The 70,288-nt window shown below is 48.5% G+C and overlaps 3 protein-coding genes across 3 annotated transcripts; all 3 read left to right on the plus strand.

The window, feature by feature from the left end:
• Positions 1-6,504: 6,504 nt before the first annotated feature.
• On the plus strand, positions 6,505-16,712 carry LOC118078346 (glypican-6-like). Its single transcript, XM_035102168.2, has 10 exons — positions 6,505-6,667; positions 7,617-7,775; positions 8,251-8,561; positions 9,903-9,983; positions 10,998-11,163; positions 11,611-11,741; positions 12,142-12,282; positions 12,785-12,921; positions 13,445-13,620; positions 16,296-16,712. Exons 1-10 carry the CDS (start codon positions 6,505-6,507, stop codon positions 16,574-16,576), a joined length of 1,746 nt encoding a protein of 581 aa, XP_034958059.2. The 3' UTR covers positions 16,577-16,712.
• A 2,999-nt stretch (positions 16,713-19,711) lies between these two features.
• LOC118078339 (NXPE family member 3-like) lies at positions 19,712-37,044 on the plus strand. The gene is made up of 9 exons (XM_060281413.1): positions 19,712-19,739; positions 19,831-20,012; positions 25,091-25,155; positions 26,102-26,264; positions 30,415-31,127; positions 32,867-32,940; positions 33,108-33,350; positions 34,815-35,370; positions 36,806-37,044. Exons 1-8 carry the CDS (start codon positions 19,712-19,714, stop codon positions 35,348-35,350), a joined length of 2,004 nt encoding a protein of 667 aa, XP_060137396.1. The 3' UTR covers positions 35,351-35,370; positions 36,806-37,044.
• Positions 37,045-41,847: 4,803 nt separating this feature from the next.
• Positions 41,848-50,551, plus strand: LOC118078323 (zinc finger protein 586-like). Its single transcript, XM_035102137.2, has 6 exons — positions 41,848-41,933; positions 42,313-42,806; positions 43,006-43,087; positions 43,336-43,409; positions 43,965-44,091; positions 44,688-50,551. The coding sequence occupies exons 1-6, from the start codon at positions 41,864-41,866 to the stop codon at positions 45,758-45,760; spliced, it is 1,920 nt and encodes a 639-aa protein (XP_034958028.2). The 5' UTR covers positions 41,848-41,863; the 3' UTR covers positions 45,761-50,551.
• Positions 50,552-70,288: the final 19,737 nt, after the last annotated feature.

Below are 70,288 nucleotides of genomic sequence, written 5' to 3' on the forward strand. Positions count from 1 at the left end.
TGTCAGGAATGCTTTGATGGTGTTTCCTGCTTGGCAGGGGGTTGGACTGGATGGCCCTTGTGGTCTCTTCCAACTGTATGATTCTCTATGTGAGGGCTGCTCAGAGATCACAGAATCAAAGAATAACAGAGCTGGAAGGAACCCCCAAGGGTCATCTAAGTCCAGCCCTCTGCAATACAGGAATCTCGGCTAAAGCTGCCCTGACCTCTGCTTAGAAACCTCCACCAAAGGAGAGCCCTCCACCTCCCGAGGGAGACTGTTCCCTTGTCAAACAGCTCTTGTCCCCAGAAGGTTCTTCATAAGGTTCAGTCTGCATCTCCTTCCTTGCCATTTGAATCCATGACCTCATCCACCACCAGCTGGCTCCTGGCAAGACCAAGCAGGTCCCCTTGAGCTGTGGCCTTGCCTTTGTTTGCAGGGGAAAATGGGCCGACCGACCGTCTGTAGATCAGGCATGCAGAGTGTTGGCTCTGGTTCCCTTTCCTCTCCTGTGGATGTGTGAGACAGAGGAGCAGATTCAGTGACCCATGGCTGAAAGTGGAAGGAGGGCCCGGCACAGGGCCATGCTGGTGGGGCCATGCGTGGACAGAAGACCTCCCTCCTCCTCCTCCTCCTGAGACGTTTCTTCAGGTCAAGGAGATCTTGCACAGGGGTAGGCAGTGCTCAGGACAAAGGCATGCTGCAGCCAGGAGGTCCACGTAAGCATGAGACTCTTAATCACAAGGTTGTGGGTTTGAGCCCCACACTGGGCAAATGATTCCTACGCTGTAGGGGGGTTGGACTAGATGAACCTCGGGTCCCTTCCCACTCTGTAATTCTCTGGTTCTATGAGCCTGACCTTACACAGAATCATAGAAACCTAGTTGGAAGGGACCTCTAAGGGCCATCTAGTAATCACAGCTAGAGAATCCTTGACCAGCAGCCACCCAACCTCTGTTCCAAATGATCCTCTAGAACCAGGCCTGTAACTCTCTGTGACCTTTTAAATGTGTGTCTGTCAGGGGGGGGTGTTATTGCTGTGTATTATCATGCTATGTATTTTGTGTTCTCATTCTGTAAACTGCCCTGTGATCTTTGGATGATGAGCAGTAGAAAGTAGTAATTAATACTGCTCATCATCAATTAATTAATTGATGATGTTGATGAGAATGCCCAAATGACAGACAAGGCAGCAAGACTCTGCTGCACAGTGCACTACATCCGAACCCCAAGAAATCTACACCCCCACATCTCTCCATCCAGGCTGGGAAGAGGCTCCTCCCCTTGACAGCTGACTGGTGAGAGTCCTCAGGGTGGGCTAGGCAGACAGGCCTGGGAGGCTGCCTGTGGGGCCTGGACGGAGGCTTCTCTCTTCCACAACCCTGCTCCCAGGAGGGCTGGAAAGGAACCTCTCCCTACCACGCCCAGGTCATAAGGAAGCCAAAGGTGGGGCAAAGTCCTTCCCGGATGCAGCAGGAGATGCCAGGCGGTGACAAGTGGCGTGTGCACCTCAGAATGGCACCTGAACAGCTTCCAGGGGTGGCATCTGCTCTGCGCAGTCGCTGCTGTAGACCTGCGACTCTCTTTCCTCATGAAAATAACCCCCAAAGTATCCAGCCTGACTTGGTTGTTCAGTCGGAATCTCCTTTTTTGCTGTTTGAATCCTTTTGTTCAGCTTGTATGTATGTATGTATGTATGTATGTATGTATGTATGTATGTATGTACAGTGATACCTCGGTTTATGAAATTAATCCGTTCTGGAAGCCCGTTCTTAAACTGAGGCTCACTTTCCTTAATAAGGCCTCCTGTGGCCAGTGCCCTTCCACCATTCGTTCTCAAACTGGAACACAACTTCTGATTTTGTGGAGTTGGTAAACCGAATCGTTCATAATATTCTTGTACAGTGGAACCTCGGTTTATGAATTTTCGGTTTACGAACGCCGCGGACCCATCTGGAACGGATTAATTCACTTTCCGTTACTTTCAATGGGAAAGTTTGCTTCAGTTTATGAACGGACTTCCGGAACCAATTGTGTTCATAAACCAAGGTACCACTGTAAAGAAGTTGGTAAAATGCGGGCTAGACAATGCTACCATTCAGTGGATTTGTAACTGGCTGACTGACTGAACCCAAAGGGTGCTCCTCATCCTGGAGAGTAGAAGTTTGCAGATGACACCAAATTGGGAGGGGTGGCTAATACCCCAGAGGACAGGATCAGACTTCAAAATGACCTTAACAGATTAGACAACTGGGCCAAAGCAAACAAGATGAATTTTAACAAGGAGAAATGTAAAGTACTACACTTGGGCAAAAAAAATGAAAGGCACAAATACAGGATGGGTGACACCTGGCTTGAGAGCAGTACATGTGAAAAGGATCTAGGAGTCTTGGTAGACCACAAACTTGACATGAGTCAACAGTGTGATGCAGCAGCTAAAAAAGCCAATGCAATTCTGGGCTGCATCAATAGGAGTATAGCATCTAGATCAAGGGAAGTAATAGTACTACTGTATTCCGCTCTGGTCAGACCTCTGCCGTAGACAGACTTGTAGCCGGTGTTGGCTGTCTTGATGACCACGGTGGTGAGGGGGCTGCGGGCCAAGAGCTGAGTCACAGCTTGCCGCACCCGGCGCAGCCGCCGGACGTAGACCTCCAGGGGGAAGGTGGTGAAGTGCGCCCAGAGTGTGAAGGCCACCACGGTGTCAGGGCCGCCGCCCAGCGCATCCAGTTCGTTGGCCAGGTAGTGCAAGTCAGCCATCATGGTCTTGCCGGTGCGCAGAGGGAGGCCGTGGGCACGCCAGCTCAGCACCAGGCCCTGGGTAGCCTCCACAGCCAGGAGAGGCCCCGACTGGTAAGTGACATGGAGGTCGATGGGCTGGAGTGCTGGCGGGAGGGGCAGGGAGAGAGGGGGGGCAGAGAGAGACTCAGACCCCCACCCCCCTGGTGAGCTCACCTGCTCCTTCTATGTCTGTGGCCCCCACGTGGGCACCCTTGGTCCCTGGCACAGCCACAACCTACTTTCCAGAACATTGGATACTGAGGGTGCTGCAATATATGGGTACAGACCCACACTTCCATGTATGACAGAGTTAAGCATATATAAAACCTCAGGCTGCAAGTGACTTAGTAGGCTCTCAGCAGCCTCTGCTCCCTGCTTCTCAGGGAGATTTTAAAGCCTGCATCTTAATATTGCATGATCTTCTTCATAAGGAAACAAAGTACTTTTCTTTTTAAGACGTTTGGAGCCATTTTTTTGTTGTTCTTTGTTTTACTGCCAGCGAATAGAGACTTGTTTGCTGTAACTTCTGGGAACTCTGTGAGTAAAATAATGCCTTATTTGCAAAGTTTATTGTAGCCTAAGTGTTTGTTTAAAGGCAGGTGACAAAATCTAACCAAGTTTAAATGTTCCTGGAGCAATCGCCGTTATGCTGAACTCTGCTACTGGAAACAAAATAAAAAAATTCCTTCCAGTAGCACCTTAGAGACCAACTAAGTTTGTCATTGGTCTGAGCTTTCGTGTGCATGCACACTTCTTCAGATACACTGAAACAGAAGTCACCAGACCCTTATATATAGTGAGAGGGTGGGGAGGGGTATTACTCAGAAGGGTGGTGGGAATGGGTGATTGGCTGATAGGTGTGGTAAACCTGTTGATGACTGTTAACGACTGCAATTGGTCTTACAGGAAAAAGCAAGGGGTGAGATGGCTAAAAATAGCTTTATCATGTATAATGAGATAAGAATCCAATGTCTCTATTCAGACCAGGTCTCTCCATGGAGAATAGGCATATATTTTCCAACTCTCACTTTCCAACAGGGGGCGCCTCCCACTTGCATAATATTTGTTGGAGGGAGATTTCCCAAGCAGGATACCCCCCTCCCCCTCTCAAGGCTGAGCTGCCATTGGGGGGAGAAGAGCCTGAGCTCCTTCAGGGGCAAGGTCTCTTCCTGCCCCCCCCATTCCCGTCGCCCCTGCATTTTGATCGGCTGTAGGATCGCTCAGCGCCTTACTTCAAAGTATGGGGGGGGAGGACGGGGCTGTTAATCCACTGAAAGCAAGGCAGCAGTCAACCCCCCAGGCAGAATCTCGAAGGAACAGCGGGAGCTTTTGCTCTGCTTGGAATATGGCCGACTCAACCCTTCTCTCCGAAGTGAACAGTTCCCTCGTTACACTGAGGTTGTCCTCCTAGGCTGCCCGGGCAAAGGCTGAAGAGGCTTCTCTTCTCCCTGGAGGCTTTTAAAGAGAAGTCGCGTGGCCCCCCATCAGCTGTGATTCCTGCGTTGCTGCGGGTTGGGCTAGATAGTCCTGACCTTGGGGATCCCTTCCAACCGGAGGATTCTATGATTCTGTGATTCATTGGAAGGTTTTTAAAACAGAGGTCAGGAATTCGTTATCTGTGCTTCCTGCATTAATGAAGGTGGCTGGACTAGATGGCCCTTGGGGGTCCCTTCCCACTCTGCCATTCTGTGATTCCAATACGTCTCTCCCTGTCGCAGCGGCGCCCCCTGCTGCTTGCGCGGGGAAGGGCAACCACAGACTCCTCCGGGCCCCCTCCGCTCCCCTGGGATCCTGAGCCGGGCGCTCTTTCGCTCGGGGCTGGAAGAGGCACGTGAGGTCACGCATAGGACAGCTGCGGGACAGGAAGAATGCGACCCCCACAGTCCCCCGACAGGCCTCGCTCCAGCCGCTTCTTAAGCACTTCAGTTCCAGCAAAGGCAGCGCCTGCTCCGCTGTGGGAAGCGGCTCCGCGGAGCCCCAGGAAGCATCGCAATGCCGTATAACAGAAATATCGGGCGCGACGGCATGTGCAATGTGAAGAAGGCTGTTTTATAGTTTATAGTTTATAGTTTATAAAAAGGCGAATAAGAAGATGTTGTTGTTGTTGTTTTGTCCTTTAGTCGTGTCCGACTCTTCGTGACCCCATGGACCAGAGCACGCCAGGCACTCCTGTCTTCCACTGCCTCCCACAGTTTGGTCAAACTCATGTTCGTAGCTTCGAGAACACTGTCCAACCATCTCGTCCTGTGTCGTCCCCTTCTCCTTGTGCCCTCCATCTTTCCCAACATCAGGGTCTTTTCCAAGGATTCTTCTCTTCTCATGAGGTGGCCAAAGTATTGGAGCCTCAGCTTCACGATCTGTCCTTCCAGTGAGCACTCAGGGCTGATTTCCTTCAGAATGGATAGGTTTGATCTTCTTGCAGTCCATGGGACTCGCAAGAGTCTCCTCCAGCACCATAATTCAAGAGCATCCATTCTTCAGCGATCTTTATGGTACAGCTCTCACTTCCATACATCACTACTGGGATAAGAGGATAAGACGATAGAAGTGTATAAACTAGTGTATGGCATGGGAACGTGGAGAAAGCGGAGAACTTTCCTCTCTCCTTCTCCTAAAACAAGAACTCGTGGACATCCATTGAAGATGAATGCTGGAGGATTCATGACAGATGAAAGGAAGTCCTGCTTCATGCAGCGGAAACGGTGGAACTCCCTCCCGCAGGAGGCAGCGAGGGCCACCCGCCTGGATGTGACCTGTCCTGCTCTGTCTTCTGCGTGACTGACAACCCTCCAGGGATATCGGGTGAGCCCTCTCCCGTCTTCCTGCTTCTCCAAGGTAAAGACACCCAACTCTTTCAAGTGTTCTCCACAGGACACCCACCCACACCCTGGCCGACTCTTCTGGACATGCTCCAGTTGGTCAGTGGCTGGGGGGTTGGACTAGATGACCCTCGGGGTCCCTTTCAACTCTACGAGTCTATAATTCGTCGCCCAGGTGTGGTGAATGAGAGACTGGGCGGGGAGGTGAATTGGCTTTAGGTGGGTCTGGGCAGCGTCCGCGGCTCATTGGCCAGAGCAGCAGCACAATGGAGCCTCCATGATCAGAGGCAGCAGGAGGCAGAAAACAGGCAGGCAGGGAGGGGAGGGCTGCCTCCGCTGGACTCCCAAAGCAGCTGGCTGGACGGAAACGGACGGAGAGAACTCAGTGGATGGATCTGGGTCCACCAGGTAGAAGCATAGAATCATAGACTTGTAGAGTGGGAAGGGACCCCGAGGGCCATCTAGTCCAACCCCCAGCACAGAAGCCACCCAGTCGCTCCGAGGCAGCCTCGACGTGCCTTGGCGAGGGGCCTTGTCAAGTGGCACCCAACCGCTTTGGCTTCCGCCTGTCACTCACGGACCGGGAGAGGAGGGGAAGCAGCTGGGTCCCTCCGTCCCTCGCTCCCGCCCCGCCCCCCAGCAGGATTGCATCCGCCTCTCTGGCCCGGCAAGAGAGGCGGAGGGCGCTAGGACGCCTCCCTCCCTCCCTCCCTCCCAGCCCCCCGCGCGGCCCCCATTGTCTCTCGCCCGTCGGGCCGGGCGGCGCTAGGGCCGGGCGGCGGCGGCGGGCTCGAGCTGGCCCTTGCCATTGTCTCCGGCCGTTCGCTGCGCTGCGCCGCGCTGCGCTCCCTTGCGCGCTTCCCGGCGGCGGCAGCGGCGCGCTCCTTCCCCGGCCGGCCTCGCCCGCAGGGGCGCTTCTCCCTCCATGGCGCCGCTGCGCCTGCTCCTCCTCCTCCTGCCGCTCCTTTGTGCAGCCGTCGCCGCTGGCGGAGAGACGCGCGGGGCGGCGCGGAGCTGCGCGGAGAGCCGGCAGGCGCTGGCCGGGCGCGGCTTCGCCCTCGCCTCGCTGCCGCCCAGCCTCATCTCCGGTAAGCGGGCGCCCCGTCCGTCCTGGTACCGCCGGGCGCGCGGGCAGCAAACTTTCCCGGCCGTCTCCCGGATGGATGTGGATCAGGGAGAGGAGCGTCTCGCGTGGGTCCCCAACGCCCCTTTCTCCGGGTCTCGGAAGGAAGTTGCGGGGAAGGCGCCACCCCTCCCCTGCGCGCCCGTGGGGACTGCCCCCTGTCCCGCTATTGCCCCTTTTCTCTGGGTCTTTCGGGCAGAAGTTTCGGGGAAGCCCCGCATTTCCCCAAGCCCCACGGGACGTTTTCTCCGCCAGCCCATTCAAGCCTCGTGGAGGGACACTTCCCCGACCGAGGGACACCAGTGCCCCCCGCGCCCGTTCGCTGCCTCTTCTCTGCCCCCTCTCCGCCTCTCCTACCCCATGGAAGGGCTCTCCGTGTTCTGTGGAGTTGGGGGGGGCATCCCCGGCTGTGGTAGCAAGGAGGAACACCCCCAGCCCCCTCCATTTCACTTAGCTTCTTCTTTTATTTCTTGTACCTCTTTTTCTCCAGGCAAGTTCATGGTGATGCCCCTAGTTCTCTCCCCCCCCCTCCGTTTTCTCCTCACAACAACCCTGTGAGGTCCGCTAGGCTGAGAGAAGGCAGTGATTGGCCCTGGAGGTCACTGAGTGGGGAAATTTGAACCCTGGTCTCTCCCAGGTCCCAGCCGGACACGCTAACCACTAGACCACCACTGACTTTCTCATGTGCTTATGTGCCCCTGGCTGCAATTTTGCCACCCCCCCCCCAAAAAACACCCTGAGACTCCTGTGTTGCAGGGGGTTGGACTAGATGACCCCCAGGATCCCTTCTGACTCTACTATGCGGGACTGGGGAGGCTGCCACCACCTTTGTTCCCCCATGAGGTGTGGGGGGGGCACTTTCTTCAAGCTGTGGGGCCAGGCAGGCTAACAGCAATCCTCTCTCCCCCCCCCAGGAGAGCACCTGCGCATCTGCCCCCAGGAGTACACCTGCTGCGCCAGCGAGACGGAGGAGCGTCTGAGTGAGCAGAGCTGGGGGGACCTCCAGGGCCTGGTGGGAGAGGCGGCCGGCTTCCTGCTCAGCACCCTCGGCTCCCGCCAGCGCCGCTTCCACGGTGAGGTGGGGGAAGGGTCCCAGCACCTCTGTTCCCTTTGGGAAACCCCAAAGGCTGTGGGACGCCCAACCCATTGGAGGTCATGAAGGGCTGGAGGAAAGTTGTCTCCCACTCTAGGCCAGCCTCTGCTCCAGATCCGGGGGAGAGGGAGGGACCTCTAGGCCAAGGGAGCTCCTGGGGTGAGGTGGGGGGCCTTTTGCCCTGAGCAGCGGAGGGAGCTGGTCTGGCCCCCCGCACTTGGCTCGTGGCCTCCCCACTCTCCTGGTTTCCAGTTCCCACCCAACTGCACACCTGCTTTCCACCCCTAAGTTGCGCAATGGGGCGCTGCAGAGAAGTGCAAATGCTCAGGAGAAGGCTCCTTTTCCAGAGGCAGAGTTTTGGCTCAACCTACCTTCCCCCCCCTCCTCCTCCTCCTCCTCCTCCTCCTCTTCCTTTCCTTCTTCCTCTTCCTCCCCGCATCTCCTTGCCCCCACAGACTTCTTCCGGGAGCTCCTGGCTGGGGCAGAGCAGTCCCTCCAGGCCATGTTCACTCGCTCCTATGGACACCTCTATGCCCAGCATGCCCGCCTCTTCCAGGGGCTCTTTGTGGAGCTGCGGCGCCACCTGCAGGGAGCACGACCCGGCCTGGATGAGGCCCTGAGCGACTTCTGGGCCCGCCTGCTGGAGCGGATGCTGCCCCTGCTCAACCCCCAGTACAGCTTCCCCGAAGGCTACCTGGAGTGTGTGGGGCACCAGGCAGAGGGGCTGCGGGCCTTTGGGGACAGCCCCCGCCAGCTCCGCCTGCAGGTGAGTCCACCCCCTGGCCCTCCCCTCCTCCCTCCCTGGGATGCCACAACACTCTCTTGCTTCTTCATGGGACACATAGTGAACCCATGGAACTCCCTCCCACAGGAGGCAGGGATTTCCACTAACTTGGAGGGCTTCCAAAGAGCATTGGGCAGATGCACAGAGGAGGAGGAGAGAGCTCTCCAGGGCTACTGGCCAGCCTGGCCCTGCTCTGCCTCCACATTTAGAGGCAGCAATGCGCCTGAAACCTCAGGAGGGGAGAAAGGCTCTTGTGCTTGGATCATGCTGGCAGACTTCTCACAAGCATCTAGCTGGGCCCCTGGCCTGATCCAGCAGCTCTCTTCTCCTGCACTTGCAAGGGATGGGCTCAGGCCACGGGGACCCCCTCTTCTCTGGGGCTCATATTAGCCCTTGGCTGTGCTGCAAAAGGCAAAGTCGGGCTGGAAGGAGTCCAGAAATGTTGACTGAGGTGTCCCTGGCTTTGCGTGCAGAATCAAGAGCATAAACAGTTGGTTTGGCTTCCTGCTGTGCCTGAGTTCTCCACCAACTCTGTGTGCAGATGGATTACCCATAGGTCCAGCTCCCAGCCACTGATACACACACACACTCATCCCTGTGTGGGGCTGCCATATCTTGAAGAGCACAAAAGAGGACAGCCAGAGTTGCTTGGGCTGGCCATGGCCGTGGTGTGCAGAGCAGCCCACACCCAAGCAACAAACAAACAAACAAAAATGCACAACCCATAAATAAATAAATAACCCCCCCCCAACCCTGGACATTTCCTTTAAAATGTAGAAATTCCCCTGGATGGGCATGTTGGCCCCACAAAAGAGGACATGTCTGGGATTTCCTGGGTGTATGGCAACCTTAGCCCTGCATGACTGTGGGTCAGGTGGGCGGGAACGAGGGAGGGTTTATTGGTAGTTGCCAGCCTGGGTTTATTGGTAGAAATGCAAAATGTGGGTGGTGCTGGGTTGGTCCCCAACATATTGGCACCTGAGGCAAAACACAAAATTGCCTCTCACCTCTTGGCCAGAGAAGGCAGCTGAAGGAAGATCTACAAGAGGAACAAGCGAGGGATGAAGATCTACATTAGGAACAAGGCAGGGGGAGAGACCAGCAGCGCCTCCTATTGGCCAGGAGGCCACTGCAGCATTGGGTGGCGGGCAGAACCTGCCTCCAGGGAGTGTACCACACTTGTGGCAGCAGCGGGCCATGCATTCCTTGGAGTCCGGCTCTGATGCCCCTGTGGGTCCTGCCTCACCTTGCCCCAGAGGTGGGCCATCCTGGGCTGTGTGCATGCATGCGTGTGTCCAGCTGCTCTGTCCTGCTCCCCTGCAGGTGACCCGTGCCTTCATTGCCGCTCGAGCCTTTGTCCAGGGCCTGGCAACCGGACGAGACGTGGTGGTGCAGGCGGTCAAGGTGAGAAGCCTGGCCTGGGTGAGCTGCCCCCTGGCAGTGGGGAGAAGGCTTACACTTCTGCAGGCATCTTGCTAGAGGGAAGGAGCCTAGATGGGCAGGATGGTTTTATTATTGTTGTTGTTGTTGTTGTTGTTGTTGTTGTTGTTGTTGTTGTTGTTGTTGTTGTTACTACTACTACCTGCCCCCACCCAGCCGTGCTCCCTAGCAGGCCAGTTTGCTCCACTGCCCCCACCTTCCCTCTCCCCACACCCCACTTTGCTGCCAAATTCCTCTCCAAAGGAGCAGCAATGTTAGGAGGTTATCAGATCAGCCGCTTCTGGCTTGCAAATATCTCCAGATAGAAGGAAGGACTGCTTCACACAGAACTGTTAACCTTGCTGGAAACTGCAAGAGGGGAGAGTGGCTCTTACGCCCGAATCCTGATTCTGGGTTTCCCACAGGCATCTGCTTGGCCACCATGAGAACAGGAAGCTGGACCAGAAAGTCCCCCTTTGTGCTGATGCAGAAGGATCTTAGGATGTTCTTCTGAGGGTTTCGTCTGTAGACATGAGAAAAGAGAGGCGGGTGGGGGATGTAATGAACCATGCGGAGAGCGCTTTTCCTTTGCTGCCATCCCAAAGAATTCCTCTGAGCACATGCAGAGAGTGTTTCTATTGCAGGTCTCCTTTGGGGGACTCTGGCTGGCCAACTGGGAGAGCAGGAGGCTGAACTGGCTGGGTCTGCAAGGCTCCTGCAAACCTTGCAGTTTCCCTAAAGCAGGCAATGGAAGCACCTCGGAGAGCGTTCCTGACACAGGGGGCACTTCTGGCACCTCAGCCCTCTGTCCCTGGGAACATCCAAGCTCTGATCACAGGGAGGGTCAAATGCCAAACTTGCCTAATGGAGAATGCAGTGAAGGTCAATAGGCGGGGAGTTCCAAAGGGTGACCTCTCTGCACCTCCCCTGTGCCTGCAGCCACCCAGGGGGAATCCTCAGGCTGCCAAATGCTCAATCTGCCCCCATTTCTCCCCCCAGCTCTCTCCCAGCAGAGAGTGCCGCAGTGCCCACATGCGCCTCTCCTACTGCCCACTTTGCCGTGGGACTCCGGCCCTCAAGCCCTGCAACGGATTCTGTCTCAACGTCATGAAGGGCTGCTTTGCCAGCGCAGCGGAGCTGGACCCTGAGTGGGAGCGCTTTCTCGGTGAGCACACCCCCGGGGGAGGGGAGGAGGGCTGTGGGAAAGGCTGGCAGTGGGAATGGCAGGAGGCAGGGTTGGACGAGGGGAGAGCTTGTCCTCAAGTGGCATTTTAGTCCAACTGCAAGGCAGTGTGGTGCAATGGGCATAGCCGAGTCTTTGGCTTCAGCCGGAGAAATCTGATCAGCTGGGGAGCTCCCTGGAGGCCTTGAGGGTCAGCTCGCCATATATCTAGAGGGGACTTCTTAGACTTGTAGAGCTGGAAGGGGCACCAAGGGGCATCTAGTCCAACCCCTACCAGCCTGGGTTTATTGGTAGAAAGGCAAAATGAAAGTCTGAGTCTGGTTAGCTGTTACTCTCAGTGCAAGTAGACAGGGTCTTTGGGCAGGGGGAGGCTCTTTCCACTTGCCCCAGCCTCGCCCCCTTGGCCCACTCCCTCTTTCTCCCTCCCAGATGCTTTGACCCAATTGGCCGAGCGCCTCGGGGGGCCCTTTAACTTTGAACTGGCGGCTGACTCCATCGGAGTGAAGATTTCAGAGGCGATCATGTTCCTGCAGGAGCACAGTGTGCAAATCTCAGCCAAGGTGTGTGGGGGGGTGGGGGGTGGGGAGAATCTGACTCCCCTCCTTCTTATTCTGCTAACCCACCTGCAGGCAGGCTCAGGAACACACCTGAGACAAATCCAGAGTGGAGTCCCTAAGATGACGCCTCGTACGCCTCATTCCATCATCTCCTGCAGCTCTTACCCTCAGAAAGTCCTTCCTGAGCTTGAGTTATAGAATCATAGACCTGCAGAGTTGGAAGGGACCCAAGGGATCATCTAGTCCACCCCCTGCAATGCTGAAGCATCCAGGACAGAGTCTGCTTCCCCTTCCTTGCCCTCTGAATCTCCTATCAGAGTGCCTTTGGGGACTTGAGAGAGCAGCTCAGGGTCGGTGTTTCTGGGGTGCTTGTGGGGGTCACCTGGGCCTTCTTCCCCCCCAGGTGTTCCAGAGCTGCGGCAGCCCCCGCCCAGCCCCCGCCCGCTCTCGCCGCTCCCCCCGGGAGGAGGCCAAGCGCCGCTTCCGCACTTACTTGCCCGAGGAGAAGCCCACCACTGCGGCAGGAACCAACCTGGACAGGCTGGTAGGTACCGTGGGGACCCCCCGACTCCACCTGCATGGTACGTCCCAGAGCTCAGCCTTGAACTTGTGCCTCTTCTGCCTTGTCAGCCTTAGCATTTTGCATTCATTCCAGGAGATGCTGCTCTTTTTGGGGGGGGGCACCGTCCACCTTGGGACCCTGCATCTCGTGGTGTGTATAAGAAGAAGCAGATGGCTTGTTGCAACCCTTGGGGCTTCTCAGTTTAGAGAAAAGGCAAAGAAGCCACAGAGAGAGGAGTTTATACAATTATACAAGTCATGGAGAAAATGGATGAAGAAAAGCTTTCTCTCCTTCTCCCCTAATGCCAGAGCTTGTTGACATTCTATGAAGGGGAATGTCAGAAGATTTGGGGCAGAGGAAAGGAAGCCCTTCTGCGTTAATCGCTGGAACCCCTTCCCCCAAGAGGCTGTGATGGCCACCAACCTGGATTGCTTGAAAGGAGGATCCGACCAATTAATTACACTCCCTTCTCCCCCCCCCCCAGGTGTCGGATGTGAAGGAGAAGCTGCGTCTCATGCGTCGCTTCTGGGTGATGCTTCCCCACACCCTCTGCAGCAACGAGAAGGTGGCCGCTGATGTCACCAACGAGGACAGCTGCTGGAACGGGCAGGCGAGGGGCAGGTGGGGTGGGGTTGGGGGGCAGGCAGGGAGAAAAGGGCAAGGTGGGACTCAAGAGGAGATGGGGAGCTGGGCTGGCTGGATTTCTCTCCCCCCCCCTTGAGGCTGGAGGGGGCAGGGGGCCCTTGACCCCTGAGGCTTTTGGGGATACATTTGCACCCAAGCCCCTGAGCATGCCTTTGAACCCGGTCATTGGATGGGGCAAGACTTTCCCCATGCAGAGCTCAGGGCATCTGCTCAGCCACCATGAGAAGAGAAGGCTGGACTAGATAAGCCTTTGACATGACCCAGCTGCGTGGCCTTTCTTAAATTCTTACAGATCCTCCAGGTCCAACGGCAGTCTATCTGGGTTCCTGGGTTCTTAGGAGTACTGGGCCACTGTGAGGACAGGGCTGTGAACCAGATGGGCCCCTTTGGCCTGATCCAGCCACCAGGCTCTCCTTAGGTTCTTTTGGGGCTGGGTGCTTGCTGCGTTGTCTGCCTTAAGGCTCTCCCCACACATACCTTTCCCTTTGCCCCCTCCCAGGTACCTCCCAGATGTGATGGGCAACGGGCTGGTGAACCAGATCAACAACCCCGAGGTGGAGGTGGACATTTCGCGCCCCGACATGCCCACGCGGCAGCACGTCCTGGCCCTACGCAGCGCCACCTCCCGGCTGGTGGGCGCCTGCAATGGGCAGGACCTCGACTTCCAGGATGCAGGTGAGGCCTACAAGCCCCTCATGGGCACCCCCTCCCCACTCTCCTTGTGGGGAATCGGAGGGGAGACCCACATCGCAGGAGTTGGCCCCAGTTCCAGTCACCACACTGGCAGCTCAAGGTCCAGAAGATAAGGCTTCAGGAATACAGTACATAAAGCTCCTATACTCTATATACATTCAGCTTGCAGGCTTGGCAGATACAAATACAGTAACTGCAGCTTCAAACATAACATGAACTTGGACTCACTGGCCGACTATTGAGCTGATGTGCCTTGATCATTGAGGTAGACCCAGGTTTCCAAACTTGGGTCTCCAACTGGTTTTGGACTACAGTTGTCATAATCCCTGATCACTGATCCTGCTAACTAGGGATGATGGGAGTTGTAGTCCAAAAGCTGCTGGAGACCCAAGTTTTGGAAGCACTGGTGTAGACCAGTGTCTCCCAACCGTTTTCTGACCGTAGTCCCCTTCCAACCATGTTTCCTTCCTATGCCCCCCATAGACATAGCCAAGGGGAGATGGGGGGGTAGCTGCCTCCCAATAAGAAAGAAATCAATACAAACAAAAGCCTGCCCCCCCTATCAAAAATTCTGGCTGTGCCCATGCCTGCCCCCGTCCTACCAGTAGAAAGGTGCATGTTATTCAACACATTTCTCCACAACCGCTTGCCCGATCGCCCTCAATTTTGCCCACAAGATCAGAATCACATGTGGGCGTGTAACCATCCACTTACATTGACCAGATGACACACCTAGCACAGGTTAAAACCTGGATTTATGTAGAAAATAACCGCGCCTCCAACAAGGAGCAGGCTACCCCGAGACCAAGCCGCTCCCCAGGGACCCAGGCCCGCCTCGGAGATCGCACACCCAAGAGCAGGCCGCTCCCCAGGGACCCGCCCCTGCCCCGGAGATCCCACACCGTCCACTGGCCAAGCCCGCTCCACAGCCCCCCTCCATGGATCGTGCCCCCGCACACATGGATCGTACCTCTAAAAAAAGCACACTGCCTCCCAACCACCACCCCAACCACGGATTGAACCTCCAAAAAAAACTACACCACCTCCCGAGAACCGCACCACCTACGGATCGACCCGCTAAAGAAACCTCACCACAACCCCAAAACCCCTCCAACACAATCCACGCTCCCAACTCAGACCCACCTCCCCCACCCACCCCCACCTCCCACTGATCCCCCCTACACAAACACTCTAGCCTGCCCCCCGCCCACCTTATCTGGAAGTTCACGGTCTACTGAACTGAGTAAGGCCCACTGAATTCATTGCAGCTTTCTTCTGAGTAGACACTTAGTTATTTACCAGCTGCAAGTCAGCAGCCCCAGCTTGGTTAGGTGCTGGGGTGGATTTCACTGCCAACGGGCCCTGCTCCCCTTGGCAACATCTGAAGGCCCTGATCCATTGCGCACTGGGGTGGATTGCACCCTGCGCCTTGCAGAGTCAGGCCCAGGTGGCCAGCGGGCACAGCACTGGCGGCAGCCACAAGCAGCTCCGAAGCTCCCAGCTCTCCCCATTGCCACCCCACCACCGCACTTGCCTGACCTGGGGGTTCTGGATCGCAAGCTCTACTGGTCAAAACAGGAGCCTCCCGATCGCTCTCTCCCGCCAGAAGCCAACCAGGGCTGCTCCCCATTCTATGATTCTATGAGTGCTGCTAGGCCCTGGTGAGCTTGGGATTGGCTAAGAGGATAGCCAGCCAATCAGGATTTTTTAAAAAAAGGGTTTCCCCCCTTCACTTCTCACTTCCCTCTGTGGCCCCCTAACCTCGTGCTGTGGCCCCCCATTTACAGGATTTTCTCCTGTGCCCGCCTTGCAATATCCTGGGGGGGGGGGCCCTTGGGCCATATGACTCCCAATTGGGAATCATGGATGAAAACAGCTGGCTGGCCTCACACCTGCAAGGGGGGAATTGTGCCCATGAAATAAATTAACCCCTCCAACACTCCCCACCCCCAACCCCAGGTCTTAGGGAAGCCTTTGTAGAGTTGGAAGGGACCCCAAGGGTCATTTGTTGTATTTTAATGTTTTGTTGGAAGCTGCCCACAGTGGCTGGGGAAACCCAGCCAGATGGGCGGGGTATAAATAAATTATTATTATTATTATTATTATTATTATTATTATTATTATTATTATTATTTCCAACCCCATGCGTAGCTGTCTGGCAATCAGTGGGTGGTGGCTAGACAGGAAGGGGTGGGGAGCAGCCTGCCCCGCCCCGCCCCGCCCCGCCCCGCCCCGCCCCTCTCCGGCAGGGGCTTCCCAGCAAGGGCTCATCCACATATCCCTTTGCCCCATGATTGTGGAAATGTCAGCTGGGCTTCCTGAAGATTGGCACTTGTTCCACTTCTCGGTAGTGGCACCCGCCTTGTGGAATGCCCTCCCATCTGATGTCCAAGAGAAAAACAACTACGGTACCAGACTTTTAGAAGACATCTGAAGGCAGCCCTGTTTAGGGAAGCTTTTAATATTTAATAGATTATTGTATTTTAATATTCTGTTGGAAGCCGCTCAGAGTGGCTGGGGAAACCTAGCCAGATGGGCAGGGTATAAATAAATTATTTATTTGAATTATTTCAATTAAATTATTTGACGAATAATAATAATGAGGAGGAGGAGAGAGAATGCGACCTTTCCACCCTCCCCTTTGTTTTCTGTTCCAGATGAGGACGGCGGGAGCGGCTCAGGGGCTGGGTACAGTGAGGACCGGCTGGCCTTGGGGGCCGGAGCAGGGGGGGCTGGGGTTCCCCCCGCAGGATCCCGCCCTTCATCCGATGCCCGTCCACCTCGCAGGGAGCGGCCTGGGAAGGGCTCCTCCTCCCCCCGACAGAACCAGAGTGGGGGGTGGCCAAGCAGTGGGGCTGGGCTGCCCCCCACAGGGGCCACTTTGCAAGTCAAGGTCTTTGCCCCCCTCTTCCTGCTCCTCCTCCTGGGGCGCTGGTGACCCCTACAGTGGTTTGGCATCTCAAGTGGCTGACTTTCTTTGGCATCACCCCTCCCCCAACACCACCAGGAAGGGGGGAACCTCCCTCTGCATCCAGTCAAAGGGGGGGGGGCTGGGTTGGGGCGCTCATTCTCCCCCATGCATAAACCCCCACTCACTTGTGAGGTGGGGGTTTAATTTTATGGGAATGACAAAGAGAGGCGGGGGGGGGAGGGATTGAGAGTCAGGTCTTATAGGGTTTTTTTATTACCTGGGGAGCGAAACCAGGGTTGTTTTTTTTGTTAAATGGGGGCTGTAAGGAGAAGCCTAGCAATGAACTTTCACTTCTTTTCTATACCTTTGAGTTTCTCTCTCTTTTTTTTAGGGGGGGGGGTCTAAGAGTGGGTGGGGTGGGTGAAGGGAAGGGAAGGGTGGAAGAGAGGGGGCAGACAGCTGCCCCCTATTTTCTTCCTCTCAGGAGGGGGGCCAGCAGCTTGTAGGTGAAGAGGCAGCCCCCTCCAACTAGGGCAGGGACCAGACTTACATTTTTGCCCCCACCTCATAGGCTGCCAATCCTTCTGCAGACCTTCCAGGGCATTGGGGAGGGGGCTCCCAAAGCACTGAGAAGCCCCCTCTCTTTTTAAGCACAAAGGGATTCGTCTTATTTTCTGGATCTGTTTTTTCTTAAATTATGGAATAATAAAATATTTAATTTATTGATGTCCTGCTTCTTCCTTGTCTCCTGGGGTTCTGGCAGCACCCCCCCCCTCTCATGGCTTCCAGGAAGGGCCTGAGGAGAGTGTGGGAGCTTGTGCTCTGCAATTCTGCCCTTCCGCTTCCTCCCCCCACCACCAATTGTTTGTGGGGAGAGGAAGTGAGAGGGTGGGAAGCAATCTGCGCCTCAGTCTCCCTTTCGCTTTAGGCAGGTGCAGATCCTGCGTGAGGCAGCTGCTCGGGGAGCTTCTGCCTGCCTCATCCAGGACAGGAAGGCCTGTGGACAGACCCCCGACCCCCCCCTGCCCCGCCCAGGGCTGCGAGGACTGTTGTGCATGGCCTGATTCTGCTAAGCAGGAGACCAAGGTGGGAAAAGGGGCTTCGGGTGGGTCTGCAGGACTGGAAGGGAAGGGAGGCCTGGATAGAGCGTGGTGCTGATAACCCCAAGGTTGCAGTTTTGATCTCTATTTGGGACAGTTGCAGAATCTGGCATTGCAGGGGGTTGGACTAGATCCTCTTGGTCCCTTCCAAGTAGGCTGAGCAACTCTGGGGTGTGGCTGGAAGGGGCTTCCCTCTATAGGAATGTCAGGAGAGTGTTGTGTAGTGGGTCTTCAGTGATTTCAGCCTGGTGCAGATAAGAAGCTGGAGGCGAGGATCTGGTACAGCATCTCTTTACTTCAAAGAACATGTAAGAGCCAGAACACAGGGATGGGGAAAACTGGGGCTTATATAATACAGAGGACTAGCAGGGAAAAGATACATTTTGGCGGGACCCAATGGCACGGATTCCCTCTCACGGAAACCAATCCGGCAGGGGATCCAAATCCTGCACCCTGAACCAGCAAATGATCGATGTTCCCACTGGAACTTGTACATTCAAATAAACTCTGTAATACAATACATTCAACTCTATGTTACAATACATACTTGGCTGTGCTATTACTTTAATACACAACACCCCCCCCCACACACACACTTAGTGAGAATTACACACAAAGTCTTTCAGGGACTGTGGCTTCCTGCGACTTCTACTCGGACACTAGGGGTTTGAGGCTGAGGGGTCTCCTCGGGAGTATTTGAACACAATCGGTCAAGCGGTTTTGGTGAAACGTGGATACTAATGGACATGGCCAGTTTACATTTTTATAAATATAGAAGTTTTAGAGGCTGTGGTGGGGACTTCTGTGGTGGGGACTTGGGATTTGGGGGGAGTCGTTTACCCCCCCCCCCGGATTTTAACACACCCTTTAGGTAAAACAAAGGTCAGTATTTACATGTTCCTGTTTCCCAGTCCAATCCATTGAGGTTGGATGGGCTGTTGGTCTCGGAATCAATACCTGTCTGGCACCCAGGTACCAGGATGTCCGCAATTATCACCCAGGCAGTGGCCTGCTGAATATGTGGTCTCACACTTCAGAGATTATGGCTGCCCCCCCCCATGCCATATCCCAAGCTTCTCCTCTGGTAGCCGTTTCCCTTCTGATTAGAACAATGTTGGAATGGTGTAAATCCGTCATTAGAGTGATTTAAATGAATTTTATATGAATTTCAAGTTTTCCCATTGAGCCAGTACATAGATACATTTATCAGTGAATTGTTACATTTGGTAATGTGCAGCGGGGCCCTTTGTCTTTGCCTCGTAGTGCGGAGAGGCAAAGCTGGGGGGGGGGAGGTCTCATGGAATAAAACCAAAATAAATAAAGGGATGTGAATGCACAGAAGGGAGGGACTGTAATTATTTACTGAAGATGGCAAAGTTACCTTCTTCAAAGCAAGGGAAGGTAAATGAAAGTATTCAAATGACCAAAGTCACTGTATCAGGCAGATTCACTTGTGGGTCGTGGGCGGGGCTGTCTTCGAACATATTCCTCTTTGCTTAAAAAATGAATTAAGTCAGACCAAACAGGTACAAAATAGTCCTTTTTCCTTTGACCCTGAGGACTCTGAGCTTATCAGTTAGTTTTCCCAGCAGGGCAATCTCCCACGCTTCAGTGTATCAAGTAGTAAAATTGGCCCCATCTAGGGACCCAGGTGGCGCTGTGGTTAAACCACTGAGCCTAGGGCTTGCTGATCAGAAGGTCGGTGGTTCGAATCCCTGCGACGGGGTGAGCTCCCGTTGCTTGGTCCCAGCTCCTGCCAACCTAGCAGTTCGAAAGCATGTCAAAATGCAAGTAGATAAATAGGAACCGCTACAGCGGGAAAGTAAACGGCGTTTCCATGTGCTGCTCTGGTTTGCCAGAAGCGGCTTTGTCATGCTGGCCACATGACCTGGAAGCTATACGCCGGCTCCCTTGGCCAATAATGTGAGATGAGTGCGCAACCCCAGAGTCGCTCACGACTGGACCTAATGGTCAGGGGTCCCTTTACCTTTACCTTTAGTTTCCCCCAAAACTCTAGCAGTGGTCCAACTGCTAAAAGCATGTTCCTTTCCAAGTCTTTACAATGCAGATTTTGGTTACCCTCATCAAATGTAGGTAAAAGTGCTAAAACTGAGAAGTTAGGATAATGTGGCAGTTTAAGATCTTGGTGACTTTTTTGAACCACTGCTCCCTATTTCCTAGCTCAGCTGATGTACAGCTGCCAGGCAGGTCCCTGTGTCAAAGTCCCTGTTCCAGGCAGGGAGCCTGAGGAGCTGAGGCAGAAGTTGGCGGCAAAAGACTGGGTCCTAGACTTGATGGACAAAATAGAAACCGATGAATCCCTGTGCCTGGATGGCATCCACGCCAAAGAACTCAGCATATCTGTACTGGCAATGCTTGGATAGTGGCCCTGGCCCAAAATGCCAGGATCAAGGAAGGTTTTTAATGTAGGTAATACAGTAAATATACTGTAGTTACAGGTAGGTAGCTGTGTTGGTCTGATGTAGTCGAAACAAAATAAAAAAAAATTCCTTCCAGCAGCACCTTAGAGACCAACTAAGTTTGTCATTGGCATGAGCTTTTGTGTGCATGCACACTTCTTCAGATACACTGAAACAGAAGTCAACAGATGCTTATATATAGTGAGAGGGTGGGGAGGGGAATTACTCCCTCCTTGTGGTGGGAGTGGGTGATTGACTGACTGATAGCAATTGGTCTTACAGGAAACAGCAAGGGGTGAGATGGCTAAAGATAGCTTTATCATGTATAATGAGATAAGAATCCAATGACTTTATTCAGACCAGGTCTCTCCATGGTTTTACGTTTGGTAATGAGTTGGAGTTCAGCAACTTCTCTTTCCAGTCTGTTTCTGAAATTTTCTGTAATAAGACAGCTACTTTGAGATCTTGCATAGAATGTCCTGGGAGATTGAAGTGTTCTCCTACTGGTTTCTCTGTCTTGCGATTTCTGATGTCAGATTTATGTCCATTTATCCTTTGGCGTAGGGTTTGGCCTGTTTGTCCAATATAGAGAGTTGAAGGGCACTGTTGGCATTTGATGGCATACACAATGTTAGACCCTTTTACCACCCTCTACAATTCTCTGGAAGGGTCAGGCTGGGGAGGCGGTCTCCACCATTCCTCCTCTGCCCAGTCCCTGACACCTGGGGGGCTCTCCCTCTTTGGGTGGATTCCGCAACCAGCCAGTCCCTGACATCCCTGGGAGCAGAACTCAAAGTGTCCTCATCCAAGAAAAAGGTGCCATCTCATGTTTAGCACTTGGCATCTCCAGCATTCTCAAGACGGACTCCTGGGATGGCTCCCTGGCCCTCAGAACCAAGACTGGACTGGACTGGATGGCCCTTGTGGTCTCTTCCAACTCTATGATTCTATGATTCTATGACCTCACAGAAATCCCTTCTGTTGCCGGCACAGTTGGCATGGTCACTCTCCTTCTAGGAGGGCTAGAGGCTTGCTTCTCTTTCTTTCTTGCCTTTTCTTTTTTGTTAAAAGAAAGCGCAGTATGGGCTGTGCTTCAGTCCAGCCCTAGTTTTCGGGTGTTCTAACCTCAAGGCAGTGAAACCATAACCCCAAGGCTTCTAGTGCAGGTACTTAGCTGCTGCAACCTTTTCGTTAGCTGTTGAAAATGGTGACCTATTGGCCTTTCATGAAAAAGCGACATTTTCATTACACTGACTGACACACAAAGAATCAGAAGTTCTCTTTCCTTCCCTTTTCCTCCCCCCCTTTCTTCTTTCTTCTTCTTTCTTCCTTTCTCTTTTACTCCTTTTGCTTTAAATTTGTATTTGTTGTTGTTTAGTCGTTTAGTCGTCTCCGACTCTTCGTGACCCCATGGACCAGAGCATGCCAGGCACTCCTGTCTTCCACTGCCTCCCGCAGTTTGGTCAGACTCATGTTGGTAGCTTGTCTTCTGTCGTCCCCTTCTCCTAGTGCCCTCAATCTTTCCCAACATCAGGGTCTTTTCCAAGGATTCTTCTCTTCTCATGAGGTGGCCAAAGTATTGGAGCCTCAGCTTCACGATCTGTCCTTCCAGTGAGCACTCAGGGCTGATTTCCTTAAGAATGGAGAGGTTTGATCTTCTTGCAGTCCATGGGACTCTCAAGAGTCTCCCCCAGCACCATAATTCAAAAGCATCAATTATTCGGCGATCAGCCTTCTTTATGGTCCAGCTCTCACTTCCATACATCGCTACTGGGAAAACCATAGCTTTAACTATACGGACCTTTGTAGGCAAGGTGATGTCTCTGCTTTTTAAGATGCTGTCTAGGTTTGTCATTGCTTTTCTCCCAAGAAGCAGGCGTCTTTTAATTTTGTGACTGCTGTCACCATCTGCAGTGATCAAGGAGCCCAAGAAAGTAAAATCTCTCACTGCCTCCATTTCTTCCCCTTCTATTTGCCAGGAGGTGATGGGACCAGTGGCCATGATCTTGGTTTTTTTGATGTTGAGCTTCAGACCATATTTTGCGCTCTCCTCTTTCACCCTCATTAAAAGGTTCTTTAATTCCTCCTCACTTTCTGCCATCAAGGTTGTGTCATCTGCATATCTGAGGTTGTTGATATTTCTTCTGGCAATCTTAATTCCTGCTTGGGATTCATCTAGTCCAGCCTTTCGCATGATGAATTCTGCATATAAGTTAAATAAGCAGGGAGACAATATACAGCCTTGACGAACTCCTTTCCCAATTTTGAACCAATCAGTTGTTCCTTATCCAGTTCTAACTGTAGCTTCTTGTCCCACATAGAGATTTCTCAGGAGACAGATGAGGTGATCAGGCACTCCCATTTCTTTAAGAACTTGCCATAGTTTGTTGTGGTCGACACAGTCAAAGGCTTTTGCATAGTCAATGAAGCAGAAGTAGACGTTTTTCTGGAACTCTCTAGCTTTCTCCATAATCCAGCGCATGTTTGCTATTTGGTCTCTGGTTCCTCTGCCCTTTCGAAATCCAGCTTGCACTTCTGGGAGTTCTCGGTCCACATACTGCCTAAGCCTGCCTTGTAGAATTTTAAGCATAACCTTGCTAGCGTGTGAAATGAGCGCAATTGTGCGGTAGTTGGAGCATTCTTTGGCACTGCCCTTCTTTGGAATTGGGATGTAGACTGATCTTCTCCAATCCTCTGGCCATTGCTGAGTTTCCTAAACTTGCTGGCATATTGGGTGTAGCACCTTAACAGCATCATCTTTTAAAATGTTAAATAGTTCAGCTGGAATATCATCACTTCCACTGGCCTTGTTATTAGCAGTGCTTTCTAAGGCCCATTTGACTTCACTCTCCAGGATGTCTGGCTCAAGGTCAGCAACCACACTACCTGGGGTGTATGAGACCTCCATATCTTTCTGGTATAATTCCTCTGTGTATTCTTGCCACCTCTTCTTGATGTCTTCTGCTTCTGTTAGGTCCTTACCACTTTTGTCCTTGATTATGGTAATCTTTGTACGAAATGTTCCTTTCATATCTCCAATTTTCTTGAACAGATCTCTGGTTTTCCCCATTCTATTGTTTTCCTCTATTTCTTTGCATTGCTCATTTAAGAAGACCCTCTTGTCTCTCCTTGCTGTTTTTTGGAAATCTGCATTCAGTTTCCTGTATCTTTCCCTATCTCCCTTGCATTTTGCTTGCCTCCTCTCCTCCGCTATTTGTAAGGCCTCGTTGGACAGCCATTTTGCTTTCTTGCATTTCCTTTTCCTTGGGATGGTTTTCGTTGCTGCCTCCTGTATAATGTTACGAGCCTCCATCCATAGTTCTTCAGGCACTCTGTCCACCAAATCTAAATCCTTAAACCTGTTCCTCACTTCCACTGTGTATTCATAAGGGATTTGATTTAGATTGTATCTTACTGGCCCAGTGGTTTTTCCTACTTTCTTCAGTTTAAGCTGGAATTTTGCTATAAGAAGCTGATGATCTGAGTTACAGTCAGCTCCAGGTCTTGTTTTTGCTTACTGTATAGAGATTCTCCATCTTTGGCTGCAGAGAATATAATCAATCTGATTTCGATGCTGCCCATTTGGTGATATCCATGTGTAGAGTCGTCTCTTGTGTTGTTGGAAGAGAGTGTTTGCGATGACTAGCTTGTTCTCTTGACAGAACTCTATTAGCCTTTGCCCTGCTTCATTTTGAACTCCAAGGCCAAACTTGCCAGTTGTTCCTCTTATCTCTTGATTCCCTACTTTAGCATTCCAATCCCCTGTAATGAGAAGAACATCCTTCTTTGGTGTCATTTCTAGAAGGTCTTGTAAGTCTTCATAGAATTGGTCAATTTCACTTTCTTCAGCACCGGTAGTTGGTGCATAAACTTGGATTACTGTGATGTTAAAAGGTCTGTCTTGGATTCGTATCAAGATCATTCTGTCATTTTTGAGATTGCATCCCTTTTGCCACTCTTTTGTTGACTATGAGGGCCACGCCATTTCTTCTACGGGATTCTTGCCCACAGTAGTAGATATGATAGTCATCTGAACTGAATTCGCCCATTCCCTTCCATTTTAGTTCACTGATGCCCAGGATGTCAATATTTATTCTTGCCATCTCATTTTTGACCACATCCAGCTTACCTCCATCCATGGTTCTTACATTTCAGGTTCCTATGCAATATTTTTCTTTACAGCATTGGACTTTCCTTTCGCTTCCAGGCACATCCGCAACTGAGTGACCTTTCGGCTTTGGCCCAGCCGCTTCATCAGCTCCGAATCTACTTGTACTTGTCCTCCGCTCTTCCTCAGTAGCATGTTGGACGCCTTCCGACCTGAGGGGCTCATCTTCCAGCGTCATAGCTTTTATATGCCTGTTGTCTTTGTCCATGGAGTTTTCTTGGCAGGGGTACTGGATTTAGATTAGTTTTTTTATCTTTGAATGTGTGTGTGTGTGTGTGTGTGTGTGTGTATATATACACACACTAGCTGGCCCTGCTACGCGCTGCTGTGGGTTATTTGTGTGATTTCCCCTACCCTGTGCCAATCTATGAAAAAGGGTTAAAAGCTCTGTATAGACTTCAATTTTTCTAGGTTAAAAAAGGGTCAGGCAGATTTATAAGTGGAAGTCTCAACTTTCAGTTCAGTTCAAAATGAGCTAAAAATGAACTTACCATTGGGACACCTGGTTGGCCACGGTGAGAACAGGATGCCAGTCTGAGGGGCCTGATCCGGCTTCAGGGCTCAAAGAAACAAAAAATAACCATGAACACACCTTAAAACAGCAGCAGCTGAAACAGTCCCACAAACAGTTACAGATTCTATGATTCTAACCCAAAAGCAGTCTAATGATCTACTCACATCTGGGCCATTAAAATTACCTCTTTGCCCTCCATAAAATGCCAAATAATTCACTTCCCTGCCATCCTCAATCCTCCTCACCCTTTTAAAGAGACCTGACAGCAGTGAATCACCTGGGCGGCGGCAGCGGGGGTGCGTGTGATGTCATGACGCTGCCCGCTTTCTCTCCTCCCAGCTGCCCCTCACCCGCCAGTCACCCCCACCCAGTAATCGCTTCCTCTCACGCAGCAACATTGCGGGGTCTCCAGCTTCTCTTCCCAGAGTTCTATCTCCTCCTGCCTCTCACCAAGAGGCTTCCTCCCAAAGGGGCTCCTCTGGAGGCAGCCCCTCCCACTTGCTTTAGACACCCCCCCCCAAAGGCACAGAGGTCTCTGCCTCCTTCCAGAGCAGAGGGACTCCAGGCTCGCAAGCCCCCCCCCTCAACTGGCGACCTTCCTGCCCCACGAATGCTGCTGCGTAAGGGGACCTGTGACTCTCCGGGTTCTGCCGTGTAGCCTAACCACTGCCCCCACCTCTGGCTATCAGCCATCCTGACAGCCCTAGCCCAACCTCAGCAAGCATGCTGTAGTGGTTTGAGGGCTGGAGCAGGAACTGGGAAAGAACCAGGGTTCAAATCCTCACATGAAGCCAGTCTCTACCTCTCAGCTCAACCTGGAGTCCACAGGAGGTGAGCCTTGGCTGCTTATGTACAGCATAGACTCATGTGGCTGCCTGCCCAGCCAGAGGAGTGGCTTTCCAGCAGCTGCCCTGCCTCTCCCTGGTGGTTCCCGTCCCCTGGAAAATGGAGCTGTGCCCCTCAGACGCTCCTTTTGAGAAGGCTGTCCAGGAGGAGACTCACACTCCTCCTCCACTCCTTCTGCAACTGTTCAGAGTTGCTTGCCCTGCAGGCAATATTGGGACCTTCCTCCTCCTCTTCCTCCTCCTCCTTCTCCATGGGCTCTGCCTCAGTTACTGAGATGGCACCAGAGATGGGGCTGGTGCCCTGGAGGAGGAGATCTGCTTGCAGAAGTCCCTTCCCTGGCAGGCGGCCTGTTGAGTCCTGCTCCAGGGTGGAGATCCAAGACAGGAAGGGAGAATGCTCCTCTCAAGGTCAGTAGCCTGGCTGTCAGAGTCCCACTGCAAGGTCCCTGGACCCACAGCCTCACTGCTACCCTCCCTTCACTGGGCTGCTCTCTGCCCCTCGCAGGTTGCGCTCGCTCAGCCTCTCTGAGGGTGAGTCACTCCCCCCTTCGTGCCCTGTCAGCACAGACCGCCCTGCAGAGGAAGCAATGGGGCACCTGGCCAAGAAGACTCCTGGGGGCCACCGACCAGCTGGTTTCTTCTTCTTTGGACTAACCTTCCTGCTGCTGGTGAGTCAAGGGGGCACGTTGACTGGGGGAGTAACATGCTCTCTAAAAATACCAGGCCTGGGGGGGGTGTAAGAGTTGAATGGATCCCTTTGGGAGGGTGCAGTCTTTCGAGGGGAGGGGGGTGTTTTGGGAGGGGGGAGCACTGTGGTGGTTTGTGCATCTCCTGGGGCTGCTGCTGGTCACAGGGCTTAGCCATGTTGCCCCCAGCAGGGCGTGGGGAGGGCTCAGTGGGGTTGACTTTGGGGTGTGCATGGGACTGAAAAGGAATGGCAATGTGGGTCAAAAGCGGACATGTTGCCTCTGTGGGGGCTGTTCCTGGTCTGTCCTTGCTCAGCCCCACTACTTGCCTTCGCCACCAAGCCAGACAGTGTCAGACAGATGTGCAACCTGAGCAGGAGGGGGGGGGAATCCCATCCTGAAGTTCCCACAAGAAGAACCTACAAAAGACCCATTCAGAGGGGGGGTATCTCCTTCCTTCCCTGGAGGTTTTTAAGCAGAGGTGTGTGGCTATATGTCTCGGTTGCTGTAGTCAAGATTCCTGCATTGCAGGGGGTTGGACTAGGTGAGATATAAAAGACTCTGGGTCCTGAGACCCTTAAATAAAAATTTGAGCAAAATTGGTGAAGCAGCAAAAAGTTAGTTTACTGATTACATATATGTTTCTTTCAAGAATCGGGTGTCCCAAAAGCAGGCACACCCCAGTTTAGTTAAAAACAAGTTTATATCACCTGTCCCCCATTGGGTGGAGGCACACAGGGGTTACAGACTTATCAGGACCACCTAATTAAAATATTAAACTCCTGTTGAAATCTCCCATCCCTCTAAACCCAGGGACCATCACTCTTAATTACTTTTACCCAAATGAGGAAGTGTTTCTCATCCCAAAAAACCCCTTAAGTGCACACGCTACCCTGCTGAAGTGTCTAAACCACATTCCAGCAGTTAGCCACCCTGTTTTCCAGTATTCTAACCCCAAGCCAGTAAAGATAAGCCCCCAAGCAAGTCTGTAGTTTCTGAGTTGTTGCAATCTTCTGCTCGGAAGCTGCAACTATTGGAGGCCTTTTGACCTTTTATTCCTTACAGACAGGATGACCCTCAGGGTCCCTTCCAGCACTACGATTCTATGAGCTGCCTCTTGGTTTGCCTGGAGGACCCACATTTTGCTCAGTAATGTTTGGGGCAAGTGAGCTGGGTGCCAAAGGGAATGAGAGGTAGAAGAGCCCGTCTCTGGGGGGAAGGGGGCTGGGCTGGGTGGTCTTCTGAGTTCTGGGGGGGCGGGCTTGTGCTTCCCTGGCCACTTGGGTGGGCAGGGTGGAAATGCAAAAAGCTTGACTGCTTAATCTCCCCCTTGAGCCTTTCTCAGCCAGGGTTCTGGATGTGCACATAAGGGACATGGCTCCCCCCCCCAAGGATCCTGGGAGCCATAGTTCACCCCCAACTGGACCAGAATCCCCCTCACCCAAACAAAATCCAGGAATCTTTGAGGGGAGCCGTGGTGCCTCTCAGTTGGCAGAAGTTTGCTGGATTTGGAGCTTGGAGGTGGGGATTTCTCCCCCTGCTCTCCCTCTCCCTCTGTAGGAAGAGGACTTGCAGAATTGATGGGTGTTGGTGTGTGTGAGGAGCAGTCCAAGGAAGAGCAGTCCAAATTGGGAGTTAAGATTAAAAAGGAAAAGGGTAGCTTTGCTTAAAAAATAAAATCAAGAACTTCCTTACAGTTGCTTCTTGTGCAGGGTCAAATTTTGGAGAGAAAATGTCTCTTTTGCTCCCTGCCCCAAAGGAAACTGGGAAGTGTGTGTGTGTGTGTGTGTGAGAGAGAGAGGGGGCTCCATCTCCTCTCAACCCTTCAGACCTGGCACTGCTCTGGGCACTCCCCTCCCTTCCTTCCCTTTGGCCCTTCCCAGATCCTTCTTGGAAGACGCTGTTCCTGCTGGGTTGTCACAAATAATAAGCGGTTGTCTGGGAGTATGGTGGATGCTCCTTCCACCTCCAGAGCTGCCCCTCCACCTCAGATGTTTGGATTGCCCCTCCCTGCCTTCTATAGTTCACTCAGCCCCCCCCAAGGGCACCAGCAACCAGGAGATCCCTTGCCCCCCTCTGTCCTGCCCCTCCTTCCTGCAGGGCTTGGGGTCCCAGTGGGCTGGGGAAGGGGCCCATTCTTAGGCTTGGGGGGTTTCTGTTGACCCTTGATGGAGCTCAGCTTTTCTCCCTTCTTGCTTCTCTCTTGACTTATGGCTTCCCAGGGGCTAAGGAGAGGCAGGGTCAGCCTGCAACAAGATGGAGTTGAATAATGGCTGGTGGGAAAGGGGTTAAACAGGGACCCTCTTCTCTACGCTCTGCTGCCCCCCCCCTTCAGACTACTCAGGCCCGGTAGAAACCTTATTCTAACAAGTAAGATGTAGGAAATGCCACGAAAAACAATTTTGCTTTATCCCAAAGCTGTGGGAACTTGAAAGATATTGTACACTTTATCCCAAAATGGTGTTTTTCTTGACTGGAAGTTACCCTGGCTGCTCTGTCGCTCTGCAGCTCTAGGAGCACTTCTTGCAAAGAAACATCAACGTCTTTTTCTTTTGTTTTCTTCTCTAGGTCACTTCTGTTTTCTTCACTTCTCACTCTGGCCCCCCAGTCTCGGGCCGTGCCCCCTCCCAGTTTACACAATTTTCATCTGTGACCCCCTTGGAATATCCTGGGCGGAGGGCCCAGGGAGCCATATGGCCCCCAGTTGAGAAACACTGCACTAAAAGATGGCCAGATGCAGAAGCCTTACACAAAAAAGTCATAAAAATCCAAATCTGTTGGGAGCATCCGTCCATCTGCCCTTCAGCCTCAGTGGAGACCCCTTGCGCACAGAGGGAATAGACACCCCCCTGCACAAAGCCCGGGTCTGGGGTCCCTCCTCGTAGCCAGCGGGCGTCGTGGGGAGCGTGGAAAGATGCGGTGCAGAATGTGAAGGGCCATGTTTATGCTGTGAACCTCCCTGAAATCTATGGATGAAGGGCGGTATACAAATTTAATTCATCACCACCACCATCTTTGAGGGTGGGGGCAGGGAAAAGAGAGGGAGGGTCTCCCTTTCTAAAGGTAAAGGGACCCCTGACCATTAGGTCCAGTCGTGACCGACTCTGGGGTTGTGGCGCTCATCTCGCGTTCTTGGCCGAGGGAGCCGGCGTACAGCTTCCAGGTCATGTGGCCAGCATGACAAAGCCGCTTCTGGCAAACCAGAGCAGCACACGGAAACACCGTTTACCTTCCCGCTGTTGTGTTGTTGTTGTTTAGTTGTTTAGTCGTGTCTGCCTCTTCGTGACACCATGGACCATAGCACGCCAGGCACTCCTGTCTTCCACTGCCTCCCGCAGTTTGGTCAAACTCATGTTCGTAGCTTCAAGAACACTGTCCAACCATCTCGTCCTCTGTCGTCCCCTTCTCCTAGTGCCCTCAATCTTTCCCAACATCAGGGTCTTTTCCAGGGAGTCTTCTCTTCTCATGAGGTGGCCAAAGTATTGGAGCCTTAGCTTCAGGATCTGTCCTTCCAGTGAGCACTCAGGGCTGATTTCCTTCAGAATGGAGAGGTTTGATCTTCTTGCAGTCCATGGGACTCTCAAGAGTCTCCTCCAGCACCATAATTCAAAAGCATCAATTCTTCGGCGATCAGCCTTCTTTATGGTCCAGCTCTCACTTCCATACATCACTACTGGGAAAACCATAGCTTTAACTATACGGACCTTTGTCGGCAAGGTGATGTCTCTGCTTTTTAAGATGCTGTCTAGGTTTGTCATTGCTTATCTCCCAAGAAGCAGGCGTCTTTTAACTTCGTGACTGCTGTCACCACCTGCAGTGATCATGGAACCCAAGAAAGTAAAATCTCTCCCTTTCTAGGCCTCTTTAAAATATGCTTTTCAAATCCACGGAGGGCTCTGGATGGCTCCTGGCCACATCGGCGAAGCGTGGCGCTCTACAGAGGCAGCTATGCTTCTGGCTGCTGCCACTGCCAGCCCTGCCAGGAGACGGCCCTGCGCTTGGAGCCTGCTCGCAAGTCTTCCTTCGGGGCCCCCCAGAGCCAGGGCGCCGGAGCCGCCTTCTCACCGATGCAGCCACCGGCTCTTCCGCCGCTCGGCTGCGCGCCTGACGGGCTCCCCTTCTGTCTCCACAGGTGCTGTATTACACCATCGCCCCCGAGGAGCCCCGGGCCCAGTCGGCGCGCCCCCACCCGCCCCCGGCCTCGCCCGACGCCCGCGACTTGCAGGTGCTGCTCTCGCGGATCGCGTGGCCGGCTCCCGCCGAAGCCGCCGACGTGGCGTTCGCCAGCTCCACCTGCCCGGAGAAGAGCGGCTACGCGCTCCTGCCCCGCGCCCCGCGCAACTATACGGTGGGCGACACGCTGCTGGTGCGCCTGGAGGCGCGCGACCACGCCGGGCGGCGCAAGCGCTACGGGGGCGACTTGGTGCGCGCCAAGGTGCACTCGCCTGAGCTGAAGGCGGCCGCGGCCGGGACGGTGCAGGATCACGGCGACGGCTCCTACACGCTGGCCTTCCCGCTGCTGTGGGCGGGCGCCGTGCGCGTGGCGGTGCGCCTCACCCACTCCAGCGAGGCCGTGGCGCTCTTGCGCCGCATCCGCCGCTCGCAGCCCTCCACGGTCGCCTTCTTCGGCTACTTCGCGCTGCCGGACCAGCCGGGCAAGGAAGAGGTGGCCGAGTGCAACGTCCATCCGCCGCCCGGGCCGAACTGCCAGTACGTGGATCCGGGCACCGGCGAGCGCTGGTTCTGCGCGCGGCCCAAGACGCACCCTTGCGCGGCCCTCGTGCGCCACTCGTCGGGGCGCTACAAAAGCGTGCTGGCGCCCAGGGAGAAGGCTTTCTTTGCGAGGTGAGGGGAGGCTTGTTAGACAGGCTTTTCAAAGGGAGAGGTGGGGGGGGGTTGTTTCTGCTTTTAATAAGGTTTTAGTAAAGCATTTTCATAACAGAGTAAGAGAAAATAAACTAAATGAAAACAAACAGCGAGAGAAAGAGAAGAGAAAACACCAAAGGAAAACAAAACGAGAAAAGGAAAGGCAAGGGGGGAAATCAAAAGAGGAAAACAGGGGGAAAGTAAAAAAAAGACTTCTTATTTTTTTTGTCTGTCAGTTACATAAAAGAAAGTATTCAAAATATTCACTCTAGAATGACATCCAACTGGCAATATTTCCCTAAACTTCCAACACAAATGGCACAGATTAATTCGTTTTCCTTTTTACACAAAAAGTTCAAAAGGGGTTCTCTAATTATTATTGTTAATAAATGTTAGCAATCATTTTTCTCTAATCAGACATAGAATCATAGAATCATAGAGTTGGAAGAGACCACAAGGGCCATCCAGTCCAACCCCCTGCCAAGCAGGAAACACGATCAAAGCATTCTTGACATATGCCTGTCAAGCCTCTGCTTGTTGTTGTTTAGTCGTTTAGTCTGTCCGACTCTTCGTGACCCCATGGACCATAGCACGCCAGGCACTCCTGTCTTGCACTGCCTCCCGCAGTTTGGTCAAACTCATGTTCGTAGCGTCGAGAACACTGTCTAACCATCTTAAAGACCTCCAAAGAAGGAGACTCCACTACACTCTCAAGCAAGGTGTCTCCCATTCTGTATTTGTGCCTTTCATTTTTTTGCCCAAGGGTAGTACTTTACATTTCTCCTTGTTAAAATTCATCTTGTTTGCTTTGGCCCAGTTGTCTAATCTATTAAGGTCATTTTGAAGTGTGATCCTGTCCTCTGAGGTATTAGCCACCCCTCCCAATTTGGTGTCATCTGCAAACTTGCTCAGGATGCCCTCAAGCCCATCATCCAAGTCATTGATAAAGATGTTGAATAAGGCTGGGCCCAAGACAGAACGCTGTGGCACCCCACTAGTCACTTCTCTCCATATCAGCTTTGTTTCCAATAACTTCAACAACCTCCATATTAAACAATAATAAATATTTCCAACTTTGTCCACACAAGAGTCTCTCTGCTGTAATCATATATTAAAATAACATTCCACAGTTCTTTTCTTATGTTTTGAATAATTTTTATATACAGTTGACAGACAAAGAATCAGAAGTTCTCATTTTTTTACTTTCTTCTTTTCTTTCCCTCCTATTTTTCTTTTTTTTTGTTTGTGCTTTTACTGTATTTAGATCTGTTTCTTTTATCTTTGATATTCTAAAAAGATATTGGATATTGATTTTTGTATATCCCCACCCCAACAGAATCCTTTGAAGAAGAAAAAACAAAGAGCAGGGTTGGGTGGGGAGGGGAGGGGAGGGGCCCTTCCAGCTCCCAGGGGCCACCTGGGCAGCTTCTGCAGAGTGTCTCTCTAGGCCCTGACTCCAAAGCCATCCTGTGACCCTTTTGTGTAAAAGCAGCAGGTAGAAAAGGCTGAGAGCGAGGCAGGTGAAGGAAGCGTGGTGCCCGTGGGAGAAGCACCAGCGCAATCAGTCAGTAGCCAGAACCAGCTGCCGGAGGGGCTCTGGGGGCCCTTGATGCCCTTTGCTCTTCCCCAGAGCCAGGAGTTTCCCAGGAGAACCGCAGCCCAGGCAGCAGGACCCCCTCTTCCCCTTCTCCCCTTCTCATTTCTCTCTGTCCACACAGGGCTGTGACAGACCAACCCATCCCAGGGAGTGTGCCTGTTCTCCAGGTGCTGTCCAACCCCCAGCAGGCCATTGGTGAGTTGCCCCGGGGGGGGGGGGGTCAGTTGCCCCCTGCTGGTTCCTGGTCCCTTTATTTCCTGGTCCCATATTTCTTGCCTGGAAATACTTGATAATGGATGTCAGAGGCGTCCTTTTGAAATGGTGAATACCTGTCTCTTTGGACAGAGTGGCACTTTTCTGACCCTCTGTCCTCTTTGCCTGCATCCCTGCAGTGACGCCACCCCCTCAGCCATGCCGCCCCGGCCTTGCCCCCGCCAACCCAGCGGGCTTCTACTACCAGGACGCCTGGGTTTCCTTGCTGTGTTCCAGCCGGCCCTTCACTACTCCAGACTCGGCCCTCAGCTGCCTAAAAGGAAAGATCGTCCACATGGTTGGAGACTCCACCCTGCGCCAGTGGTGGGAGTTCCTGGTGGAATTCATTCCTTGTGAGTATCTGGTCATAGAATCATAGAATCATAGAGTTGGAAGAGACCCCAAGGGCCATCCAGTCCAACCCCCTGCCAAGCAGGAAACACCATCAAAGCATTCCTGACAGGTGGCTGTCAAGCCTCCGCTTAAAGACCTCCAGAGAAGGGGACTCCACCACACTCCTTGGCAGCAAATTCCACTGCCGAACAGCTCTTACTGTCAGGAAGTTCTTCCTAATGTTGAGGTGGAATCTTCTTTCTTGTAGTTTGACTCCATTGCTCCGTGTCCGCTTCTCTGGAGCAGCAGTAAACAACCTTTCTCCCTCCTCTATATGACATCATTTTATATATTTGACCATGGCTATCATATCACCCCTTAACCTGGGGTAGTGGCAGGGTCCCCTGGGGTAGTGGCAGGGGCCACACCGGGGGGGGCATTCAGGTGGAACAGGAGGCAGGTTGAGCTGAGCTGAGGAGACCAGGCAAAAAGAAATGGAGGGAAGTGGACAATGAGCAGGGGGGGGGTATGGGGGGCCCATTTGGTCATGCCGGGTGGAAAGAGGAGGAATGGATGGCTGGGGCTAAGAGAAGCATGGAAGGGGCCAAAAAACTATATTTTACCCAACATGGGTCTCGAACCCATGACCCTGAGATAAATAATCTCGTGCTCAACCAACTGAGCTATTCAGCGACTCTCCAAACCCTGGTCACTCCAAGGTCTGAGTCCAGCACTCTAAGCCAGCACACCATAGTGGGGTAGCAGGAGAGGATAGCAAGTGTGGCAGAATATTCAAGGGCAATCCGAGAAATGCTTAAATTATAGTATAGTACAGCATCAAAATGAGGGACGCAGGTGGCGCTGTGGGTTAAGCCACTGAGCCTAGGGCTTGCGACAGGGTGAGCTCCCATTGCTTGGAGCCTGCTCCTGCCAACCTAGCAGTTTAAAAGCACATCAAAGTGCAAGTAGATAAACAGGTACTGCTCCGGCAGGAAGGTAAACGGCGTTTCCGTGCGCTGCTCTGGTTTGCCAGAAGCGGCTTAGTCATGCTGGCCAATAAAGCAAGATGAGCGTCGCAACCCCAGAGTCGGTCCCTTTCCTTTACAGCATCAAAATCAGTTTTTGCATTTGCAGAATATGGATAGATATATTTTCCAGATGATAGCAAGAGCCTTAAGAAATGCTGAGGACAATCCTACTTGGGGTTTCCAACACATTTCTTATTAATGAAAAAGTTTGGTGTGGTGGGAGCAGATTTTTATTCCACAAGTGCGGCCCAGAGAAAAAAGTTTCAGAACTTTATGCCTAAGTTGCAGAGGGTTGGAGTAGATGACCCTTGGGGATCCCTTCCTACGCTGTGATCCTAACCACTGCTCTAGCCGCTACACCCCCTGTCCCTGGGTGGGTGGGCAAGACCCAGAGCAGGAGAACCCAGGGATGTTTGGGGTCTGAGTCTCTCTCTGTCCCCCTCTCTCTCCCACCAGCACTCCAGCCCATTGACCTCCATGTCACTTACCAGTCGGGGCCTCTCCTTGCCGTGGAGGCTACCCAGGGCCTGGTGCTGAGCTGGCGTGCCCACGGCCTCCCTCTGCGCACCGGCAAGACCATGATGGCCGACTTGCACTACCTGGCCAACGAACTGGATGCGCTGGGCGGCGGCCCTGACACCGTGGTGGCCTTCACACTCTGGGCGCACTTCACCACCTTCCCCCTGGAGGTCTATGTCCAGCGGCTGCGCCGGGTGCGGCAAGCTGTGACTCAGCTCTTGGCCCGCAGCCCCCTCACCACCGTGGTCATCAAGACAGCCAACACCGGCTACAAGTCTGTCTACGGCAGCGACTGGCTCTCCCAGCAGCTGGACCACCTGCTGCGCGCCATGTTTGCTGGCCTGCGCGTGGCCGTTGTGGATGCCTGGGCCATGACCTCCTGCCACTACCTGCCCGACAATATCCACCCTGGCAAAGTCGTGGTGCAGAACGAAGTCGCCTCCTTCCTCTCCTACATCTGCCCGCAAGACTGAGCCAGGAGGGAGAGTTGCAGGTAGGTAGCCGTGTTGGTCTGAGTCGAAGCAAAATAAAAAAATTCCTTCAGTAGCACCTTAAAGACCAACTAAGTTTTTATTTTGGTATGAGCTTTCGTGTGCATGCACACTTCTTCTGATACACTGGAAAAACACTGGAGGGAGCAAAGGAGCCCTGGGCGGGGGTCTCCAGGTGCCAGGGTGCCTTACCCCACTCTGCACAGTGGGTCGAAGATCCCCTGCAGTGGGGAAAGGGGACTCCAGAAAAGTGGGGGGCACCCTTTCCCTCCAACCACAAATGTTATGGGAGAAATGGGGGACTTAGAATCATAGCGTTGGAAGAGACCACAAGCACCATCCAGTCCAATCCCCTGCCAAGCAGGAAACACCATAAAAGCATTCCTGACAGATGGCTGTCAAGCCTCCACTTAAAGACCTCCAAAGAAGGAGACTCCACCACACTCCTTGGCAGCAAATTCCACTGTCGAACAGCTCTTACTGTCAGGAAGTTCTTAAATAAAGAGTAAATTGCATATAGCCTCCCTCTGGAAACTTTTGTCTTCAGCCAACATGCTGATCATCAGGGGGTTTGGGGTGGGTGTTTATCAGTATGCGGATGATACCCAGCTCTACCTCTCTTTTAAATCAAAACCAGTGAAGGCGGTGAAGGTCCTGTGTGAGTTTCTAGAGGCAGCTGGAGGATGGATGGCGGCTAACAGCTTCAGGTTGAATCCTGACAAGACAGAAGTACTGTTTTGGGAAAATGGGGCAGGCAGGTGTGGGGGACTCCCTGGTCCTGAATGGGGTAACTGTGCCCCTGAAGGACCAGGTGCGCAGCCTGGGAGTCATTTTGGACTCCCAGCTGTCCATGGAGGCACAGGTCAATTCTGTGTCCAGGGCAGCTGTCTACCAGCTCCATCTGGTATGCAGGATGATACCCTACTGTCTCGCCAGAGTGGTGCATGCTCTGGTTATCTTCCGTGTGGACTACTGCAATGCGCTCTACATGCGGCTACCTTTGAAGGTGACCCGGAAACTGCAATTAATCCAGAATGCGGCAGCTAGACTGGTGACTGGGAGCGGGCGCCAAGACCATATAACACTTATCCTGAAAGACCTACATTGGTTCCCAGTACGTTTCCGAGCACAATTCAAAGTGTTGGTGCTGACCTTTAAAGCCCTAAACAGCCTCAGCCCAGTATACCTGGAGGAGCATCTCCACCCCCATTGTTCAGCCCGGACACTGAGGTCCAGCTCCGAGGGCCTTCTGGTGGTTCCCTCACTGCGAGAAGTGAAGTTACAGGGAACCAGGCAGAGGGCCTTCTTGGTAGTGGCGCCTGCCCTGAGGAATGTGCTGTAAGCCACTCAGAGTGTCTGGAGAAACTGAGCCAGATGGGTGGGGTAATAATAATAATAATAATAATAATAATAATATTCTGTTGTTTTTGCATCAAGCCCTTCAATGTCATCCGGGGCTCAAGGAGTCCATGGATAAAGGCATCTGCATATGTTCCAGGAAATATTTAACATCTACACACCATCCAAGTACGCCCCCCGGGACACGCACCAGCCACGCCGCCGCCTGCTCTCCACCCCCGTTGCTGGACCCTGCAGCTTCACCACTGCCCAGAACATCCCTATTTCCCTCGGCAGCTCGGGCAGCTCCTAGCAGTTTCTGGAGAGCAGGGGAGGAGGAGGAGGAGGAGGAGGAGGAGGAGGAGAGGCTGCCTTTGCCAAGGCCCAGTCCTGCATGGCACACTGGCTCTGAGCAGCAGGCAGAGGGAAGGGCCACTCTGGGTGGGACTCAAGGGAGAAAGAGTGGAGTGACTTAAAAAAAAAATCTTTGTGCATCCATGTCTAATCTTGCCCCTTTCCAAAATTTTGTAATTGGTGTGTGTTTTTCTTGTTGTAAATCTACCAATAAAATAAAATCAGGATTAAGGGGTTTTCTCAGGGTGGTGGAGGGTGTCTGTGGTGCTGGTGCCGCTTGCCCTTCTTCTGATAGGAAATGCTCTGCAGGGGGAGGGACCAAAAAATGGGCACCGAGGAGGGTCAGTTAGGAGAAAGAAATGTCTCTATTTTCATCAGCTGAGGATTACTGGAGGGCCTGCATCTAAACATCTGCATCAAAATATAAACAGCCTGAAAGTTTCCAAGTTAATGCATTTTGCCAGACAGAACTTCAGGAATGGGCACCGTGAGAAGGAAAGAAACAATCAGATCCAGGGGGTCAAATCCAGGGACTCTGCCCCCGTTTGCTCTCTGAGGCCCCCAAATTCCAAAAGGGGGAGAAGGGCCAAGTCATTAAGTCTGGTACAAAGGATTCAAAGGAGATTTCTAATCTGTAATTAGTTTGTTGTTGTTTAGTCGTTTAGTCGTGTCCGACTCTTCGTGACCCCCTGGACCAGAGCACGCCAGGCACTCCTGTCTTCTTCTGCCTCCCGCAGTTTGGTCAAACTCATGTTCGTAGCTTCGAGAACACTGTCCAACCATCTCGTCCTCTGTCGTCCCCTTCTCCTTCTCCAGGGAAGGCTTGGGATGTTGGATGTTAGAGGGAGAAACACTGGGAGAATAAAAGGAAGAGGTTGAGAGGAAAATCAAGGAGCTGGGAACAGAGCGTAGATATAGGATAAAACAAGCACCACTGGGCATATTTTATACAACTTAATTGCTTTTTGAACTTTTCTAGAGAATTATATTTACTAATCTTGACACTATTTTCTATGTGGAAATTTGACAGGGATCAAACTTTGAACCCTGGTTTTTACATAAATTCACAAAGGTAAGGTAAAGATAAAGGACCCCTGGACGGTTAAGTCCAGTCAAAGGCGACTATGGGCTGTAGTGCTCATCTCCGCTTTCAGGCTGAGGGAGACAATGTGATGAGTGCCAAAGCGCATGGAAAACCATTTACATTCCCACCACAGTGGTGCCTATTTATCTACCGTGTTTCTCCAAAAATAAGACACTGTCTTATATTTATTTTTCCTCAAAAAAAAACACGGTGGCTTATTTTCAGGGGATGTCTTTATTATTATTATTATTATTGTTGTTGTTGTTATTATTATTATTATTAAGTATGGTACAGTTTAACCTACAAGGTTAAACTGCCTATCACTATGGCTTATTTTCGGGATATGGCTTATTTTCGGAGATTGCACTGGCATGCTTTTGAACAGCTAGGTTGGTAGGAGCTGCAAAAGAGCAAGGGGTGCTCACCGTGGCACACAGATTTGAACTGCCACCCTTACAATTGGCAAACCCAAGAGGCTCAGTGGTTTCGGCCACAGTGCCACCCGCATCCCTATAAAATTCACAAAACAAGCAGACAAAGCAGACCACATACAAATTGCATCAAAAACAAAACAATAGATCAGTGATGGAACCATTTAAGCAAGCACTACTCCCATTCTAGACCCATACTTCAATCCACTGGTACTCAAGGATTCTTCCCTGAATTGTACGCCTGTGGAACAATGCTTAAAGCAGCATCACAAACGAAAATTCACAACAATGGATTCATAAATGGGAAACTCATTCAAACCAAAGGATGCTTCCCTAAATTTATTTCATTGCAATGGAACTATTTTAGAGGTGTCCTGGGTGAACTAGGTTCAGAAACGCAATTATCTTAGATAATGTCACGCCAAACACAATTTATTGAACTCCAGTTAGCAGGTTCATTTTTTTGGAACTGGGGAAAAGGTAGCAGGGCAGCCATCACACTTAGGAAAGGCTTGTGTACTGTAGGGCATCCTTTGTGTGGTGTCTCAAAGCAAGTCTAAGCAGATTTCCACCAATACAATAGACTCGGGTTTTTTTTGGAATGGGGAAAGAGTTTGCATTCATACCCTTACTGATAATAATGACTCACAGAATTCCACTTGCTTTTGACCTCACCTCACTTCACTTAGTTGGGCAACTGGACTCACCTTCCTTCCTGACCTGATCAACAAGATTTGATCAGAGACCATCACTCTCATTGGGCATTCATACAAACAAAATAAGTAAATAAGGACAACACAAAATTCCCCTCTATAATTTTTTGGCTGCAACCACCCACCATATTTGGCAATACCAATATCACCAGCAACAACAGAAACCTTATTTCAATAAAACCAGCAAACCACCTCAAAAGTAACTTGTAAAACAAAATGAAATAAATTTTCAGTTAAAGCCTGCAATAAATAGCATAGGGGTTAAAACTCACACATCCACACAAGCCTCAAAGACACCAGTGTTGAATGTTGAGGCAAAGGAGGAGATTTTTAAATGTTGGTTGATTTTGAGGCACCTCTGCCCGTGAGAGTCTCCCCACTTCAGTCCAGTTCCTGAGACTCTGTGGTGTATCAGTCAATCCCACTTTTAACATGAAACGGAGAAATTTAAAAGTGGTTCCTAGACTGGAGGTATCCCACCCAGAAAACCAACAGAAAAGGATGCAAGTTCCAAGTGAAAAGATTTGTATTATTGAAATACAAATGTGCCTAAAATAAGAAGGCTGCAAAGAACTACATCCAAAGCAATGTTTTTAGTATACTTCCATATTACAAATGATTTCTATTTACCAATCAAAGGATCACAGCAACCCGAATACCATCTAAGACAACTGGTCGTATAAGACGACCCCCAACTTTTCCAGTTAAAATATAGAGTTTGGGATATACTCGCCGTATAAGAAATACGACCCGGCGTATAAGACGACCCCCGACTTCTGAGAAGATTTTCCTGGGTTAAAAAGTAGTCTTATACGCAGGAATATACAGGAGTTGCAACCCAGTGTTGCCACCCCGAATCAATCAAAATCATCTATGGTAGTTCTTCAAATCAGCCTCCATCTCCCTATTAAGACTTTGACTAATTTTCCTATTCATTAAATGTCTCTCAATATCCTTTTTCATCTGTCTACAAAACAATTCAATATTAATCACAACTGCCATGCCTAGCAGTAGCTGATTCTCTTTTCATGCATACAATGGCCATCATAGAGTCTAATAGTTTATTCTTTTCAGTGTTCTGGAATGAACATTCACTGTGCACAGTACCTAAAAGGAACTAGTTATGTGCTGTAAAAAAACAACAACAGGTCCAGGCCTTTTCATTTTGGCTAGGCCATAGACTCAAAAGAAAAGGATACCATCAAATCTAGTTTTCTGAAATGATTATTATGCTTCTATGATTCTGCCGTCTCCCATCTTCAATCACAGAAAAGGCAGGAACAAAGTGTCTTCCTACTCAACACTCAGCTGATATCTGGTTGAAGGTGAGTAATGATGGATGGCCATCTTCCTATATCTCAAGGACTTTCCCATGGAAGATGGAGCAAGATTGCTTTCTCCTGCTCTGGAGGGAAGGACCCAAAGCAATGGCTTGCAGTGAGAAGAAAAGAGATTGCAAGTCAACACCAGGAAAGCTGTTTGATAGGAAGAAGGTGATGGGATCTCCTTCCTTGGAGGTTCTTAAGCAGAGTTTGGATGGCCCTCTATCCCGGACGCTTTAGCCGAGATTCCTGCATTGCAGGGGGTTGGACTAGAGATGACCCTCAGGACCCCTCCAATCCTCCAGTCCTATGATCCCAGGATGGAGCTTCCTGCTTCTCGCAGAGCCTTTTCCCCTGCATGCTGCTCTGCCTGTTTCTATTTCCAAGGAAGGAGCAGCACAGCACCTCAGCCAAGAGGATCCCCCCAAATAAAACATCTCTAGCCACCAGGGATGTGGAATCTCTATATACCAACATCCCACACAATGATGGTTTACAAGCCATAAGGAACACCATTTCAGATGAAACCACAGCGGACTTTGCTACCAAACTCTGCCACTTTGTCCTTACCCACAACCACTTCAAATTTGGTGATGACCTGTTCCTCCAGATCAGCGGCACAGCCATGGGCACCCGCATGGCCCCACAGTATGCCAACATCTTCATGGCAGATTTAGAACATCGTTTCCTAGACTCCTACCCACTCAAAACTCTCTTGTACCTACGATACACTGACGATATCTTTATTATCTGGACACATGGACAACAGACCCTGGAAACCTTCCACCAGACATTCAATGACTTTCACCCCACCATCAACCTAACAATGAACCAATCTATGCAAGAAATACATTTTTGGGACACTACTATAAAAATACAGGATGGACGTATAGACACCACCTTATACAGAAAACCAACTGACCGACAAACATATCTACATGCTCTCGCAGAGCCTTTTCCCCTGCATGCTGCTCTGCCTGTTTCTGTTTCCAAGGAAGGAGCAGCACAGCACAGTCAGCCAAGAGGACCCCCCCAAAATAAAACATCTCGGAGTGTGTGCAACACATATGGCTCCTCCTGGGTTCCTGCTTGAGAGAGAGAGAGAGAAAAGGCACAGAGGGAGAGAGAGATGCAATTCTTTATATGCTTGGCTTTGAAAGGGTTAAAAGGAACTGCACTGGATTCCTAGACAGGACAGGAAATAAAGGTGGGGGCAGATCCTCCAGAGCCAAAGCTGCTCCCTCCCACGTCCCATGTCCCTTCCTGCCAGGCGGGGCTGCGGAGGGAGGGGGCAGCTGTTGTCTCTGCACTTTCTGGCATCTGGTGAGTCCCTTCTCTCTTCTGCTATAGGGTGCATGGGGGGGGGCAGATGGGGGTCCCAAGGCTGCAAGAGGCTTACTTCACCTTCTTCCTTTATTTTATTTTATTTTAAAGCAAGCTCAGAGTCTAGGCTGTGGTGCCGTCCAGTCCTGGTTCCTAGCAGGACTCATCCAGGGAAACTCTCTTTTCTCCGGACACTGTGTCCATTTTATAATAGACAGGGCTTTTTGTGGCCGGAACTCACTGGAACTCAGTTCTGGCCCCTCTCAAGCGGGCGCCATTGCCATTCTAAGAGAACGAGGGAGGTGTTCATAGTGAGTTCCGGCACCTCTTTTTCTAGAAAAAAAAGCACTGATAACAGAACAATGTATTTGCTTTGTAGTATTCTTCAGCACCTCTAATTCGGACAGACAGAACATGGCAGGAAAAAAATGGAATTCCTTTAGATCTCCAGAAGGCTTCCTGAAAGCACAGATGGATCAGCAAGACTCAGCTGGCCCTGAAACTGGAAGAGGCCAGGCCATGGAAACTGGGAGCAGTGGGGGATTCTGGAAAAACTCCATGCAGAAGATTCTGAGTGAGGGGGACACCCTCCGCTCAGAGGTGCAGAGCCAGCAATTCAGGCAGTTCTGCTACCCGGAGGCCAAAGGACCTCGGGAGGTTTGCAGCCAACTCTACCACCTCTGTTGTCAGTGGCTGAAGCCAGAAAGGCACACGAAAGCTGAGATGCTGGACCTGGTGATCTTGGAGCAGTTCCTGGCTGTCCTTCCCCCGGAGATGGAGAGCTGGGTGAGGGAATGTGGAGCAGAGACCAGTTCCCAAGCAGTGGCCCTGGCCGAAGGGTTCCTCCTGAGTCAGGCAGAGGAGAGGAAGCAGGTGAGAGAGACTTTCCTCTGGATACTCCCAAGGGGCTCCAAACAGGAGGGAGAGTATCCCAAAATGGTCTAATAACTATGCGCCCCTTTTTGGAAACCATCCAAGGAAGTATATCAGATAACCTTACATTTTTATCTCTGCGATTCCTTTTCTTATCCTTCTCCCCATTCTCTGTTTTGAATCCTTGTTGCTGTTTTAGGGAAGGATTATCTTTGCAGAAAGTGGCCTGGATTCCTCTGAAGCAGAGAGGACTTTGTCGGACACCAGAGAGAGGCCGCTGGGTAAGGAGGAAGGAGTTCCTTCTCCATTTGATCACATTCTATCGATTCTGAAACCACCTGTGGGTTCTTTGAATTTTTTGGGGGGGAAGCACTTGGGGCCAACTAATATATGAAATGGGTACAAACATCAAAATGCACTCAGCAGGGGAGAATTTTTCTAAGGCCCCCTGTAGTTAGAGAGGCACGGCTTCATCACTGAGAGAAGCACCCTGCTCTTCTGGCTTCCCACTTCCCTTTGTCTCTCACAGGTGAAAGAAGGATGCCGGCAAGACCATCTTTTCATGGTGACGGAAGGGAAGCAGAGGCAGTGGAAACAGAACAGGTAGGGGGAAGGAGCCTTGTGGGGAAAGAGGCGGAGGGGTGGGGCAACCAGGGTGCTTCTGCCCCTGAATGAATCTCTCTCATCCTCTTGCCTTCTGCCAAAGCTTCCCTTAACAAAGGCTGAATATACCACTAGAGAATGTATATGTGCTGAGAATAATAAACAGCTATTTCGTCTTAACTCTCCTTCTGAAAGTCACTAGCATTATCTATCAGTCGCTGCAATGTTATTTCCATGTTTATCAGTGAATGCTAAAATAGGCTTCTAAGAAAATAACATACCATAAAAAAGCAGTGGCCTGGATTCACCTAGCCAGCCCCATCAGTTGCCCTATGGCATCCCCCCCCCCCTGTCTCTTACCCCTTACCCTGCCCACTGTTCCCCTTGAACTTGGCTTTAGGGCATCTGCAGGGTCCCCTCCCAGAACAGAACACACAATAAAATAATTCCATTAAGACATTAAAAGAGGCATCCATACGTAGATTGTGCAGCAACAATGTGTAGCAATTAGTCTTTATGCTGTCGGAGAGGACAACATTCTTCTGATTCTTTCAGGGTCCACTGTACTTTGAAGATGTCGGTGTTTGTTTCACGGCTGAGGAGTGGGCCTTGCTGGATCCTGCCCAGAGAGCTCTGCATCAGGAAGTCATGGAGGAGACTTGTAGGACCATGAACTCTCTTGGTAAAGTTCCCTGTTTGGTCATCATATCTGTTTTGAAATTCAATCCATATCTCTATTTGACAAACCTCCCGTATTCTGATAGAGCTCAATGTTGCCACCTACAGCATCAGAGATTCTGACACCCCCACAGCAAACCTTGAATGGAGGGCTATTAACAGTTTAGTCTGTGAATATTCTTCCTCCAGTTATGCCTTTTTAACTGTAGGCTGCATTGCCCGAACTGACCAGGCCTTTAAAAATGTAGGCTTCACAATAGTTAGGGCAGTGGAAATGGTTTCTGCCAGGTTTTTTGTTTTCGCTTCTGCTACTGTCCATTTTTGATTGACCAAAGAGACGTCTGACATTGAAAATGGAGCACATTCCATGGTTGGACCAAATAAAATCCATCTCAGAAAAGAGCCAGGTTTGCCAAATCTCAGGTTCCCATAAATATGCCAGTGAATGCCACTTAGCGAAGGCAGTGAACCCTGGGGTAAGGTGTCACATCTAACTCCCTTCACTTCTTCTTCTTCTATCACAAGCATTAATGAGCCTTGTTCAGTATTTGGAGCTCCCTTTCTTCCTTAGGCTCTAATCCATTTCTGTCTTTATTGCAGGTGGTGAGGAATTGGAAAAGAAGAACAAGGGAGACCATGACAAAATCCACACAGTGAGGAAACCACAGAAATATCTGGAGTGTGGAGAGAGCTTCGATCAGAGCAGCCATCTCACTTCTTATCAAGGAATTCATACAAGGCAGAAATCTTATCAGTGCTTGGAATGTGGGAAGAGCTTCAGTAAGGAAGAAAGTCTCACTTCCCATAAAAGAATTCACATGGGGGAGAAACCACACCAGTGTGTGGAATGTGGAAAGAGTTTCAGTCGGAACGCCCATCTCATTTCTCATAAAAGAATTCATACAGGGGAGAAACCTTATCAGTGCGTGGAATGTGGAAAGTGGTTCACCCAGAAGGAAAGCCTCAATTCCCATCAAAGAATTCACACAGGGAAGAAACCACATCAGTGTTTTGAATGTGGGAAGAGCTTTTATACAAGCACAAACTTTCATCGACATCAGAGAATCCACACTGGGGAGAAACCCAATCAGTGCTTGGAATGTGGAAAGAGCTTCAGTCAGAGGTCCCACCTCACTGCCCATCAAAGAATTCATACAGGGGAGAAACCTTTTCAGTGCCAAGAGTGTGGAAAGAGCTTCAATAAGAGGGCTCATCTCACTGCCCATCAAAGAATTCATACAGGGGAGAAACCTTTCCAATGCCAAGAGTGTGGCAAGAGCTTCAGACGGAAGGAAAGTCTCACTTCACATGAAAGAATTCACAGAGGTGAGGAACAATATAAATGTTTGGAATGTGGGAAGAGCTTTAATACAAGCACAAACTTTCGTCGGCATCAGAGAATTCACAGTGGGGAGAAACCTTTTAAATGCCAAGCGTGTGGAAAGAGCTTCAGTCAGAAGCAAAGTCTCACTTCCCATCAAAGAATTCATACAGGGGAGAAACCATATAAGTGTGTGGAATGTGGAAAGAGCTTCAGTCACAGCTCCACTCTCACTTCCCATCAAAGAAACCATTCAGGAGAGAAATATCAAGGTATCAGGGTGGGTGTCAGGACCAGGTCATCAATAACTCACACGGTGTCAGTAAAGTTAACTCTCTATTCAAAGAAATAAAACAGCTCCGGAGGCCAAACCTAGTGAGCCCAGCAACTCTTTCCATTAGCACTTGACCCAATGAAGCAGTTGTGAGGATCTACGGTCCCCACCTTCCCACAGTTCCTTAAGTCTCCTCCTGCCCCGGTTCCTTCCCAAGCAATCTGAGACTTCTTTACCTTGTCTGTCTCTGCTCCTCCCTATTCATTCCTTTTCTGGTCCTAGAAGATCAGCGGCAGAGACTCCCTGTTTTTTTCACCAGCCTGACTCATCTCTGCCTCTTGGTCTCGCTCCTCTCCTGCTTTAGTTTCTGCCTCTGGTTCTGGACTGCTCCCTGCCACAGAGTCTTCCTGCTCACGAAACCCTGTTAGTACTTTAGCTTCTGACACCCCCCCCCCAAGTCTGCTCTCACTTCTCTCTCCAACCACGCATCATTGTCCCACCACCAGTCCCCAGTGTCTGAGCTATCTTCCCTTGGGGGTTCCCCAGCTGATGCCTCCCCTCCCACCACTCCAGTGTGGTGTAGTGGTTATGAGTGGTAGACTTGTAATCTGGTGAACCGGATTCGCTTCCCCGCTCCTCCACATGCAGCTACTGGGTGACCTTGGGCCAGTCACACTTCTCTGAAGTCTCTCAGCCCCACTCACCTCACAGAGTGTTTGTTGTGGGGGAGGAAGGGAAAGGAGAATGTTAGCCGCTTTGAGACTCCTTTGGGTAGTGATAAAGCAAGATATCAAATCCAAACTCTTCTTCTTCTTCTCTATGACACAGTGTTTGGAATGTAGAAAGAGCTTTAATACAAGCACAAACTCCCATAGTAATCAAAATATTCACTGTGGGGAGAAACCATTGCCATGTGAGGAGTGTTAAAAGAGGTTCTGGTTACATATCCTGTTGGTAAACTAGGGTGGAAGCTGTCAAGCCCTCCTCCGGGCTCCCAAGGATCCTCAGAAAAGCATGAATTCTCCAGAGACTCCTGGGGAGCCCGGCTCTCAGAGAAAGTTGGAGTTCTTGTCAGTGCAGCATCACGTCTGAATTGAAATCTCTCTCTGCCTCTTGATGTTACACAGGCCCTGTGGCTCCACACTTTGTTCAGGCAATCCTTTCTAGATGCATAGAAATTGATGTGCTTTAATCTTATGCTGTTAATTTTAATGTATTTATGATTTTGATTTTAATATTGCTCTTTAAATGTTTTTAATTGATAATTTTAACTTTTCCAGTTAAACTGGTTAAATGTTTTGTTACCATCAAGTGGTATTTTATTCAATAGAAATATTTATTCCAATAGAAGTAAATCAGGGGTGCCCAAACTTTTTTCAAAGGGGGCCAAATTTGATGAAGTGAACATGTGTGAGGGCCGGCCAAAGTTGTTGAGCTTTTTTTAGGATTGCTGAGCGTTTTTGGGGATTTTACCCCAGGACATATACTGCCACGGGGGCCAGATTAAATCAGCAGTATTAGGCCCCTGAAACGGACTTTGGACATACCTGAAGTAAATAAATCCCACCCCCATGGGTGGGTGTGTTAGAAACCTGTTTTGGGGGGGGGGGGAATGCTTGCACCTGGGACTTCTTCCCCAGCCAAAGTATGTAAGAAATAAGGAGTGCTTTCTTCGTGTGCCTGTTCCCTGACATTAACAGAGCAGCTCTTTTTTGGATCATCATCAGACTTGGGAGTTGGCCTAAGCAATGAAGCATCCTGGGATCAGCCTCTCTCTTTGACCTGGCTCGTTTCTGGACATGAAATGAAAGACAAGAGTTCCTGACTCTCCAGACTTGATAGAGACTGACCACGTAAAGACCCCGAAGCAACATCTTTCCTTCTTTTTAATATTTATTTTTGCTTTGTTTATTATACGACATTTGTTGGAGTTTCAGGCGGATGGGATCCTAGTTGCGGAGCTTTCCTGGAAGCTGGTGTGGCTGGATTTGGCTGAGGTTGTAGATCTTCAGATGTATTCTTAGGACATCAAGTGTCATGTCTGAAGCAGGGGGCGCTCCAAGTCCCAGCAAAGGAGAGGCAGTGAAAGAGGCTCAAGCTCCCTGCTCTCAAGAGAATCTTCAAGGCAGCTCATGAAAATGTGACATTTGGAGCTATATTAACTTTTCCCATAAAGGAAAAGGTATTTGCAGAATTAAGTTTGTGTTGTTTATATGCGACCTTGTCAAAGAAACTGCAGCTCTTTCTATTGGGTGCCCTTCAGATTGAAAAATCTGTCCCTGAGTATACAGTACAATGAAACATGAGAGGCATTTTGGGTCTCAATTAGTACTAGTGTTAAAAGCCCTGATTTAATTGGAACCCAAGTACTTTAAAGTATGCATGCATGCATGTATGTATTAGAATTGTAGAGTTGGAGGGACCCTGAAGGAAGTCCAAGGAAGGAAAGTCTGCCACCTTCCAAGGGAGTCTATACATACCTAGATAATATTGTGGGAATTACACAAGATACACTTTTTAAAAAAAGTTTTTTAAAGTTTAAATAACAAATAACTTTTACTCAGTGTACTTGCACTTGTTAGATTAAATGTACAAGGCAGGGAGGTGTTACTTGTGTAGCTAAAACATTTTACATGCATTTGTATCCAAGGCAAAAACTGTTACAGATGGACAAACTCTGAGGCAGAACAGAAGCTGCCCCAAGTGACATCACTCCCTCCGGCAGAAGGCATATGACATCACAGAATTCTTTCCTGGAAAGCATTAACCCTTTGCTAAGCATTTTGGATGCTTTCCCACATTCGAATCTATTTATACCTATATAGCTACACACATACACACAATACAGAATAGAAACATATCAAAATATACCGGTATTCGGTACAAAATAAACTGATTAACAATAAGATCCCAACACTGCATGGCAGCTGTTGAAACTACTGCTGATCAATTTTAAAGCCTGATTTGTTGTGTTTTGTTGTATTATTGTGTGCAGTTTGCTGTTGCGTTGTGTTTTTAGTGTGTAAAATGCATTGTAAATTGGTTTTGAAAATAAATATTTCTGTGAACCATATAAACAAAGGAAGCAACATCCTATTCCTGTTTTAACTATAGAAGCAACTTCACATTATCAAAGAAATTGACCATAACAGATTGGAGGGCTGAGCGCAAGCTAACAAAATGAATTTCAATAGGGACAAATGAAAGGGACAAATGCATCAGTACAATATAAGATGGGGGATACCTGACTTACTAGCAGTACGTGTGAAAAAGATCTAGGGATCTTGGTGGACCACAAGCTGAACACGAGTCAATAGAATCTGAAGAATGGTATCTGAGGAAGTGTGCATGCACACGAAAGCTTATACCCAGAACAAGCTTCGTTGGTATCTAAGGTGCTACTGGACCATTTATTAATTTATTTCAAATGAGTCAACCATGTGATGCATCAGCAAAAAAAGCGAATGATATTCTAGGCTGCATCAACAGAAGTCTAGTGTCCAGATCAAGGGAAATAATAGGATCTAATAAGTGTTGGGAATGTAAAGAAATAGAGGGTATGTTTTATCATATGTGGTGGGAATGTAGGAAGGTTAAAAGTTTTTGGGAAATTGTTTATAATGAAATGAAAAAAATGTTCAGAGTAACCTTTGTTAAAAAACCAGAAACCTTTTTATTAGGTATTGTAGGAGCGGAGATTCCAAAAGACTAGGAAAAATTGTTTATGTATGTTATGACAGCCGCCCAGATACTGTTAGCCCAAAGATGGAAAGAGGAAGAAGTGCCGACCAAAGAAGATTGGCAAACCAAGTTAATGGACTAGGCTGAAATGGCGAAACTAACCGGAAAGCTCAGAAATCAAGATGACAAGAAATTTTAAAAAGAATGGGAAATGTTTATTATGTATTTGCAAAAGTATTGTAAACAGGTTAATACATTGGCAGGATTTTAAGAACACTTGTAATTTTTAGAATATAGGAAATTTGAGGTAAAAATAATAATTTGGAGTAGAAATGACATGCAATTGAAAAGGGAATTTAAGGAACCGGGGGGGGGGGGGAGTCACAGGATTAGGAGAATCTGGATTTGATATTGTTGTTGTGTATAATTTTCTTCTTTCTTTGTTGTTGTATTTTTTGTATGTGTCTAAGTGTGTAATATATATATATACCATGTTTCTCCAAAAATAAGACCCCGTATTATATTTATTTTTCCTCAAAAAACCCCACTATGGCTTATTTTTAGGGGGTGTCTTATTTTTTTCCTCCTCCTCCTCCTGCCACGGCCGGCATGGCTGCTGCGCCTATCACTATGTCTTATTTTCGGGGTATGGCTTATATTCCTTGAATGTTTTAAAATCCTGCTATGGCTTATCTTATTTTATGACTACGTCTTAAAATAGGGGAAACAGGATATATATATATGAACATTTCTCTTCAACCAGGCCTTGGGCTGATTAACATCCTATATAGCCTTTAAAATATATTTATTTGTGTGTGTGTGGGGGGGGGGGTGTTTTATTGTTTTGTTGTTGTTTCCATTATGTATTTTGTATTTTCATCTTGTCTTTTTTTTGCTGTGAACTGCCCTGAGATCTTCAGGTGAAGGGCGGTAGACAAATGTAATAAATAATTATAATTACCTGTATAACAATTCTCTTCTATTCCACACACCCCCAGTGCTTTTCATAACATGTTGTCCTCATTCTCACACGTTTTCTTTCTGAGTTTCTAAATTGTCACCATCTGTGTGCAGTTTTGTCATTCATTTGACTTGTAATCTGGACTCTCCTTCTTGCCTCTGGCCCTGGAGGTAGAATAGGGCAATGATCCCCATATTGCGCATTCAGCCAGAGAAGTTTGCCCCAGGTCTGCAGGGAGGTCCCTGCTGGCCTGATCTTGTCTTCTGGTCTGGAAGGGACTGGGGTTCCCAGACAGGCCCTGATGATCACACCTTGTGCTTTGACCCCCTTCAGGGCCAGCAACCCCCCTCCAGCTGGGGTGGGAGAAGAGCCCCATTGGACTCGCATGGATCCTGGCTCACATCTGGGCAAAGGTGTACGGAGACATGGAGAAGCGTTGCACGCCCCTTTCCAGCCACAGTCCTCGACTTATGGCAGGGGTCTCCAAACGCCCCTCCCTCCCCAGGCGATTTAGCAGACCCCTGAATGTTCCCTGAAGGTTCAGCTTGTAGCCTTCGCCATGTTCTGCACTAGATGCTGCAGGATTGTATCGCTTCTTTAATATATTACAAATTGTATTTTATCATACTCCACAGGATATAAACTGTAATACAATATAGGAGGAGGAATAAGGGCAGCAACTAGAATGCCATTGAAGGTCACTAGGAATCTTTCCTGGCTGGGATGGATCTACCGTCTCCTCTCTTCAGTCCCAGAAAAGGCAGGAACCACGTGCCTCCTCTGAGATCTGGCAGAATAGGGGATCTGAGAGCCATCTTCCCCGATCTCAAGGAAGATGGAGGAAGCTTCTTTTCTCCTGCTCCGGAGGGGAGGAACCGAACCAACGGATCCCAAGATCCCATGAAGCTGTTCCTCTTGTTTCTGGCCAAGGGAGGCGCAGCTCAGAGATCCCGGAAGAGCTGCTTTGGAGAGGGAGGGAGGCATGAGCTGGGCGCACTCGGCCGGGCAAGGGTTAAACCGTTAAAGGGAACTGAGCTGGATTCCTAGAGAGGACAGGAGAAGAAAGGCGAGGGGGGGCAGGTCCTCCAGAGCAAAAGGCCCTCCCTCCTCAGTCCTTCCCTGTAAGAGGAGCGAGGCTGTTTACTCCCTGCCGGCTGTAGGACACCTTCTGGGATCTGGCGAGTCTCCTCTCTCTGATTGCATGTGGGGGGGGGGGGAGAGAAGGGAGCGGGGCTGCAGGGGAGGAGGCAGCGGGAGGGGGAGGGGCAGCTAAGCGCATGCGTGGAAGAAACCCCCCAAGTCAGGGGCAAAGGGTCCTGCCCGCTTCTTCTCTCTGCAAAGCCACGGAGGAGCGGCTAGGTCGTAGTAGGAGGTCTGCAATTGTATGACGAATTCGGGTGCTTACACTGTTTGCCACTTTGGGTTAGGAGGATGAAAATGGATGGATTGCTGGATTAGTTAATTCCTGTACCATTTAATATATTAGAAAGTTAACGCCTCTAAGTGGTGCACAGAAAATGAAAGCATCAACAGACAAATATATTACAAAAATGCCCAGTCTATATATATATATATATATATATATATATATATATATATATATATATATATATATGGTTACAGGTAGGTAGCCGTGTTGGTCTGGATCGAAGTAAAATAAAAAAATTCCTTCAGTAGCACCTTAAAGACCAACTAAGTTTTTATTTTGGTATGAGCTTTCGTGTGCATGCACACTTCTTCAGATACCTGAAGAAGTGTGCATGCACACGAAAGCTCATACCAAAATAAAAACTTAGTTGGTCTTTAAGGTGCTACTGAAGGAATTTTTTTATTTTATATATATATATGTAGGTGTTGCGCGCGCAGGTGTCCCAGCCTTTCACCGTAACCGCTGAACCGCATTGCAACAAATTTGGGCACAACATACCTTGCCCACCAGGGAGGGATCTAGCATAAAAATATTATCAAAAAACCACACCTTTCATGCCTAAAATAATGATTAAACACAAAAAAGTGGCACGCAACTCATACATCACCAGCAGAAGCTCTGAAGACTCCAGCAGCATCCAATAGAAAGGCAGATCGCACGCTGCTGCCTCCAAAGCCGCGCCACCAGATGACATCACAAAATTCCACAGCAACCAACTGAAACCAGGCCTTTTGCAGCAACCAGGCCCAACATTGCCCAGCAGACTGATTAGGCCGCAGCCTAGGCCACTTTCCAGACTAGGCCAAGTGGAGGTAGGGGCCTGCCTGGGTGGGGGATGGGGGGCCTGAATAGGGGGCAGGGATAGGTAAGGGGTCAGAACAGGGTGGGGGGAGACACAGGGATGAAACCTGCCCTCCATAGTATCTCGTGTTTCTGGGGGGATATTTGCATCAGCAGTGGCTCTTGTGTGTTTCTGGGGGCTCTCGGCATCTGCAGTGGCTCTTGTGTGGTTTCGCATTCTATTTCCTCAGCAATTGATTTAGCTTCTAACAACATAGTGTCAAAGGCAGAGTCTGAGCGCATTGTTGCTAAGTTACTCTTGTCCAGCTCTATCATTTTAACTGCTTCCGAAAGAACGACATCAGACTTTTGTAACGTTTTACTTACAACGTTAATTTTCACTAATATGTTGTACCACGTTACTAAAGAACAAATGAATTTGAAAGACTTCAATTTCAACATCAATGAACTTGCCATGTTCCTTGTGTCACAATCTCTCTTGTCATCTGAATAAATAGAATATAAGGCGTCGTAAAACTGCTCCATATTAAAACGAAGTGCTTTCAACGCCACTACTCTACTTTCCCATCGCGTGTTTGATAATGGTTTTAAAGTTAAAGTGGGCATCTGCTTCAAGAGAAGCCGGAAAAGAACACATATATTTCTTGAACAATGGGAAAAAAGTTAGACACTTCAAGTGAGCTTTTAGCAGCATCATTAACTACTAAATTGAGGCTGTGAGCAGCACAAGGAACATAAAAAGCACGTGGATTTATATCCAAGATTTCTCTTTGGAGGCCAATATTTTTCCCTTTCATATTTGCACCATTATCATATCCTTGCCCTAGCATGTTGTCTAATTCAATATTGGAGGATTTAAAAAAATCTAACAAAACTGTTGCTAGTGCTTGTCCTGTAGTGTCATCAACTGGACAAAGCCTCAAAAATGCTCTCTCACCTCAGCCTTTTTTGTTCCTGTGTCAAGGTGTACAAACCGAACAAGAACTGAAAGTTGTTCCTCATGTGATACATCAGGAGTGCAATCCAAAATAATGGAAAAGTATTTATTTATTTATTTTAATTTTTTTTTAAATAAACTTTATTTCATTCTTTAAAAACATACATAAAAATAAACAAACAAAACAAAACAATACTAACAACAAATAATAAATAATAAATCAAATAAATCAGATACAGGTTAAATCAAAGTTAAATTCAACTTAAATCAACTTAAATTTAATCAAAATTAAATTCAACTTAAATCAGCTTCAGTCAATTATGTAACAGAATTAACACCCATACAAAGAAACACAAAAAGGAAGAAAAGAATCGTTAAACCTATAAATATAAACATAAAGTGAAACATAAATAAATCACCCCCAAGTAAAATAATTAAATCATATGAGATTCATATCTTAACACAAATCAGTCTTAAAGACATAATATTATTCAAAATAATGGAAAAGTATTTAGATTTCTTCAAAAGATTAACAATGGTCATTTTTATTCTTTCACCTATTATATTGATCAGTTCGTTTTGGATGTTATGCCCCAGATAATGCGGTTTTGAACATTTTGAATTTGAGCAGTATGTTCTGCTAATACATTATCAAAAATAGCAATTTTTTCGACTAATTTAAAAAGATTTCCATTATCTGGTTCAAACAAAGTTTCAGTATTTCCTCTAAATGCCAAATTTTGAACTGCCAAAAAATTAATTAGCACAATTATTCTCTCTAAAACAGCCATCCACCTTTTCTTCTCACGTTCTATTCTGGCTTGATTTAAGGAATCTACAGTTTTCCCTTTCAATATATTCTCTTTTAGATCCATGCTTTTTTTTAATGGACAATAGGTATCCTGCACTCTTTTCGTGTATTTCGCTACTTCTTGATAAATGCTCCCAGTTTTGGAAACCTGTATTGTCACTAAAAGTAGTGACATTAGCATTGAAAAGCAGAACACTGAATTGGTAGATACAGAATATAGAAGCCAATCTCTATTTACAGTTTCATTATTCTTTAACTTTTTGGTGTAATAACAATTTGAAAATGACCTGTTTTTTCCATCTTTCGGATAGGCAGGTAGCTTTACTTGAACTGGCCCTCGATCTTCTAGCAGAAACAGTCTTAGCTTGTCTGGGAGAATTTGCGGCCACAACGAAGGATCACCCATTGCATTTTCATCAAAGGTCACTTCCAGGGGAGTCTCAGACGTTGAGGGAGATTCAGCTGCAAGTGCAGAAGTAGAGGCTTCTTCAATACATGCAGTATGTTCTGAATCTCTTGAAGGTCTTTCATCTCCACCCACAGTTGCAGAAGATGTACCTGTTAAAACAGAAAAAGCATAGGTTAATACACATAAATTACAATAGTGGCTCTGAGAGCAATACGGTAGACCTCATGAGCACTTTGTAGGTTCAAATCCAAACTTGTGAAAAACAATTTAAGGTCAGCTGTTGTGCCATTTAAGTGTCACAACGATTGCTCTTAATACCGTAATTGTTGTTGTTTAGTCATGTTCGACTCTTCGTGACCCCATGGACCAGAGCATGCCAGGCACTCCTGTCTTGCACTGCCTCCCGCAGTTTGGTCAGACTCATGTTGGTAGCTTCGAGAACACTGTCCAACCATCTCGTCCTCTGTCGTCCCCTTCTCATCATCATCATCATCACTTTTAATTTGTATACCGCCTTTCTATCATACAATACTCAAGGCGGTTTACAAGCTGAAGAAACAGAATCTAATGAAATACAAAACAACCTTATAACAATCTAATGCAATACAAAAATGTGATAATAAAACATAGCTTTAAAATAAGCAATCAAATAATGTAACAGTCAACAATAATTACAATAGTATAGAATAATATCAGCATATGAAAATTAAACAGAAACCCACTCTTAACATTTACAATAAATAATTTCAAAACAATAATCAATAAAACAACAGCAAGCCACAGTGCATAAAACAATACAATGCAAATTGAAAAATAGAGACTGGAGGGTGAGGCAAGGCAGGTGGAAAGAGGCCTTGCCTGATGGAGTCTCTCCCCTCACAGTTCTTCCTCCAGGCACAGCTTCCTTATGAGGAGTCCCAGGGCTGGAGGGGGCGAGGCAAGGCAGGTGGAAAGAGGCCTTGTGCCCTCCATCTTTCCCAACATCAGGGTCTTTTCCAAGGATTCTTCTCTTAAGATACATGGATAAAGTAAGTAGCTCACTTACTTTGTTGGAGAAAAAATCCAATTGGAGTTGTCAACTTCTTTACATTTTCTTCTCTCTCAAGTTTTCTCTTTCTGTTTTGGGATCCTGAAAGTTTCTTCTTATTATCAGCCATCTGCAGAAATTAATCGGCTCGGCTCCTCCCCGTGCACGTTGTAAACTCTCAGTCGGTGCGCAGAATCCGGTAGTACAGCAAGAGAACGGATGGTGCTGGAGGACAATGAGATATGCGTATTAAAAACTTTGTAAAAAGGTAAAGGGACCCCTGACCATTAGGTCCAGTCGTGACCGACTCTGGGGTTGCGCGCTCATCTCGCATTATTGGCCGAGGGAGCCGGCGTATAGCTTCCAGGTTATGTGGCCAGCATGACAAAGCCGCTTCTGGCAAACCAGAGCAGCACATGGAAACGCCGTTTACCTTCCCGCTGTAGCGGTTCCTATTTATCTACTTGCATTTTGACGTGCTTTCGAACTGCTAGGTTGGCAGGAGCTGGGACCAAACAACGGGAGCTCACCCCGTCACAGGGATTCGAACCGCCGACCTTCTGATCAGCAAGCCCTAGGCTCAGTGGTTTAACCCACAGCGCCACCTGGTAGTCAGAGGTAATTATGTCACAGCTTTTTCTCGTCATGGCAGCTGGATAAGCACAATCTCCAATAAACATCTCTAATTAGGGAGGAGGACCTGCGAGGCTAGGTGTCTGATTTATTACTCACTCAGAATGTCCATTTACCGGCTGAGATTAAAGTGGACTCCCCCCCCCCTTTTGTGCCAAAGTAGCTTAAGGGATTTGGTGTAGGAGCTGAGGGGCTGGGAAGGTGAAGTCTTATAGCTTGATCCAGGAGAGTGAATGGAAAAGAAAGAGAAAGAGAGAGGAAGGGAGGGAGAGGTGAGGTCTGACCAGAGCAGAATACAGTGGTACTATTACTTCCCCTGATCTAGATGCTATACTCCTATTGATGCAGCCCAGAATTGCATTGGCTTTTTTAGCTGCTGCATCACACTGCTGACTCAGGTCAAGTCTGTGGTCTACCAAGACTCCTAGATCCTTTTCACATGTACTGCTCTCAAGCCAGGTGTCACCCATCCTGTATTTGTGCCTTTCATTTTTTTTTGCCCAAGTGTAGTACAAAGAATATAAAGGGTATAAAGAATAAATTATTATTATTATTATTATTATTATTATTATTATTATTATTATTATTCACCACCAGGGTACTTTTGCTTGATGCCAAAGTAATATTTAAGCATGATTGATGCAAGCTGTTCAAATCAATGCCCCTATCCAATTTCATGGGAGAAAACCAAATGCCTGGTCCCAAAGAAGCACGGATCCAGACCAGCAGCCACATATATATAACTCAGCCAACCCTGGTTCCTCTGCTCATCCTCCAACTACAAAGCCAAATCTCACCGTCATCATGCAAACCCCAAACAAGCCTTTATAAGCCATTTTTTGGCTTGCAACACTACGGCCCCCCCTTCCCAAATGATCTCCCATCACCACCCTATTCCCACCTTCAGTCTCCAAACCCGGATTCTCCATTCCCCACCCCCCTTAACCCCATCTTCGAGACCCAAGATGGGCTTTTTTAAAAGGGTCCTTCCCAGTTCCCATCCTCAGCCAGACCACCCCAGCTCCCTTAATTCATCCATCCCCACATGCCGCTTCCCAAGGGTGACCCCCAAAGCAGCTCCGTGGGCACCTCTCGGCGTACCCCACCTTCCCCTTCCTTCTGGATCCGACGGGAGCAAGGGCGCTCCGAACTGCAGGCAGGCAGCAGGCAGGCAGGCCCAGGCAGGCAGGCCAGGCCCAAGCAGGCAGGCAGGCCAGGCCCAGGCAGGCCCCCCGCTCGGTCCTGAGCCGTTTCTACTGGGCGGGAAGACACACGCCCGTTTAAACTGATTAAACCCCACCCCCTGTGAGCCTGTTGGCTGACGGGGAGGGGCTGCTGCAGGGGGCCGGCCACGCTCTCCTGGACCTTCCGGAGTCCTGCACTGCTGTCTGTCTGGCGGGCACATGTGCACAGCATGTCTGTTGACTCTGGGCCGCGCATGCGCACTGTGGCTGGCTGGTGGGCGCTAGGCTGCTGGCTGGCTGGCGCAGGCGCACAGCGCGCCTATGCACTCTGCCAGCCGGCTGGGCGCACGTGCACAGCGCGCCTGTACACTGTGCCGGCCGGGTGCTACCGGCACAGTGTAGCTGCCACGGGCGCAGCCGCGCGGCGGCCTAGCCCCCTGGCACATTGCGCCACCGAGCCTTCCCTTAGGGCCGGCCCTGGTTGTTGTGTTTGTTATTTGTTGTTGTTTGATGTTGTTTATTTGGAAATTTAATAAAAATTATCTTTGCAATAAACCCAGATTCCAACTTTTCTGCTACATACACCCGGACAACACCATTACTGGCCCCAACAATATCAAACATACCATCTCAGGACTATTTAATTGCTCATCTTCTTATTTTTTATTTGTTTTAAACTGTTTTTTCTCAATACTGTGTTTTAATGCTGTGACCTGCCCTGGGACCTTAGGGGGAAGGATTGGAAACAAATAAATATGCAGATTGTTCTTATGTCTGAACATATATTGTAGGCTTCAAGATAATATGGCACAAACACTCCTAGGTTAAATGTATTTGTGTGGGTCCGTATTTATAACAGATTAGGAAGGTGGTGAAATAGTGATGTCCTTTCAAATAAATGTGTGATTATAGCTGAAGGGACTTTGTGAGTTTATCTGTTAACGAAATTTATACCTCCAGAATTCCACAAGAAAGCTCCAAAACACCACTCAAAGAAAATGAGCTGGCAAGTGATTGATTGCCAAAAGGTCCTGAAACAATTTTAACAACTGATGGCATCGCCATATCCTGGTGTATCTACCATAGTTACACATTCAACAAGGAGTCGTTCAATGGAAGCACATAAAAAGCAGTAGTTCACAATGAAAGCAAGTAACAGGCTCTGATACGGCTCAAACCTTGAGCAAACAGGATGGGGTTGCCTGTTCCTAGAACAGAGCACAGTTGGGCTTAAAAACCTTCAGTAGTTAAGCAGTACCAGCTTTTAATTTTGCCCTGATCTTCTTTTTAAAAAATCTATCTATATATATATATATAAATGTAAAAATCTTGAAATTGTCGGCCGCTATGTTCTCTGTAACCGCTTGACCGATCGTCCTGAAATTTTGACACAACGATCCAGGCCACTCCCCAAGGGTTGCAGGGGACAAGAAAAACCTCAAATCACACACCTCGGCAGGTTTAGACCTGCTTTTCCACAAAGTCAAACAGCACCCTCAAGTGGAATTCATCCCATAGTACACCCCCTCCCTTCCTGTGACATCTAAGCCACACCCACAAATCAAATGACATCATCAACCAAGTAACTGAAAGCACCAAGTCGGCCATTATCAAACCTCTAGGCCCTGCCAGGCTGCTAGGCCTCCACTAGGCCCCGGGGGGGGGTAGATAACCCACAGCAACGCACTTGGGGCCACGGCAAGGGGTTTTTACTTTACAATTTAGCACCACTACCCCCCCAATCCCCCACCAAAATACAAATACCATCCTTCATAAATAAATACCATCCTTCAAAACGTCATGAGATACACCAGTCATGGGGGGAGGGCAAACAGAATAGATCATGGATCGGGACACGTGGGGGCAGTCACAGGGATTAGGCAAAACAACGAGCCACACACACAAACTCCGCCTCCGCTCCATTTTACAGACTAGTTATCAGCTCTACAGTCCTTTAAATACTATCCCGAATGGAGCCCTGGGTGGGAGGTGGGGGGAGGGGAAGCCCAAATAGGTCATGGGCTGACATAGGGTGGGGGGGTAGATAACCCACAGCAACGCACTTGGGGGCACGGCAAGGGGTTTTTACTTTACAATTTAGCACCACTACCCCCCAATCCCCCACCAAAATACAAATACCACCCTTCAAAAATAAATACCATCCTTCAAAACGTCATGAGGGGGGGGGCAAACAGAATAGATCATGGATCGGGACACGTGGGGGTAGTCACAGGGATTGACTGTGGGGTTTTCGCTTTATAATTTAGTGGGCGTTGTGTCACATGCGAGGCTCCGGTGGCCATTTTAAGTAAGGGCAGTCGTGCCCCTTTTAACCAAGGCTTTACCATGTTTCTCCGAAAATAAGACACTGTCTTATATTTATTTTCCCTTAAAAAACCCCACATTGGCTTATTTCCAGGGGATGTCTTATTTTTTATTACGCGTCCAGCCTTGCCTCTTCCTTGGGGCCCTGCAGAACTGCACCTATCACTATGTCTTATTTTCGGGGTATGGCTTATATTGCGCAAATGCTTAGAAATCCTGCTATGGCTTAATAATGGGTATGTCTTATTTTAGGAGAAACAACCGATTGTAAGCCTCTGTGTCTTTTTTTAAAAAAACCCACAACCATGCACTTTCTCTCCCCAGTTTAAGTCCTCAGATATTTGCAGTGGCCACCCCCCACCCCATTTACAATCCCCTACCTTCCCCTTGCCACTTCCTGGGATTTTTATGGAACTGAACAACTCGGGTACTTCAGAACGCACCTTCTGTTGCCAGGCCCTTGCAGGGCCAGACAGAGGCCTGGCCCAGGTAGATAAGATAATGTGACCCTGTTTTTAACCCTTTTGTTACTTTTTCCATTTTACTGATTGTGAATATGCTGACTGAGGCCCCCTTTAGATTCGGAGGCCTGCGCCAAGTGGCCCATATGACCCCCCCCCCTCCTGTCTGGGCCTGTCTGTTGCTACGGGGCTGTGGGGCTTCACTATTTGACCCCCCCCCTCAGGATTTTTTAAGTAGTTCTCTGCGTCCCAGGGCACATCATCACCCCCCATCCTTAATCTAAATATATAGAAATGTTCACGATGCGTGCGCAGGGGCCAATGCATGGAGATACAGGGGGGAGGGGACAACAGAGGGCTCAGACAAAAGTAAATACTGGGAAATGCAACCCATAAACTGACATTTCCTTCTCCAAGGGTGGGGGCCAAGGTATGGAGATACATGGGGGAGGGGCCAACACTCCCCAGGGACAACAGAGGGCTGAGACAGAAGTGCATGCTGGGAAATAAAACCCAGAACCTAACATTTCCTTCTCCAAGGGTGGGGGCCAAGGTATGGAGATACATGGGGGAGGGGCCAACACTCCCCAGGGACAACAGGGGGAAGGGTATCCTACGGAAACACAGAGATGAGCCGGGGTGGAGGGAGGAGGGGCAGGATACGTCATGGATCGGGACAGGGTGGGGGATGGGGTCACAGGAAAGAACCACAGCAATGCGTGGCCAGGTCAGCTAGTTGTAATATATAACTGTATTTAATAAACCAAAAACTAATTATTTAACCAAACCAAACCAAAAACCCCTTATTTATCACAAAGTGCCTACCGGTAGAGTTGTTGAGCCTTTTGGGGGGAGGTGCTGACCAAAGTTTTGGAGGTTTTTTGTGTGGGGGGGAGTTGCTTTGCTTTTGGGGGGGATGCAGTGAGGGCTCTGCGTGTCACGTCTGACATGCGTGTCGTAGGTTCGCCATCACTGCGCTAGTGTGATGAATCACTGACTCCCCCTCCTCTGCTGCCTGAGGCAACTGGATGTGGCCTAGGAAGCTCTGAAGGTGATAGGGGAGAAAAAAGGAGCCTGGAGAGGAGCGGGGGGGGGGGCAAGAGGTGCAGGAGGCAGCAAGTGGCGCCCTCCTCGGGGGCCTGGATCTGCCCCCCCGCTGTCCCCAACCTGCCACCCGAGGCACCTGCCTCACTCAGCCTCATGAGCAGGCTGACCCTGGATGGGGACTTCACTGTCCGTTTCTGCTCATGGGCTTTGGGAGTTTTTAATTGTCACTCAAACTAAGAAGGTGCCGCCCAGCCCCCAAGTCGATGCCCCCCAGGATGCTTCGGGCTGCAAGTGCTCCCAGCCAGGAAAGATGCCCAAAGCATCTGGAGGGCACCAGGTTGGGGGAGTCAGTTGTAGTGCTTCAAAAAGAAGCCAAATTACGTCTGTGTACAGCAGAGGAAAATGGCCCAGCTTGGATGTGATGCACAGCATGAATGAATGAACTTGCTGCACAAATGAAGAAATGTGCCCATTTCCCTCTTCTTCTGATATGATATTGCTGCTTACAAACTGCCCAGGGCTAAAGGCCTGACTGGCTTTGTGTTGGGTCTGAATCAGCTTGTGGTTCGTCTCCCCTCCAGACCAACAATTAAATTAACATGTTATTTCCATGTTAAAAATGCCTTCCAAAGACACCTGACACATCTCCTCACCAGAGGCTCTTGAGCAACATTAGATGGTTGCACTTAGGGTTGGTTGAGGAGATAAACGACAAGAAGCACAGAGTGGAAATAAATGGGGCGGTTTTCATAAAAGAGGGATATAAAAAGTGGGTGTCCCCCGTTCATTCTAATTGGGACTGGCATACTTTAATGTTTTCACAAATAATCTACAGCAGCCTTTCCAAGCCCAGTGCCTTCCAGTTTAGCCGTTGGGCTAAACTCTCATTGTCCGTGGCCATTGGTCATACTGGCTGGAGTTGATAGAAATTGGGGGAGGTTGAGTGACAGAGTTGTCCAGTGTGATGGTCAAGTATAGTATTCACAGAGTGCAAAGAGGTCTAAAAGCAGAGTGGATTTCATTTAAATCAAACTGATTTAAATCACTAGTCAGTAAGGCTTGATTTAAATCATAGTTTTCTACATAAAGACTCATTCTTGCTGGTATAACTTTAATATGCAAGTAGATGAAGATTTTTAGATTAACAACTTCTCATACTAGTTTTTTATCCCCAGTTTAATAGCATTTTTGGACAACTTTACTGTTGTACTTAGGAAGGAGAAAAATAATCATTACCTTAATAATAACAATTTAAATAGATTTATTCAACTGAAACAATAACATGACAGCATATGTTATTTGCTTAAAGAAACATCCATGTTTGTTAACTAATTTGGCTAAACAAAAACAAAACATATATATTTTAATAAACTTAGACTGTCAGCCCAGCCAACACATGAAAAACTTAAATACTGTCCACTCCAAACAATCAGAAAAATATTGTTTCTATTCTATTCACTGAACTTCTTGAAACTTAGCACTGGAGGGGCTGTTTCTGTATTCATAGGTTTGTAGAACAATAGGATTAAGGTCTTTTTCTCAACTCTGTTCATGTTATAACATTTTTGCTGCGAAGAAGAGGCATGTGATCTCTGTTAAGTCAAATTCAGTTTTGAGAACTGCAAAAGTAAACCAAGCATCTGTGATAATATCTTGTAGGCAGAGAAACTGCCCAATAATCTTACAAAAACCTCTGGAAGAGCATGACATTGTGAATGGATTAATGGAATTTATTTACCCCAAAAATTAAACATATACAACCTTATTCTACATAATTTAAAAACTAATCTTTATTTCATGATGGAATAACCTTTGGATGGTAATATATTTTCTTCAAAAAGCATTTTATTTAAAAAAATCCGATTTAAATCAAAAAAATCCGATTTATATTTTTAAAAATCCGATTTTTGATTTTTTTAAAAAAATCATTGATTTTTATCCACCCTGACTAAAAGTCTCTCTCAAGTCGGCGCGCATTTAGGGGAGTGCGACTGGTTTGTTTGCACTGAGTGTAGACCCTCGGGGCGCCACAACTATGGTGTAGAGGTGAGGGGTGCTGAATGCTGGTGCTGCTGATATTTGAGGCCCCAAGGTCCACCACTGCTCAAATGGGTTTCAATGTAAATAAGTGTAAAGTGATGAGCACTGGAGCAAACATTTCCTAATTTAACAAGTTCTATGATAGAATCAGAACTAGTAGTGAGTGACTAACTAGGAAAAGATCTTTTTGGAGGTCATGTTTGAGAGCTTGGTGAAAATGTCGACCCCATGTGCAGCAACAGTGAAAAGGGCATACTAGGGATACATTAGGAAACAGAGTAAATATCAACCAATGCCATTATATAAATCTGCTATTTATAAATCACATACACAGTATTTATATAATTTCATCACACCAATAGATGGTATTATTGCATTTCATAGAATCGGAGAATTGTAGAGTTGTGAGGGACCCCACAGGTCATCCTCTCCAAGCCCTGTCATGTAAGATCAGCAACGAAAGAATCCCTAACAGAGGGCCATCCAACCTCTGCTTAACAACCTCCAAAGAAGAGTCCACCATCTTCTGAGGCAGGGGTTCCCAACAAAATTTTCTCGAGGACCCCTCATCGAGCCGCTATTGTGACAAGGACCCCCATTAATTCCTAATCCTAAATATAATTCCTAATTCCTAATCTAATTTTTCCAGTAAGCTTAACACTGATCTTGGAAGGGTTAGGTTCAAGGGACGTCGACGATTTAGGTTCAATGGACACTGACAAGATCGGTTCGAGAGTCACTGACTTACTTGCTTGAACATCAAATGCATTATCTTCCTCTTCATCTGTAGGCCTTTGTCGTTTTAACAAACCACTTTTTAACCAACGGTCCATTTTTAACTACGCGAACTGTAGCTTCCGCGAAAAACAACGCTTTGTTTACAAACACTACTGTTTTGCAAAGAGGCAGCGCGCGCCAGGGAGGAGGGAGGGGAATGGAGAAGACAGGGTACCTGCGCAGTAGCGCACAAATGAAGCCGACGCACGCAAAGCATCTTGGGGAGGTGAGCGTTAGTAGATTGCGCGCGCTGCCTCTTTGCAAAACAGTAGTGTTTGTAAAGCGCCACCTAACGGCATACAGCAGAACTACTGCCTCTATCTAATTCTAGTTTTGCGCTAGACTCTGCTCATGCAGGAAGAGGCTAAAACAAAAAGTCTGTTATCATACAAAATATATTTAATATATTTTTTATTCTAATAGCATCTTGCGGACCCCTCTGGCATAGCTCGCGGACCCCTGGGGGTCCGCGGACCACCTGTTGGGAACCACTGTTCTGAGGGATCAAATTCAAATCAAACTTTATTTGCGTAGCCGACAGGCCATAGCATCAAAAGGACAAACACTAAGAAAAATACATTACATATATGGTTACCAATTAAACCTATTAAAACCCAAGATAAAAGCTGGGTTATCATTCATCGATGTCCCTCTGTCCCATGGGCGGTGACTTTCTCTCTGGTAGATTGTTCTGGGCCGGTTAAGTGTAGAGCCCAGCCAAATTGAAAGATTGTGAATCTGAGGGATCTCTTTCCACTCTCAAATGGTTCTTACTCTTTTAGTCAGAATCTCCATTCTTGTAACTTGGATCCATTTGTTCAGATTCTACTCTCCTAGCCAGATAAAACAAGCTTCTTCCATCTTCCATGAGACAGCCCTTCAGACATCTGAAGATGGTTATCCTATCTCCCTCCAGTCTCCTCTTTTCCAGGCTAAACATACCCAACTCCCTCAACCGTCCCCCATAAAACTTGGTTTCCAGGCTCTTAATCATCTTGGGCACCCTTTCTGCACATCTTCTACTTTCCTCTGTCAACAGGGATGCCAAGAACTGGACACAGGACTCTACGAGGAATCTGACCCAGGCAACACAGAGCAGTACTATGACATTCCTTGATCTGGATCTAGAATTCTGTTCATGAAGCCCAAAATCACATTAACGTTTTTGGCTGCTGCATCACATGGTTGACCAATGTTATGATTGTGATCTACTAAGGCCCTGAGATCCTTTTTGCATGTACTCCTGGCAAGCCAAGTGTCCCCCACCCTATATTTGCGCATCTGGTTATTCCCATGTAAGTGTACATTTCTACAACATTCAGGCAGTCCCATCTTCTCATGGATATTTTAAAGTTAGGAAAAGGAGAACCAGAGCCAGCTGGAGTCTGAAGAGTCTTCTATGCATGAAGAAATGGTTAAGCCTTTGTGAATTTTGGTTTAGGAGTCTTTGCAGCACAGGGTAGTTTTCCAAGAGAAAGAACTACAAATGGGTCAAGATGGAGTCATAAAAGCCACAACTTTATTGGGTACAGCTCTTTGGTTACAGTCATTGAAATTCTACTCAGTATTGATCCAGGGTAGATTCCAACATATAGTAAAAACTTTAAACACATTGCAGGATTCCCCAAAAATAGACCAGAGGCAATTTCATCCAGCAGAGCTTTACTGCTACTGAAGGCAAATGAGCATAATGGTCACAAATCCAATACATTCAGGATTGCACGGTCCATAAGAAATCCAGTGGCAGCAGACTTAACGTAAACTTAAAATAACTTAGAATAATAAGACTAAACCATAGGAGAGGATTTCGGCAGAGGAATGAAATCTATATATGGAAATCAAATTGCAAATTTAATAATAAATAGAGATAAAACAGATTGCTTCCCAGTGGGAAAAGGTACAAGGCAAGGGTGTCTTCTATCGCCGTTGTTATTTATTTGGGCATTAGAAATATTATTAATTAAAATAAGAGAAGAAGACGAAATCAGAGGCATAACATGAGGGAAAGAGAAATTTAAAGTAAGAGCATTCACTGATGATATAATAATAATGACATAAGAACCAGAGAAAAGTATTGTTAAGGTAATAGAAATAATAAACGAATTTGGGAAAGTATCGGGATTTAAATTGAATAAGAAAAAAACTAAATTTTTGGTCAGAAATATTCCCGAAAAATATGATAAAGATTTGAAAGATAAAGTGGGATTAAAAATTGTTTAAAAAGCAAAATATTTGGGTGTAGATATAACAATGAAAAATATAAATTTGTTTAAAAATAATTACCGTATGAGAAAATCTGGAAAACTATAGAACAAGATTTGGAAAGATGGAGTAAATTACAATTATCAGTGGGGAGATTATCGATAATCAAAATGAATATATTGCCCAAAATGTTGTATTTATTTCAAAATATACCAGTCATAATTAAGGAAAATTGTTTTGATGAATGGAAAAGAGATTTAACAAAAGTTATATGGCAAGGGAAAAAACCTCGGGTGAAATACAAATTATTAACAGATAGAAATGCTAGAGGAGGATTGGGACTACCAAATCTGGAATTATATTACGAGGCAGAATGCCTGGTCTGGATAAGAGATTGGCGAAGGTTGGAGAAAACTAAACTATTGGATTTAGAAGGATTTAATTGCAGATTTGGGTGGCACACTTATCTCTATTATGACAAAGTTAAAGCACATAAAGATTTCACAAGTCATATTATAAGAGGTGCACTCTATAAAGTATGGATTAAATATAAAAGATTTGCAGAAACATATACCCATAATGGATTTCACCAATAGAAGCCCTAGCAATTAAGAAAATCAATATAAGACACAATTGGCCTATTTATAGGCAATTAATTGAAGAACAGCAAGGCAAATACAAATTAAAGACATTTGAGGAAATAAGAGGTTTCGAGATTGATAAGTGGCAGTATATAAAGCTAACAGGCATATTCAATGCAGAAAATTCAAATTTGAAAAAGAAGTGATTCAAAATAAAAAGAAATTATTGTCAAGAACACCTAATTTGCTTTTAGATTGGGATTTAATGGATGAGGGGGTGAAAGAAACAATGATAAAAAATGGTCTAAAGATTTCGACTTGGTAGTATATCTTGGGCAATGGGAAAAACTATGGAAAGAAACTATTAAATTTACAGCCACAATTAATATTAAGGAATTTTTTTTATCAAAATGTATTTTAGATGGTACCTAACGCCAGTAAAGATCGCTAGAATATATAATATAAAGACCAATTTGTGCTGGAAATGTAATAAAGAAGATGATGCATATGTGGTGGGGGGGCGAGAAAATCAAAACCTTCTGGTTAATGGTACATGAGGAAATGAAGAAAATGTTGAAAAAATCAATAACCAAAAAACCTAGGGTTAATAGATGATGAAATACCCAATGAAAAGGAGAAAGTGTTTCTATACGCCAGTACAGCTGCTAGAGTGGTCCTAGCATCGAAGTGGAAAGAGCAAAAGGTCCCATCGAAGCAGGCATGGATTTATAAATTAAACGAGTATTTATTAATGGCAAAATTAATGGCAGCAATTAGGAATCAATCGAAATGAAAGTTTAAAAATGAATGGAAATATGATGATGATGATGATGATTTATTTGTACCCAGCCCATCCGGCTGGGTTTCCCCAGCCACTCTGGGCGGCTTCCAACAGAGATTAAAATACATTAAAATATCACACATTAAAAGCTTCCCTAAACAGGGCAGCCTTCAGATATTTTCTAAATGTCAGGTAGTTGCTTATCTCTTTGACATCTGATGGGAGTGCATTCCACAGGGCGGGCGCCACTATTGAGAAGGCCCTCTGCCTGGTTCCTTACAGCTTTGCTTCTCGCAGTGAGGGAACTGCCAGAAGGCCCTCAGTGCTGGACCTCAGTGTCCAGGAAGAAGGATGGGGGTGGAGACGCTCCTTCAGGTATACTGGGCCGATGCCATTTAGGGCTTTAAAGGTCAGCACCAACACTTTGAATTGTGCTCGGAAACGTACTGGGAGCCAATGTAGGTCTTTCAAGACCGGTGTTATGTGGTCTCCGCGGTCGCTCCCAGTCACCAGTCTAGCTGCCGCATTCTGGATTAGTTGTAGTTTCTGGGTCACCTTCAAAGGTAGCCCCACATAGAGCGAACTGCAGTAGTCCAAGTGGGGGATAACTACAGCATGCACCACTCTGGCGAGACAGTCCGTGGGCAGGTAGGGTCTGCGCACCAGATGGAGCTGGTAGACAGCTGCCCTGGATACAGAATTAACCTGCGCCTCCATGGACAGCTGTGAGTCCAAAATGACTCCCAGGCTGCACACCTGGTCTTTCAGGGGCACAGTTACCCCATTCAGGACCAGGGAGTCCTCCACACCTGCCCACCCCCTGTCCCCCAAGAACAGTACTTCTGTCTTGTGAGGATTCAACCTCAATCCATTAACCACCATCCATCCTCCAACTGCGTCCAGGCACTCACAAAGGACCTTCATCGCCTTCACTGGTTCTAATTTAAAAGAGAGGTAGGGCTGGGTATCATCCGCATACTGATGGACACCAAGCCCAAATCTCCTGATGATCTCTCTCAGCGGCTTCATGTAGATGTTAAAAGGCATGGGGGAGAGGACAGAACCCTGAGGCCCCCCACAAGGGAGGGCCCAGGGGTCTGAACACTCCTCCCCCACCACCACTTTCTGGACACAGCCCTGTATGACAGTGCCCCCAGCTCCCAACCCCTCTAGACGGTCCAGAAGGATGTTATGGTCGATGGTGTCAAAAGCCGCTGAGAGATCCAGCAGAACTAGGAAACAGCTCTCACCTTTGTCTCTGGAGCTCCAGAGCCGACTGGTGCCTGTAGGTAGGATTCAACTTCTATTGTGTGAGCTGTAAGACCCTCCCCTTACTTGGCCAGACCCCTGGCAAACACCTCCCCCAGGCAGGATTGGGCGGTTGGCTGGGGTAGGCGGAGACCCCCTGCATCCTGCCTGGCAAGGTGGTGCTAGATCCGAACTTCCAGGGAGTTGCCTTTTTGGGTCAAGGGGGCTGCGCTGTGCACGACCATGCAAAATGCGCCCCCCCATTTTCTGCGGGGAGCGGTCATTGTCCCTAGCTTGCCGGAGATCATAAAAAAGCGCAACCAAGGCAGTTTCAGTCCCATAATGAGGCCTGAATCCCAATTGGAAGGGATCCAAATGGTCCGCATCCTCCAAGCGTGCCTGGAGTTGTTAAGCAACCACTTGCTCAATCACCTTGCCCAAGAATGGAAGATTTGAGAATGGGCGATAATTGGCCATATTGGCTGGGTCTAAAGATGTTTTTTTAAGAAGCGGTTTAATGACCGCCTCTTTCAGCGGGGCTGGGAACGCTCCCTCACCACCCCGCAGTAAAACATTTATATGGTAAAACATTGCTCAAAAGTTGATATGCTTGTATGCCTGGATTAAATGATATGGAGGGAAAAGGGAGGTAATTTAGGAAGATAAGAAAACAACATAGAAAGAAGAGAATGACAATATAGAATGCATACTGAGTTAAGGTTTTGTATACTGAAATCAAAGGAGTGTCGGAGGGAAGTCTGAAAGGGGAGGGGTGCTGGGAAATGGTGGTGGGTTAGAATTAAGGAGGTAAGCTAATGTAAAAGTGTATGTAAAGTTGATTGTGAATGAATGAGAAATTGTAATTGTAAATAAATGATGTAATTAACACAAATAAATTTTTTATATATATAAAAAGATTAAACCTTAACTATTGTATTTTAATCTTTTGTTGGAAGCCGCCCAGAGTGGCTGGGGAAACCCAGCCCAGATGGACAGGGTATAAATAATAAATTTATTATTATTATTATCATCATTATTATTATTATCATCATTATTATTATTATTATTATTAAACACTATATCCATAACACCACACCAGAAGGGAGAAAGAAAGAGAAAGTGTGAAACTCGGGCTCCTTCTGGCCCTACTTTTATAGTTAGCATGACCTTGACTGAAGAGATAGGAGAACCAGTTTAAGGCAGCTGTATCCAGCTTCTCAGAAGGAATACCCAAAACAAGAACCTTCTTTCCCACAGAGAAGAAAAACTTC

The sequence above is a fragment of the Zootoca vivipara genome, chromosome 13 (genome assembly GCF_963506605.1).
Source record: "Zootoca vivipara chromosome 13, rZooViv1.1, whole genome shotgun sequence".
Taxonomy (NCBI): Eukaryota; Metazoa; Chordata; class Lepidosauria; order Squamata; family Lacertidae; genus Zootoca; species Zootoca vivipara.

Coding starts and splice junctions, on each gene's coding strand:
- LOC118078346 (XM_035102168.2), top strand. CDS start 6,505: ATGGCGCCGCTGCGCCTGCTCCTCCTCCTCCTGCCGCTCCTTTGTGCA. Junction 6,668..7,616: donor GCCGCCCAGCCTCATCTCCG/GTAAGCGGGCGC, acceptor TCCCCCCCCCAG/GAGAGCACCTGCGCATCTGC. Junction 11,164..11,610: donor TGAGTGGGAGCGCTTTCTCG/GTGAGCACACCC, acceptor TCTCCCTCCCAG/ATGCTTTGACCCAATTGGCC.
- LOC118078339 (XM_060281413.1), top strand. CDS start 19,712: ATGCAGATTTTGGTTACCCTCATCAAAT. Junction 31,128..32,866: donor GAGAAGGCTTTCTTTGCGAG/GTGAGGGGAGGC, acceptor CTGTCCACACAG/GGCTGTGACAGACCAACCCA. Junction 33,351..34,814: donor CCTGGTGGAATTCATTCCTT/GTGAGTATCTGG, acceptor CTCTCCCACCAG/CACTCCAGCCCATTGACCTC.
- LOC118078323 (XM_035102137.2), top strand. CDS start 41,864: ATGTCCCTTCCTGCCAGGCGGGGCTGCGGAGGGAGGGGGCAGCTGTTG. Junction 42,807..43,005: donor AGGCAGAGGAGAGGAAGCAG/GTGAGAGAGACT, acceptor TTGCTGTTTTAG/GGAAGGATTATCTTTGCAGA. Junction 44,092..44,687: donor TAGGACCATGAACTCTCTTG/GTAAAGTTCCCT, acceptor TCTTTATTGCAG/GTGGTGAGGAATTGGAAAAG.